This window comes from Liolophura sinensis, chromosome 1 (genome assembly GCF_032854445.1).
Source record: "Liolophura sinensis isolate JHLJ2023 chromosome 1, CUHK_Ljap_v2, whole genome shotgun sequence".
Lineage (NCBI taxonomy): Eukaryota > Metazoa > Mollusca > Polyplacophora > Chitonida > Chitonidae > Liolophura > Liolophura sinensis.
Genome location: NC_088295.1, coordinates 15,275,278 through 15,347,366, shown reverse-complemented (window position 1 = coordinate 15,347,366; position 72,089 = coordinate 15,275,278). Strand labels below are relative to the sequence as shown.

The 72,089-nt window shown below is 39.3% G+C and overlaps 1 protein-coding gene across 1 annotated transcript; it reads left to right on the top strand.

Moving 5' to 3' along the window:
• The first annotated feature begins 14,194 nt into the window (after positions 1-14,194).
• Positions 14,195-67,316, top strand: LOC135482066 (netrin receptor UNC5C-like). Its single transcript, XM_064761898.1, is given in 20 exon segments — positions 14,195-14,989; positions 15,597-15,902; positions 15,905-15,973; positions 25,575-25,678; positions 27,031-27,211; positions 29,298-29,468; positions 35,871-35,894; positions 37,689-37,856; positions 38,857-38,901; positions 45,676-45,831; positions 53,365-53,421; positions 55,076-55,498; positions 57,540-57,647; positions 57,831-57,997; positions 58,436-58,672; positions 59,091-59,237; positions 62,062-62,232; positions 62,684-62,802; positions 63,107-63,208; positions 63,554-67,316. Coding segments are annotated over 20 exon segments (2,997 nt in total). The 5' UTR covers positions 14,195-14,919; the 3' UTR covers positions 63,726-67,316.
• The last annotated feature ends 4,773 nt before the right edge of the window (positions 67,317-72,089 follow it).

Sequence of the window (72,089 nt, the reverse complement as noted above, 5' to 3'; positions counted from 1 at the left end):
CTCTCATTTGTCTGTCGCCACCATTGTAGTGACTATTTTAAAACCTCAGTCTTTCATCACATTTATATTTTCCAAAGTGGAGACAGGATTGAAATACGTTACAAGCTGGGGCAGTCCCAAAGGTATGCGTTTGTGATACATCTGGTAATAAATTTAAAAAAAAATGTTCATAACAGCTGCAATCAGTTGCACTTTTGTTGCATGAAAAGCAGTTTGGCTATATGCAGTTGGGTATTGTTACATTAACGAATAATTGAATGCTGCTGTTTTGCTTGTACAAAAGCATTAGGATTTCTGTCGCCAGTGGTTGGTCAATGTGAGCAAACCAGCCAGGCCAACTGGGGGTGAGGGCATAGAATATTTGACACCAGCCTGGGCAAACTGTCTGCTGCACAGCAGAATACTGGAGCCCTGCGCCTGCCAGGTTTACAATAAAACCTTACCAATAGTGTGAAACTATACACCTGTGGGAACAAACTCCCCTCATATCAAGTAATTAAAGAGCATTCGTGGCAGACAGTTCAATGCTCTTAGGAATTTTAGTTGATCATTTCTTGGAATGTACAGAGCTGAAGTCAGATTTTTTGATTGAAGGATTTTTCTTACTTAACATTATTGGTACTTGATGGTCAGTTTGCATTACATTGGATTCTGTAGTGTATTTGGGGGCATAGTTTAGTCTTTAATCTGTTCGTTGTGTAAAAGTAGTTTTATTTCAGGAACCTTTTTTTGAAATAATTGACCATCCAGATGTGTTTAAATAATGTTCCTGTGAGGGAGTGTACTTTCTTCTTTTCCCCTGGATTTCCTCAAACATGTAAAACTTCAACTAAATTCGGACAGATGAATATGAACCTAGCTATGAAATGTTTTTGTAAATTAATGATATTGCTTACAATCTCTTTGTAATCAGCTTGAAATGACAGGACAGAAGATAAACTATATACCTGGGGGTCTAGCAGTGTCAGCATTGATAGATCCCGGATTAATTGTGATTGACTGGACAAGAAGGTTTCATGAGGTAAAACCAACCTAATGTAGAAGGCTTAATTGGTTTAAGGGATAGGACAATAAAACAGGTTCTTTAAGTGCCTTCAGTAAAATGTAATTTAGGTATATGTCCCCAAGCTATGAAGTTTAATCTGTTCAGATCAAATGTAGATTGTCCATTTGTTTGTCTGAACTGACCGTTTCCAGTGCAAATGCCAGAAGTTGTCATCCATCATTTTGACAGCCTGATTGACAATGGAAATCTCCATCTGAGGTTCAGACTTGCTTTTTATGATCTCTGCATCATTAGTATGAATACAGATGGGTTTTGTTGTAAGAGAAGAAGCTACTCAGGTGTAATCCCCTTGGCTCCCCCCCCCCCCCCCCTACACACACCACACACCAAACCACACCTGAACTTGTCCTCCCGGCCCTTTAGGGTACACCCAGCTAGTTGATCACTATATCCTGTCAAATCTCTGCCCTACCAGTGACCATCCATTGTAAGCCAATGCTTAGGTAACCAACCAACTCAAGATTTTTATCTCTTCAGGGATTGAATTTTACCACAGGGGTAATCTGATAGAAAAGGTTCCCTGTGTAATTCTGTTTCAACATTCTTGCATAATAAGCTTGTGGACAAAGACTGGTAAGGGAGTCCTTAAGAGCCTGGGAATGGGCCATGTAAGAGCTACTGACAGCACTTACCTCCAAACGAGGGGCCACTCACACTTTAGAAATCCCACAACTCAGATAAAAAACAATCTTCAAGATTCTAGCTACTGTTGTTTGCTAAGATAAATTGCACAAAAGATTAACATGGCACAGATATAGGAGGCCTTATATAAAGTCTTACAGGTAAGACTACTGGAGAAATACCAGGCATTTTAAGTGAGCAACTGATAATGGTATGGAAAGTTAGTCAAGTGCTGTACTCTGTGATATGTTTACATACATTCCTGGAACCACTTGGAACTGCTAGACAAGATACATTAGCTGCATGTTACATGGTCCAGCTGTGAACTGAACCAATAGATCAGCACTAGATACCTGTGCTGGAACACTGCCTTCTGCCTTAACATCCCATTTGATATCTTCTAAAATGCTGTGCTATCGAACGGGTTCCAAAAGTGGGTCAGAATTTATCTATTTAAAGACAGCAGAGAAATATCAAAGAATTGTCTTGATTTGTCTTCATTTGTGGCAGTTCTAAACATGTCTAATTTGAGCTTTTACCTATCTGTTGAAGTTTGATCTGAGAAGGTTGTCATTACTTTTTCACTTCCTCAGCCCCTAGCGAGATTGTGTGAATGCTACATAGATGAAGTTGATAATAGTGTCAGAGAAATGTCATTAAATTGAATTAAGTGAAACTGTTTTGGAGAGATTTTAGGAAATTCTTCACAGCCCAGTGAATTTCTTCATCCATGCATGACATCACACTATTAGTTTCACACAATAAAACTGATCATACCCATCCTTAAGACATTCCCTAAATGAAGTCAAACACTGACACATCAACCACATCTTCATAATGAAAACCAGAGTTTATTTGTCTTTTCTTTTCTTTTTTTTTTGCATAATACATGATGAAATACTTCAAGTTTTATCCATTTTTTTAGGTTTGTGAAAGCCATTAACAAAGAAAGAAACACTTGACTGCTTTTATTGCTTTGGGCTATTTTTCTGATGTGGATAAAGTGCACTAAGTTAAAGTTCAAATTTATTTCCGAATTTATTTACTATATAGCTGTTTTTTGAAGCTGTCACCAGACTTAGACTGTCTTACTAGGCTATTTGATGTAGTTATTACAATATACAGCTGGTGATTAGCTGGCTCTTAAGCCTGGCTTGAATGACTGTCAGCCTGACTAAACCAGTTTTCTACTGCTCTAACCAATTGAGAAGGGAGAGTGAATTCATGGGAGATAAATGGGGCTTGTTCCTCTATCAATATTAGAGAGCAGAGAAGAAAGGAGAACAGAACGAGGCCTGGTGGCTGTGAATGGCTTGAGTTTGTAAAGACTTGACATCCGAAAGCCCTTCAGCAGGAAAGCAAACCCTCAAAGGCCTGGCTGGCTGTAAGGTCCAGTGTTCTCTAAGTAAATATTTTCTCAAGGTATTTACAGGCTAGTGTTAGACACTGCAGATGGGTAATTTACCAGGCCTGGCCCATCATAAGGTCCTCATTATGGCAGGATTCAAGTGACTGCTACAGCATTACCTAGAGAAAATGACTAGAGGGGTCGGGTGAGCTAATCACACTGGATAGCCAGCTACTGGTCCACTGATAACACAGATAAAGAGAACTTCAATAAATTTTGATGGGTATCAAACCATTGGCCCAGACAGTTAGCCCACACCGCTACACTGTCCTCTCTACTGCCTGGAACATGGAAAGCATTTTAATTTGTGTGGACCATTATTTATTAGCATCCATATGGCTAAAATAATGTGTCACATTATTTCTGCCAGGCATTTCTGTCCATACCATAACCTAGCTTTTTATTGGCTTTTCCTGAAGGAAGTTGGCAGAGTTTCCAGGTATTCATTTAAATGGAAAATCAGGTGTATTTTCTACTGGTATTTGGTCGTAAAGTGGCTATGTGCAGGAGCAGATATGTGCCCGTTGCGTGTAGATGGGTGATATTATACGCATAGCGTGCAGTTTTGTTCCAGCTGACTGGCTTCACATGGCCAACTCCCCTCTGTAACTCTTTGTCAACAGGTGCACAATTCAGATCACTCTACAGGTGTCGGCCTCCAATAGCAGCTGTGCACCTGAGTCAGTAATAGTTCTGCTCACACATAAGCATCTCAGGCTACCTCATATACCTCCAAACCTAAATACTTCTTCCCTTCAGAATAATGTTCCAGTTCATTCTTCATTGCATTCTGGTTCAGTCTGTATGAAACAATCACCTTGTGGTGTAGTTTGGCAGGTTAATTATAGTGTTTGACTGATGAAAACTGCATACATGTAAATTAGGGCGGGACATAGCCTAGTTGACAATTATTAGAGTTAATGACAGGTGTGCTGTCAGGTAATTAAATTATAGGAATGTTGGCTCAGGTAACTGGCTTCCTGTAATTCTGATTTAAGCTCAGGCGTGAATAGGTTGTGACATTGGTTAGTTTAGTTTAAAGAGAGCTGTGCCTAAAAACATTTGCTTGTAGTGGAATATTCAAGCGCCTGAGAATTGTATTTTTAGTAGTTTCTTTCTTGCCATTATTTCTTGGAACAGTTTACTGGCTTTTTTTTAATGAATATGAAGAAGGTTTTACCTATAGGTTAGTGTATAAGCGTATTCTGGCTTCTCAGTTTTATGTATAATATTGCAGCTGCCAGTTCTAGTTAAAACATTGTCTTTCTGGTCAGTGGCATGAGGGAATCAAGTTGGGAGACTGCCAGATGCAGATTTCTGTCAAAACCATTAGATAAATGTGGCCGAGACAGCCAGTATTAGGTCTGTCGGTTTCCAGTAAACAACTTCTGCCAATCTCTTGCCCCTTGAAGCAGATTTGTCCATTTAGAGAGCAGATGGCATATAAACTAGGAGACGGGCTGTTTGGGGAAATCAAAAATCTCAAAATTTGAGAGAGGATGAGTTATGGGACAGGAGCAAATGACAAAGCTTGTCAGATATCCAGTGTGCCTGTACATGTGTGTAAGTTAACAGACAGTGATACGCAAATGTCACTCTAACAAGTCCTAAAAGTGATGTATTCAGCATGAGCATATATTTGTACCATTGTGACTAAAACTAGCCCTTTTCCTGTTCTTAAGAACACACAATGAAATAAACTGTTTTTTCATCTGTGTGGGGTTTTTTTCTTAAATTATTGAAGAGTTTCTTATTGGTGCCCAAAGGGGGTTCCCTTTTCCCAGGGTGAGTTTTATATTGGGGATGTATGTTAAGAAAATCCATAAATAAAGCTTACAGACCAGTCTCTGATGGCAATAAAGATAAGCACTGATTTCTGAAAGTAATAAAAGATCTATTAAACATTCCCCTTGGTACAGAAGGAATTCAAAACACTTGTCTGAGAGTAGATGACCAGTATGTGGTGCCAGTCAGGTTTGAATTTCCCTCTGACAAGTTAATTCCCTTTAATCTGATGTTTATAAAAATTGATCCCTTTGTAAACAACCAGACAAGTAATGGACAGGGTTGAAATATGCCCGTTTAAAAGATGAAAGATTGTGGTGGTCTGGTCAATAAAGATGACTATTACTGTCATTTAACTGTGTTTACACAATATCTGACCAGCCCATGACCCTTGCCAGAGCCATCAAACAGTGCCTTACCCAGGGAGTGTTTGGTTAAGAGCCCATACAGTGAGGGAGGAGGAAGAGTCTTCCTTTCTCTGGGGTTGTCAAGGAAGGAAGGTTCCCCACCTCAAATAAACAACTACCCCCAAGGTCAATATTACTGCTTTTAAACTGATCATTTTGATGCAGATGACCCCTTTTTTGGAATTAAGTTACATCTTTAATTTTGAAAGATATCGAAACAGTTCTGTTATTCTGAGTTGTCATTTATAAAAATTTGCTGTGTGTAAAAATTAATTGTTGCAAGATGAAATAAAGACCAGTACAAATTAAGGTTTAAGGCCTTGCTCCCTAAAGTTACATTGATGATAGAGTGTTCTGTAGCATCAGAAAGGAAACTCAACTTCAGTGAATAAGTGTAGTTATGTGGGTGGGATTAGTGGTGGAGTGACCTCGGGGTACTTGGTCTAAACCTATGCCATTCTGATCTTTAGCACATGGCTATACTGCATCAACTTACATATCTGTCCTTTCTATCTACATGATACCTTTACTTAACACATTGACATTAGACACAGTGCAGAACATTGTTAATTGCATTTGCATTCTAAGATTAGAGCTTAGCGAAAACCAGTTTCCTTCCAACAATCAGTTACAATAAAGATAGCTATCTGTAACAGTCTTAAGTAGTGAAGACAGGGAACAATCAGAGCTGTGTAGGAAAGCCCCGCTTGGTTGCCATTGCAGATTTGATTGATTGAAGCTATCGATGGGAGTAATCCTCTTGATACTGGACCATATGTAAAGGCTGATATCAGCTCGCTTATATCTGACCACCGGGAATTAAAAAAGGTCAATTCCAATGTAGTTTTCACAGAGATAAAATATCTATTGTGCTTGACTGATTGTTAGACGCAGGGTCATGTTACAACTGGTGATTTGATTTGATGGTTATTGTCTGGTACGAGTCATTTGTTACTATCAGATAGATAAATATCTCAGCATGTTCCAGCTTGTCTGATTTCTTGTTCAACACGATTTTTCTAAAATATTGGAACTACATTAAGTCTTAATTAAGATATATGCATGTGTAAGATTTTGCTTTAAGGACAAGTTTTTTATTGATATCATTTAAGATACTGATACATTTTTGTTAATATTTGAGTGTACAAAATGCTCTCATTGTGCACTCGCACACTCATGAAAGGGAGTTATTTATTTGTAGTTCAAGATTGGTGCGTTGTTACTTCAGTACAAATATAGATTTGGTTTAACAAATGTGTTTTTCAGTAAACAGATTTTTTAACATCAAACAATTTATCTAACTGCGGTGGCCTATGCCATTCATAATCGGCAGGTGAAAAAATTACCTTTTAGAGGTGAGACTATGCCAGTATTGTGAGTGTATTTGTAGAGAAGGGTGGCTTAACTTGACTGATCTATGCTCTGCTATTGTGCCTTATAGTCTCTTGAGGGAAGTCAGTAAATTAGCTTTAATGGCCAGGCTTTTGCTGTGATCAAATGAAGCCCAAAGTAAATGGTAATCAAACAGTGCTGTTGGAGGTTAGGTCGATGAGAAAAAAGTGACCATTACCGGATCCACATTGATTAGTCGTAATGATAGCAGGTTAGCTCAAATTATTGCCAATCTTGACCGCAACAGATCAATGGCTGATCAATGGGAAACCATTGGGCGACTGTTAACAGCCAGTAAGACTTGGCTAAAAAGGCTATTTTGTTAGCTTTGGTGTAAAATGGCAGTGTCTTGCTAAGGATTCTCAGGAGTAGCTCTTCCCCTGCATGCCCTATGGAAATGATGACTATTACAACCTCAATCCCCACCCTATGTAGAGACAAATCAGTTCTTCATTAGCCTTATGCACATACTTCTTGAGTACACATTATAAAAAATAAATTGGTTTCTTGAAATTAAAATCAATACTCATTCATGATCTGGGTTATCTGACTGCTGCATAGTTATATCAACAAAAGTTTCTTCATTCACTACGTTTGGTTTGAAAGAAAAAATGGCTTGGGAAATTTAGGTAGATGTAGCTAGCCTACTGGTTTTATTTAGTCATGGTAGAGCATAAGTCAGGCTTTGTCAAAGGAAATCCATCATACCTTGGAAGTGTCTTGTCAGTTCTTATTTGCCGAGCCGTGATTTTTATTTCCATGATGACTGATATATGTGACTGTGCATGTTGACTCTGGTTTGTTAGTATTTTGTTTAATGTATCATATCAGTGACAACCTCCAGCTGAGAAGGTCTCATGAGAAAGCAAAATGGGTAGATTTTGGACATTTGTATGGTGAAACTGTTTACTATCACAACAGTATGCAATGCCATTGAAGTGTGACAATTCCGCTGAAGGCTTGGCTAAATTCAACAAATGAATGCGCATTCATCCAGTGTGAGGTTTGCTCATCGCAGCTGATGTAATTGAATAAGGATGATGTGTGTTGAGAGGACCCCAAGGCATGTGCATGGGATCTTAATGAGGCAAAATGGCTGAAATGAGATCTGGCTGAAGAAGCATATGGTGTCACTGGCCCTGTGCAAGGGGTGGGGAGGTGGGGTAACTTTGCCCAGTAGGGTGACAGAGCTGCGACTTTAGAGACGCTTGGATAGGTCAACCAATGCTGGTTTGCTCTCTGCTGTTCATGCTGATTCATGCCGACCTCGCTTTTCAAGTATTTCTAATGAAGCAGGGAGACTGTCAAGAAATCATTTTGGTCGCACAAAGATGAGGAGTCTCGTGTTGCACTTCACTGCGACAAGCAATTTTCAACATCAGCCATAGTTTTCTAAGATGACAAAGCTGGTTGGTCTCCAGCATTCTGGCGTGTAGAAACAGGAAACAAAAATCCGGGTCAAAATGAAAGCGGATTATTTCATCTATGATGAAAGCGCTGCAAGCCTGTGCGATAGTGGATGCTGGGACAAAGAGCTTGCAACGTGCATCCTGCGGTGTGCACGAGCGAAGAGCAATGGCAGAGATAGTCGCAGCCTGGGCGACAGCCTGAGGTGACACACGCCGCATCAAGGGCCGGCCCAAGAGGGCGGAAAAGACATCTCAACTTGGTGAAAACACATTACCCATGAGTCTCTTCCTCTGATGGTCCTTAACAAGAGATCTGTGATGGGCAGATATTGGGCGGCAGCAATTTCAGGCCTGTAAAATGATATTGAATTAAACCTCATTATTGCTCTGCGGTGGCAAAGGTTTTACAGCCAGCGTTGGAGCACAGAAGACATAACTAAACAGGAAAGATGTGAACAAATTAGTTTGAGGCTATCTGGAAGATGTTGATACTGTTAGATTTAATTTCACCAGAGCATCGGATAACAGGTACTTGCTTGGTTTCTCACAATGAAACCTGTGCATTTTCCCCCCTAAGATTCCACACTGTTTCCATTGTCTTTTTTTCTAAACAGGCTTCCTTGTACCCTATTGTCATAAAAGTCTTTTTATTAATATAATGCTCAAACCAAATTATCCTGATTAGTAAATCATTTTTCAAAATTTTCCCTTCAGTTTTATCATACAGCATTATTTCACATAAGCATTTTAGTGGCTATTAGATAGGAGTGATCCACTGGTCAAGATGGTATTCATTACTCAAAAGACACCTTCAGTCAAAACGATATTTGGTCAGAAGATAGTGGAGAGAATAACAGGTGTATAGAGAATAATAGGTCCTAGAATTATCCAGCATGATAGGCTGGCCATTTATCGGTGAGGTACAGTGTAAAGGTGTAGTGGAAAGAACAGCTTTAGGTCCTGTGTATAGACATACCTGTAGAGCTGTGCCTATTGAAGTCCAGGTGTTCACATCACGGGTGGCTGTCAGCTAGAGGAATCTGCCACTCAGTAACCCTCACCACTTATAATAGACCAGGGGGACTTTTGTACCATACTCACCTTATCAGGTTACCAAACTTCAATAATTAGATTTTCTATTTTGTGCTTTATCCTTGGGAAATAACATCTAAACTACCCTAATAAATGGTCCTTAGCTGTGGTGCAGAGGACAGCTCAGCTGATTGTTTGACAACTAGGCTGGTGGACTGATAACATGTCTGGAGTACGTGTTAAATCAGAGGTTTGGATGAAGCCTTGGCTGGTGATGTACCGCCTTCAGAAAGTGAGACTGTGTAGCTAGGTTTTCCACCACAGGGGGGGTGTTCTGCAAAGTGTTCTGCTCATTTTGTCCTCAGTTCTCTCCTGCTGATTTCTGTCAGTATGTCACATAACAAAGAACAGTAAATGCCTGGAATCAATTATTCTGTATTCTTTATAAACATGTACTTGTAAGTATCAAATAACATGAATGCTTCAGTTTATGATAAACACCATGCAACAAAGCTTATATGCTTTTATAGTTATTTAGTGCTATTAAAACATGTATTTTTGCCCACTATAAATGTATAGGCAACAGGTTTGTGTTGTAGTTCACCAGGAAGTCAATATCAAGAGAAAAGAATTCATTTTATTACAAATCAAAATCAATTTTTCTTATATGTTGCCATTAAGAGAAGTTAATAAAACTGCAATATGCTGTAACTGTGATTTAACTTCATGGACAGAAGTGTTTGATTTACAGTTTTGTTAATCTACCATTAAAATAATATGCAAAGGTTTGTGTTGTGAGATTCTGAATTTGGAAAAACTTGGAAAACAATGAATGCATACACCACAGGAAATGCAATCTGCAGGGAAAACAACTGAAAACTTAATACACGACTCATTAAGACGTGTGATCTCTTAACAGCCAACATGTCCATGGGTACATATACCTTTTACACCAGAGCCATCAGGGTGTGACATGCTGTGACACTCTGGTCAAGGTTAAGAGCTAATTAACACCTGATTATTACACCTCTGTGCCTGTCCTCCACTGGCAAAATGCAATTAGTTCCACTGGTCGATTGGATTGGTGCAATAGAACAGCCGATGGGGAGGGGCAACTCCTGATGTTATGTTCAACCGACTGACACGTCTGCCCAGAAATAATGGTCCATGGCTGATGCTTCACACCTTCACGAGCCCAAAAGTTTTGAGAGAGATGCAAATGACAGCCTGTGCATAATGGGGGATGTGGCTGTAGCATGTAGACATCAGCACAGCTTGTGCACTACCAAATAGCCAGAGGCATAATGTCCCAGTTGTGTTTGTACAGTGACTGGAAACATGGGCCCTTCCTGAATCTGTCACACACATACACATTGCACCTGGTGAGATGGAATATTTTCATAATGTATACCTGATACCAAATCAATATAGCTTCATCAATGGGGGAGCTGTTAGATAGTATTTTGACCAGAGTTTGTTTTCCATGTACATGTGTGTATATCTCTACTATTTGAGAAACCTAGTACCTCTGGTGACCTCAGTCTGAAATCCAAAGCTTTCTTCAGCTATAATGCTATTGTGTGAATTAGAACTGGCTTGATCAAATTATGCATCCATATGCATATATGTATACATGTTGTGCTCGTGCAAAGCTGTAGACATGTACTAAGACTGTATCCAGCCCAGATTATTTTGTCATGAACATGTATTGACTTAATTTGTCTGTGCCTGCGCAGACAATGGGGACACTGTCTATTTCAATGGAGAAATAACTACATGTATTGTAATGATATATATTAATAGGTAACAACATAAATGTAGATAAGTACATTGCCAGGTTTTGATTTTAGAAAATAAACAATTTTGGGTGAAATGTTTGTAAGGTTTATTCTACTCAGCATAAAAGTTAAAAAAGTACTGAAAAAGGCTTTGTCAAAATTTTGTTTGTGTATATGTAAAAGACGCCTGTATTTTATGGAGATATGTTTTTACCAAAATAGCCGAGATTGGTTCCCGTGTTTACTCCTCAAAGGGAATGCTAACTTGTAGATGATTGTCAGAGAAGTGGAGTTTTGAGAGTCTGCGTAAATTTGCACTGGGGGATCAAATCTGGCTGTCAAGGGTGATAAAAAAAAGTGGAATAGATGATGGAGTGTTGTAGGGATTGAAGTGGGACATCACCCTGATGTTATCTCCCCCTTGTCTTCTCTTAACACTGGCCAGGGTTTACAAGCTCTTGAGAAGGACCCCTTCTCTGACCCCTGCCAGGGTTTGTATATGAGATGGTAGACAGCCATTGACATCTGGCTTTTAATAAAGGGTATCAAGATGGGGTCAGCAGAGTTATGATGGGAGATAGGACAGTGAGTCTTGTCGGGTGCATCTAGTTTATAGGTGTGAAAGAAACCCAACTACAAGGGGAAAATGGTAGATTTCCTGCTTTTTCTCAAGCAGTATTTGACAAAACATTTAGGATGATGCAGGTTATAAAATGTTTTTGGAAAGTGATCTAAGAGGCATTCTTATCATTTCTTCAGTTTGGAGACACCAGTTTTATTTTGTGTTTTGCAGGCAAGACAAGAACTAAAATTACAAAATGGAAAAAAAATAAAATTGAAAATCCACCTTTATTTATTTGATCCCATCTTGTGGCTTTCTCGTTTTTCAAGGTTTTGTGATCTTTAACAGGAACAGTTGCTGGGACAGTCTACATTTCCTACAAATTAATTGATTTTTCACATTTATTATTATACCCCTCTCCATACATAGAGAAAAAAACTCATTCTGCCCATAAAAACAAAAATTTTAGTTGGTGTGGCTTTTAAAAAAATGAGAAACAACAGTGTGACTTCAAACATTACAACAAAACACAATGTCCATTTACACACAGTTCCATAGTGTTAAGAGAATATGGTCTCTGGTGGGATACAAAATTCCACTAAAGGATATTTACATGAATATGTGTAAAATTAAAGTTTCTTAGGGATTATTACTGATTTGAGGTTGTGCTTTGAGGATTTAATATTGACAGTTATGTTGAAGAATGCTTGAAGGTTTTCTCTTTGAGATGGGTATATTGCTTTGTATTATGATCTAGTATGACAATTTTCTGAAGGCAATGTTAACAGCAGTGCTTTGGTTCAGATGATCTTGTCAACATGCTGGCCTTGAAGGCTGCCCAAGTTCCGGTTGGCATGTTGAATGTGGGGCTCTCCATTACTGGCCCTACATGAAATATGCTGGCCATGCTATGTAGATGGCTGAGGAGTACTAATATGCCTGTGGGGATCCATTTTCATGGGTCACCATTCTTCCATCAAACCTTGAATTATTGATGCAGTTCCACGGATGTACTGCCATCAAAGTGTAGCTATCTGGATACCATCAGGACGGTGCTCCTGTCCATACACTTCCTCTGTCTCGACGCCTGTCACAAGGTTCCCTGATGAATGTTGTTGTTGTTCAGTCCCATGGATGTAATACCTATATTTTACAGAGGAATTTTGAAAGCTGCAAGCGGCCTTTCCATTAAGCTAACACGCCTCTTAAAGAAAACTGCAGCGATGTTTGAACTGATCCTAAAAAGACAAATGACTGGCAGTGCAGATATTTCAAGTTGGGCTTGCATCAAGTGGGACATGACAGAAAAAAAAGAATTAGGAAACACTGCAAGGCAGACTGATGCACTTTAAAAACCTGCCTGTTTTTCCTGACCTACCCTCAAGAGGGATGACAGGCTAGTAATTAAAGTGATCATGAGGTTGAGATAAGGCCCAGATAAGGAGCCTGGTGGACTGTTTCAGTTATGTGAGGGTGGAGGGGTTGCTGCTCCAAGCATCGCTTTTCTTGGCCCCTGGCCCCATTGATTGCTTCAGGGTGACTTACATGAGCTGGGATAAGGTGGAGAGGGAGGGGGATTAGCTGTTTATTTAGCATCTTTGGGCTGATTACCTAGCACCAGAGCCCCACCCAACCTTAGTGCACCTAGTCCAGACCTCCACACTTTCATTTAGGCCTCCCATCATGCTGTTCCCTAAATTTGCCCTTAGTAAGTACTAAACTTGCATGGTAAATTTCAATCCAAAATGAGTGTCCATATTTTAGTGAGTCATCTTGTATCAAGTTTTGATGCATTTATTTATTTGATTTATTTGATTGGTATTTTATGCCGTACTCAAGAATATTTCACTTATATGACGGTGGCCAGCATTATGGTGGGAGGAATCCGGGCAGAGCCCGGGGGAAACCCACAACCTTCCGCAGGTTGCTGACAGACCTTCCCACGTACGGCTGGAGAGGAAGCCAGCATGAGTTTTGATACATGTATATATTTTATTGTGCTGGTTGAAGATCTATAATGCAAAGCCTGTCACATCTGGCAAAGAAGGAGACCAAACACATATTTAAATTAACATTTTCCAATTGTTAAAATTTTTTTTAAATATTGATATTTTCAACAAAAAGTTACTGTAGCATTTCACTGCACACAATGACACCAAGTCATTATACTGTAGACATGGATTTGGCTGTTATTTTAGACTGGTTGAGATCTGTTTTGGTTGTGTCATCCGGTCATGGTTGGCTGATTGCTGATCCCTGGGTCTGATAGATCCACACCAGGTGGGGAATGGTGTAATGGGGAGGCAACATAGCCCCTGTACACAGACTGGACTCCCTCATGGTTGCATGGTGACACTCACCAGCAGAGCTGTAGCCACATCCCCTGTGCTGTACATGTGCTGGTGATCAGCTGTGAGAGAAGCCAGTCACTGCCAGCTTTAGTGCCTATGACCAGCAGTTCTAAGCTAGCATGCTCAGTTATTGGTCTGTTTGCTCAGGCTGCTGTACTGTGCCACTCTGCTCCCTGTTATACCCTTCAGTGTACACCTCGCTCATTGCAAGCATGTTTCAAAGGCCAGCTTAACACTGTAGTACAACAGTATTGTTTTGTAGAGCGACTGTGCAGACTACTTGGTGTGGAGAAGTGTTCAAAGCAGTGTGGTTTACCATTAAGGACTTAACTGTTATGAAGTGCAATGCTGTACAAATGGAGCAGTACTTGTTGTGATCCTTGGACAAACACGTGGGGCAGGAACAATACCAGCTGATTTTCATGGAAATAGTCGCATTGGTTAATATGACTGCTGCCATTTGTTTCCAGGGATTCAAGCCTTTTTGTTATCAGCAGTATCTATAATACTCAGTTCAGCAAAAGGTTATGAGTTGTGATAGAAATCGGCTGCTTCAATGTGGACTGATAGTGGTTAATTGTGTGCCTGTAATAGTCAATCCACAGGTCAGGCTGGACAATTGGATGGCAGATTGGCCGGCCTTAGTGATCCAAACTCGTGCCTTGTTGAATCACACAGCCCACTGTTACCACAAAAATAAGCCTTTTTCCTGGTGGAGCAGACATTGTATGCATTGATCTATCTCATTTCTGTGATAGCCATGATCTGAGGAGGACATGGTTACATCGTGTAGACCACTTCAGAATTATTGCTCAACTCGACTGTGAGTCAGGAGGACAAATTGCAGAGAATATTTATTTGGTCTATATATGCAAAGAACTGAACAGTTGAAATTATTCTTGCCCAAGTTTTCATTTGTGATAAATCCTAAGCTGATGCAGGAAAAGTGGTGTTTGTGAAGATATTTTTGCCAAAGTGTTGACTTAGTGAGCCTGGGTATTTCTGTGGGTGGTGTTTCTTAGCGTGTTGTGTCAATCAGGCGAGAGAACAACCACAGGATCTCAGGGGTGCTGTGTTTAAGAATGGTTACCCTATCTGACAAGTGAAGATGTTTTCCCGGTTAATTACCCTCTCTGGAGTCTACGCTTGTCTGTGTGTTCTCACAGGTTTTTCTCAAGGTATAGACACAGACTTTACATTGATTTCTGAATACAGAGATGGAACTGAAACTGTCCAAATATTAGCTCTCTGCTCTCGTAACATACTCACATCTTCCCAGACCCAAGGCTGACTAATCTAATGATATCACTTTCTGACAAGGACTTTTTTAATCAATATTTGTTCAGACTGATTCCTGACCAATAATTTTATTTGTTGATAAGGTTATATTTCACACTTCATTAATAGCCTTATTATTCTGTTGTAATTACATTTTCCGACTGATCGGTTATTTAAGTTAAAGGAACAGTTAAGGTGCATTTACCAATTATTGATCAATTGCTGCCTTTTGGTCAGCACTGTGGACCGACAAACCAATCACTGCCAATGTCTATTTGAATTAGGTCTCGATGCTACTCCGCTTTTTGTAGCAGACCATTGAAAAATCGCCTCTTTGTATCCCTGAAGATTTCCGCCAGCTAATCGTTATAGAGCTCTTGTTGCATGTGGTCTTCCTCAGTATAGAAGTGAGGTTCTCCTGGGAAGAGATAACTGTTTAACACTGACAGGATACTATGAAGATCTTTCAACAGTTGTTTTTCATTTTTATAACTCTTGTGCTTTCAGGAGAGCTGAGTGCTCCTGTGTTGGGCAACGATCCCCTGCTGAACAGCCTGCCAATCTTTGTCCAGCAGCCAGAAGAACATTACTATGTGGTGAAAAACAAACCTGTCACAATAACCTGCAAGGCGACGCAAGCAGCTCAGATAATATTCAAGTGTGCGGGACAGTGGGTGCGTGCCAAACATCATGTGAACTTGGAATTGATAGACCCTGTGACAGGCGTAAAATACTTGCAGACAAGCATCGATGTGATGAGAGAGGAGGTGGAGGAATACTTTGGGGCTGATGGTTACTGGTGCGAGTGTCATGCCTGAATCACATGGGAGGCACCAGCCAACCAGATTCTGAGAAAAGTCGAAGAGGACTTGTCCAAATTGCTTGTAAGTAGCTTACCTGAAATTAATTCATAAAATGACCTATTAATTAGTCTACATTCACATTTTTCAGGATATCTGCATCTGTGTTAATAAAATATTACATGCTGTTGAATGATTAAATTGCATTGAGTGAAAATAACAACGGGCTGTTGTACTTTGCTATGACAATGGTAGCTGTTTATCATGTGTGATCTTGTACCTATTCTGAAGAGCTGTACATTTTACCTCTGGATGAACCTTGTGTTGTGCGAGGTAATTGTGCAGGGTGCGATCAATGAAGTCCATTTACCACCTGTGGAAGCCTTAGCGTCCCTATGGTTTGTGTAATAATAAGTTAGCACACAGTAGTGTTAGTGCTTCCATAGCCCACCTGGTCTCAGGTGAGAGAGACTATTGAGGTATCATAGGGCTGGTCGCATTACCTTTTGAAAGACCGTAATAAGTATAGATCTAGTGACTGAAATTCTATCACAAAATTTGTCAGATATGAACCTGCTATTTTTTAGGGCTTGTTTGTTGCATATTTTGATTATTTAACACGGATATTCAACAGGCAGTAAAACCTGTTTAAGTGTTTTTTGGTTGTTGGTGTGATCCTCGTCTAAGACCACCCCTTGTGCACCTCCTTTGTATACACTGTAATATCTCAGTCAGGTTCCTAGGCTTAGCAGTAACTTTTAAAACTCTTAAGGAGTTTGTATAAGAAGGCACGCCCAGGGTTGACCTGAAGGCTGTATTCTGTAAACCAGCTGATAATCCAGAGGATAACATCAAAAATGATTTTTTGAAGAAGAATTTGAGCTGTTGAGTAAATGGTGTTCTGTCAGTAACATCATGTTTTATGAGGACTGTTTATGTTACATGCCATTACCTCATGGTTTATTCCTCATTTCACACCATAGCTTATAGCTGCCTTTGAATCCTATATCCAAGCGGGGGTTGCCTGAAGTCTTGAGTTATAATGTGTTGTATGCCCTAACCTCTGAGGGCGACATTAGCCTCAATCTCAGACGCATGATTTTCATCGCCTCCAGGATGGTATGGATAAGTCTGGCTAAAAATATTACTGATCTCTGTCGGCTCTTATGGAAACAATTTTTGTTACTGATGCTTAATGACAAGCACCTATTGAGCTGAGCATGTTATCCCCCTTTTTTCCCATCCTCCCATATAATTACCCCCAGAGGGCGCTTTGCTTAGACATGCTATTTCCTGAATTATTGCCTTCTTTTTTGGAGGAGCAAAGGCTGACCTGTTTGTATGGGAATATTTTTGCTTAGGGATGTCAAAAGGAAATGATTATGTAGGGAGTCTTCCTGCTAGCTGTTAATTTGTATCATCTTTGGGAAAACACTCTCAGCAGAAGATATCGGGTTATAGCATGGCTGCCCCACCCAGCCGTATGCCATCCTCACAGCACTGTCTCCCACCTCCCTTCTACCTCAGTACATTCTGTGTTATAGCATGATGACTCCCGCTCTTCTGATCTCTACAACTACACACAAAGAAGAAAAACTGGAGAAAAAAATTGCGGCCTATTCATAGAGCCCTTCGTCTGTGTCCTAAAGCTTTCTCAGCAGTATTCATCTAGATACTAGACCAGTAGAATTGTAGGATTTACTCCAGTATGGGGCAAAGCCTCCGCCAAATGGCCATTTATAAACGCTTTGCGAAGGGAACCCCCTAAAAGATAGAAACCTAGTTTACCTAATAAAGCCTGATGTGACAGGGAAAGTGTCCAGTCTAAACCTGGCTGATACCCTGAGATTGAGCAATGTTAAGGGGATTGATGCCCCCGAAGCCATATTAACACATGTCATTATACAAACATAAAATGTCAGACTAACATGCAGTTGATTGATTACTTCTCATTGGCTGACTTAACTGCTCACGTGACCACACTTTAAAGACCTGATTGATCACACTGATTCTCTGTTGTTGTTGGCATGACACAGGACAACAAACTACTAAACAGGCGAGCATGTTCTGTAATATTTCGTCAGAAGGTGTTGTGGTTTGTTGGAAACTTCAGGCTGTTCTTGTTTAAGAGCATATTTGTTGGCTATAAAGTTTGCAGCAGAAATGCGGCCGTCAGCTCTGGGCTTTGCTTTATTTCCGATCTAGACCTGATAAGATCAGTGTAAGGATTGTGTGGGATTGGTAAGGAAATGCGCGTGTGCAGACACTGCTTGTATAGACGTTCCCTAGGTTCTTTATTTTGATACCAAGACTTATCAGATTCTCGATTAGAACAGTATGTACACAGAGCCTAGGGACAATACAACATAGATGAAAAACATACGGAGAGCATATAGCTGGTCTGTTCTTTGTGTTGTTTGCGATGGAGCTTTGTTACTACACTGGGTTAGAGCCTGAGATATTACTCTGTCTTCACTAAAAGCTGAGTTATCTCTGGACTCATACTCAACCAACTTGCCAGAAAACCAAGGTCATAGGTAGGGCTAGGGATACCACTATTAAGAAAAGATGGGTGTTTATCTTTTAAACAACGTGGCACTTCGAAGAATCCAGACAATCTCTGTGATTGTACTGTGTTGTGTTATTTTTTTTCCCTGGTAGTGTAATGGGAAGGATGCTTGAACTTTAAAATGTTTTCTTCTTCAACATAAGATGGTAGCTACTTCAGAGCAAATTACCTAAGCTGCGTCCTGTCTAGAGAGAGACTTCAGGCACTAGAATCTGAGATACCTGTAATCTGAACATCTACTGAAACAGTCTGATTCTCTGAATCGTTCGTTGTACAGAGCTGTGTGCTCAATCTCTGCAACAGTTACGCTATGAGAATCTGTAGTCGGTGAAAGATAAAGCGTAGGAAAGATTGGAAAATAGAGTGTGAATGACAGTTACTTGATTTTGTCAGGATTTAGGAAAATAATCTGCCCGACAGAAATGGGCTGTGCTGTACTTATTCCTGAGGCTGGCAGACATTTATTGGATAAAAGGTTAGCCTCTAACAGCTAGTAGACAGATACATTTTATCTTTTTTTTTGCACCAGGAAAAACAGGTTATATTTCAGATAATCTTGTAATGGGTGTTTAAGAGTGCAGACAACACACAGCTGAATTCTTACACAAACATTTGGTGTGAAATCTCTCCACAGCTGCGCCCTTTCTTTGGAACTGCCCTGGGTAAAATCTACAGAATCTGTCAGTCTACTCTCACATTATTCCTCTATATTCAGAGGGAGTTGGGGTACATTTGCTTTTCAGTTAAGCTTTCTCGTCGTCATATGACTGAAAAATTGTTGAGTACGACGTTAAACCCCAAGCGATCAGTTAAGCTTTCTAAAGATAGGCATGGCATTGTAACATGGGCAACAGAATTACATGTCTTCAGTAAAGAAAGAAATACATACATAATTAAATGCTCTTATGTTTTCATGTGTGGGAATGAAGTGAAAAATTTGCTACAGAATAAAGAAAACCACACTGTAAATCAGATTAAAATGTATGCTTCATGACAATTAGAAATCAATGAAATAAGGCCAATACTTGTCTGCGTGCTAATATTGCAAGGGCTATAGCAACAATTAATGTATGAATGTGGTGTAAAAACTGAACAAGGGAGCTGTAGAAGAGTTAAGCGCCACAACTGACGGGAAATGTCGGAGAGGATGCGTGTGCATGCAGGAGTTGTATCATTAGTCATATCATGCTCAATCAGAAGGAACTCTCCATTGCTCCCACAGTTCCACACTCATTTGGCTAATTGCTACAGGGCCAATAATGACATTTTTACTGTTGCACTGGGAATTTTTTTTTTCTCCAAAAGAAATGTTAATGTTATTGTGATGTTGCTCTTTGATTCAAACTTTCCCTCTGACGGGCAGCCCAAGGGGTGGAAACAGGGCCTATCAAAGTACAATTGGTATTGTTCAGTTGCAATGTGCATACAACACAAAACAGGGATCAGCCTTAGTCTTTGAAATAAATAACCCAGTTTGCCCCACTGGTTCCCACTTGTCATCATGTAGTATCAGTGGGATACAATTCCTAACAACTCAAGGTAATTAATATTACCCTAATTAGAATGACAATGTAATAATACACCGAGTCTTTTTTTGTTCTGTTCTTCATCTGTGGTCTTTTTAGGAAGGACTGCACAATACTTGCATAGTAATTTATTAGAAATGTTAGTGAATCAGCCAGGCATCAAGGGCATAAGCAGTGCTTGTAAGGTCACAGGAAATGTAAGCTACAGATCTGATTGTCTTGATTAAAAATGGCTAAATTTACTTAATATGGCGCCAGCGTGGCTGTCTTAGATACATCCCCTAATCCACAAATTTGCCACATTATTTACAAAGTGATGAAACGAAAGCAGCCTGTTGTGGTAGTGCCAGAGTGGAGGAATTCGTCCATGAAGGAAAAAAAAGTGCTAAATGATTGTGAAAATCTTTATGATAATGATGATGATGGTGCAGGGAGAGATGTGGCTAGCATGGCTGATGTGTGGGTATTCTCTTAGGGACCCCACCATGTTCCTGCTGGCCAGTGACTCATGGCTCTCTTCACTGACATGTAACATATTGTCCACTCTTGGAAACAATGTGTTCTACTTGAGATCAATGGGCCTGAGCACACGGCCTAGACGATTGTCAGCAATAGTCCCAGACTTAGGCTCTTGACGTCCTGCTTGGAGGGACAAAAAATGTTAACTCACCGTGACATGCTGGTTGAGGGATCTGCGTGCTTAAATGGGGATTGACAGCCAAGTTGGCAAGGAATACCGACAAGTTAGGCTTAAATAACTCCACCTAAACCAGCTGTTCAGCCTCTTGACCTGGTGAAAAAATGTGAATAAACTTCATTGATTAAATTAATGGATGTGTTTAAAGGCTGGGGAAAATCTGCACATTATATGGCTATTTATATATGTATAAATAAAATATATATATATATATATATATATATTGTCTTACCTTTTCTCGATGTTGCTCTAATTACACAGGTAAAAATGCAAATTCTGATTAGATTTAAGATCTAATTCACACATGAATTAATTGAAAAGAAAGTTTTCAGAGATTATAATTTCAAATCAGTTTAACCCAATAAGCTGTCAGGTGAGAAAGGTCATTTCTGTCACTCGGAGTCCATCGAGACGTGCAGCCATAAGCTGTGCAATTAGCTCTACCTGGGATTAAATAATCATCTTACAAGGTCTGGATCCAAATGAACATAGCCCATCAAAGCTAATTCCCCATACAAACTGTGTCAACCGTAAAGCTCCTTAACCGCACTCACCCACTGCTGGGATTGACCATTGTCCACTTCAATACCTACCTCTGTGCTCACTCAGCAGTTTAGTCTTGTCCACAAGTGACGGACAATATGTTTTTCTTTGTTACTCTTTGTGCTTGTCAGCTGAAGTGCATGTTAAGGGTATTTAAGGTGGGCTGAGTAGCGTTAGATCAATAGGCTGTGATAATAGGATGTTTAGAGGGTATTCGGCTATAACCAGCTGGGCAGGCCAGAGTAAACAGACTGATCAGCCCGTGCCCAGACCAAGCTTAGTCCATATTGATTTCTTCACATCCCCAAATCACTGAAATGAATCAAGCAGTCATTTGACATGGGATAATAAAATGCATGAGAACCTGTTAGTGAGGGGCTTGCAGTGAGATCACTTCCATTCCAGGGACATATGTACATTGTGGCTCTCCTGTTCTGGAGGTAGATACAGGAGGTTCCTGTGAGCTCTGGTCATGCAGAGAGTGAGAGGAGATAGCGACGCTGTAGAAAATCCTTACTTCCCCACATCTCTTTAAGAGAAGAACAAACTGGAGCTGTGTACTCTATGATTAAAGCTTTCTACCCATTTCTCCAGCTCTCTTGCTTTTGTCAGTTTAACTGGGAATAATTTTAATCTACATGTTTTGTTTTTTTTTTAATTGGGCTATATTAATACCCATTATTTGTAAAATAAATTTGAAAGTTCTTGAAGATGAGCTTGTGAGAGCTGCCTATAAGCCTACTAAAATGTTTATGTATATAACTTTGCAATAGTTTCTGCATCATTAAAAACCCGTGCCTAGAAGCCGTGCCTGAAAAGAGCTTCTGAAGTATCATTTGGATAAATGACAAATCAGGTTTGCTTTCATGTGCACGGCTAGATACTTAGTTAACAATGTTGTCTAGGGTGTACAATAGGGGTTTTTGTGTCTAATAAAGATGATCGGCTAGACTTGGTGTATGTTTATGTAAATTAGCCCCCACCTGGCAGGAGTCAAATCCACATTAATATTCAGGTTTATTCTCTGTGTTGCTCCTAACAGACTCTATCACAGAAGGGTGGCTCTTAGGTTTGACCCAGTGATGCCCCTCTCTGTTATTTACCGTGTACCAGTGCATATAGAGGCACTGCTGGTGTTTGTGAGTTGTGTTTACCTGGACTTCATACGGTATTTGTGTTAGGGATAAGCCAGTTCTCTCCCATTGATATAGGCCTTTTTTTACCTGCACCTAAGGTTGACTCGGCCCAGTCAATTATTTTCCTTCCCCTACCTGGCACATGTCGAACCCGGCTTTTATAAATATTTTCTTTTTTTTCGCTAAGAGTTATCCAGAGGAGTTGAGAGACACATGTTGCTCTGTGTGCTTGCAGGAGCTCTGCATAATCCACTGTGTTTTGTTTTGAACGTTAGCATTATCTCATGTTGTTGTTGTAATCACATTCTCAGTGATATTTGTCATGAAACTTCTATGCTGTGTCTGAGCACTATATTGTCTTTTTGCTTTCCTTTATGTGTGGCTGGTTATAGGGAGGATTTATGTGAACATGTATTTTTTTATAATCAGAAAAGAAGTCTTGCTATGTATTTTCAATCTTTGAAAGACAAATATATATCTTTTCTGATAGAGTTTTCTGTGTATCAAAGAACAACAAGAAAGAACTAAGACCTTGCTCAACACTTTCAAGAGAAAATTAGCCCATTTTCCTCGCTTAGAAATGTTAAGACTTCTGAAAGTTTGCATGGAAACAGTCTTTCTACTTCTTTCCAATGTACCTGACCTCTGTACAGAACTTCCAATGTCTGTTTGAGAAAAATGTTTGCATTATAGTCTAAACCATACCTTTGCCTTTTACATATGTTTCTCTTTGTAACCCCATGGTTAGCTTAGAAATGTTATTTTTGTCCATTGTGATTTGTACGCTGTAAATCTTTTCATACCCTTTGCAGTTCATCAGGTTGTATCTAGTTTTATTAGCTTATTGTGGGAATACATGATGAGGCCAGGCTTCAGGGAAGATCAACCAATAACATATTAACCGATTATTATTATATGACATACTGATACAGCTGTCTTCCATACTGAATACAAAGAAGACCTGTTCAGACTGACTGGCTGTGAAATGGGTTTGACATGTTCTGATACCAAGGAGAATCAAGTAGAATGTATATTTTTTGGAACTTGCAATTGTATGTAGCCTAGAGATTTGATGTCAATATGGAGAGGCTGAGAACAATACAAAACTTGTTGTGTTTTGACAAGGTTTGGCACATGTTCTTGTTCAGTCTTGTTCATTCTTTCATATATAGATCTGCAGGGAAAACTGGAGAAAACATAGGACATTAATAATTCGTGAATGCTCTGGAGTGAGAATAACTTTATAATGAGAGTCACTGATGGAGAGTGCCATAGCCATTATTGGAGAACTTGTCTGCATTTTGCATGACAAGCCTGCTGGCTTGAATAGTTGATCGTGTTTCTTTGGAGCTTCATTGGCAGACATGATACAGAGCCATTAGCACTTGTCGGGGTTGAGGCCGAGTGAGGCTCGTCCTTACCATTTGGAGGGTGCGTGTCCAAGGGTTTTGCCATGAATTATTGACTAGTTCTTGGAGATGTCCCAGGTAACATTGCAGGGAAGGCACCCTTTGATTGCCCATCTGGCTCCCTGCCCTGGCATCAATCATGGGAAGTAGTGCTGGCTTCTGCAGGCAGCCAGATTTAGGCCATTTTCATAGTTGTGATAAAGCATCCTAGCCATTGTATCCAAAGAGGAATAACATCCCAAGTAACCATAATGGCACTGGGATGGATGATTTGTGCATTGGATATGAACTGAATGCTATAAGTGATAACAGACCACTATGGTCTGATATCTGTTTGTTTCTGGTTTGATGTTTTTATAATGATCTGAAAGCCTGCTACACCTCATTGACCCATCTCATTACAGAACAGCCCATAGGTTTATTGTCCTTGTGTATTCATTCTTTACGACTGACTGTTGAAACTAAGAAAAGGTGATCATAATTAATGTTGTATACGTGTCAAATGGGTTACCATTGGGGGGAAGTGGGTTAGATTGCACCCTGGTACTATGGCATAAGCTGTAAATAAATGCTGAAATGGTATGGTTGATACATCACCTTGACCACCTGTACTAGACTGTCAGAAAACAGCAAACCAAACTTTACAGACACAGAGCAAGTTGCTCTTTTTGAAAATTTTTTCAAACCCTTTACCTAAAGTTTTTAAAGAACACATTTCAACCAAAATTGGAGCAGTATCTAAAAAAATAAAACGAAATCTAAAAATAAAATGAATTGGAATTTTGGTGTTTCATACTGTTGGTTGGCATAAATGACAATGCCCTAGAGCCTGGGAGATGATGCCTGCTTTTGGTGGTGGAAGGTTTCTAAGTGTCCCAGGAGATGGGGAGGGGCAACAGTCTCAAGAAGAAACTAGGGAGCAATGTGTTTACATAAGTCTTCAAAGAAACTGTTCACAAGTTTGTCATCTGCATGGCTCCAGTGTGACAGAAACCAAAGACCCTTGTCCAGGACATTACCCTGACATTGGAGTCCTTTCAGTTCCCATTTTATTTACAGTATTAAGGGATATCCTTTATACAAACAATACAAGTTTGTTGATTTGGCTCTTGGCTGAAACTGGCACCATACGTCTGTATGTTATGCCATTTACCTAGGGTTTTGATGTCTTGACACAATTCAAGATCTTTACCCTGACTCATTTTTTTTCTCTCCAATGTGTTCCTGCCATATGCCATATACAGTGTTAGAATTTTTCTTCCTGTAAAAAATGTCAAAATGGTTAGCTATTAACTAAGTGTTTGTTGTTGTTGGAGTGGATCAGGTGCCACTCAGATGTCAAACAAGCCTAAAACTCCCCTGTTTCTCTTTCCCATTGTCTGGAAACAGGACTTTAAAGAACTGAAGGGTTTTGACCAGCTCTGTTTTGAAGGATGAAAACAACATTGTCACAATAGAATAAAAATGCTCCGTAGCTCATATTTATTATCTGCACTGAATAATAGCACACTGGATATCTAGTCCATTCCCTGACAATTGTAATAATACTTCACTCTAGTGTTTTTTTTTGTTTTTTTTTTTTTCTAAAAATCAATACTTCAAACATACCCTAACTGACCATCAATTTGGTCCATCACTAACTTGCCCATTTTTCCAGATTCAAACAGTTCTATTGACTTTGGAAAGGTGTTTTGAGGTTTGCTTGGAACGTGGGATGATATCGTACTGAAAATTGTAAGTTTCAGCACCAAAAATAAGAATGTATGCATCGTTTTAACCATGATTTGTCCTTGATATCTTTCCAGATTTGAAGAAGAGATTTGAACGAGAACCAATCAGCACCAAGGTGGAGATGGAATCCACAGCTCAGTTACTCTGTTTGCCACCACAGGGCCTTCCATTGCCTCAGGTAATTATGGCAATGATAAATTAGCTGTAATCAAATAGAGTTAAGCACACATTTCTGGCTGGTAGAAGTCATTGAGTGGTCAGTATATCAGACCCAAGGTATAGCTGTAATATTGGGTGTGCCAAGTTGGACAGATTGTGAAGTTGTGATGGTGTGTTGAATCAAAAGGACTAAACTGTCGGACAAAGTGTGAGACTGGTAAATTGTCAGAATTTGGCTTTATGCTACTTTAAGTGCGCTGTATCAGGAAAAGTAGATAGATTTATCAGCTGAGACAAAGTTTTGATGTGCTCATGCAGAATTTCTTTCTTAATATGTGTACTGCGTGCAGCACAAAGTTTGAATATATTGAGTGCCTTTGAATGGTGTGGAGTTCTTGTGAGTGTGTCTGGGTGTGTGGTGTGGTCTGGATGTTTGTGTGAACACAAAAGACTTGTATATTTTTTGATCGCTCCGTGTTGTGATCAGAAGAACAGTTACTGGTGTTGAAGTGCACTTAGAAGTAAAGTTGGGCTTATTAGGGATACTTAACTCTCTGATTCTCACAAAACCCATTTTTTTGTGTAGCGAGGTGTAATTAGAGAGGAGTGAGGTGGTGTTGGATATCAGGGAGGGTTTTGTGCTGGGCCCTGGACTATTCCTTTCTATGCCTGAGGACTTTGGATATATTGTGTAGGGAAGCAGTGAGCCAGAAAGCTGACTTGACACTACCTGCTACTCCATTCACCTGGCCGGTCAGAGAGACTAAGACAGCCAGATCTAGCAGTAGATAAGCCAGTACCTTAAAAGGTTCAGGTTTCAGTCAAGTAGGGTCCCCAACCCTCTGTCGCAGGAAAAAGAACAAAGCTGGTTAAGCCATAGACGACATCTGACCCTGTGTCAATGTTAAGGGTAAAAGGGGCAGAGACCCAACAAGCGTCAAGCTGTGACCACTTATCCAAAAGTTTTATCCAGATAATAGCAGTGAAGAAAAAATAAAACACACATCAAATAATATTGTCTTTAACATCCCTGTAAAGTATTTCGTTTTGTGTAAAATTGAAAATATGAATTCAAGAATTCTAGAGGTTGTAAATGTATTATGTTTAAAAAAAATAAGAATTTAAAGTTGCAGATTTCTAAAAGGCTATGTCTGGATATACTGGAAACCAAGTATTGTAATTGTCCCACATGTGTAGGAAAAATAGATACATATATGTCAGATAAGTACATAATGATACAGTATGTGAAGAGTTGTATATTTATGAATCTTTCTATGTAGAAAATATCATGTGTGGATTTTGCTTTGGCAGAGTGCAGTAATAGGCTGAATTCATCAGTCTGACGTGGTTATGTGTTCTGTTTAATTGCAGGTATTCTGGTTGAAAGATGGAGAGACAATTGATGTGAAAAAGGAGATAAATTACATTATTTCCAATGAAGGGAATTTAATCATCAATCAGGCCCGCCTAGCAGACATGGGGAACTACACTTGTGGAGCTGCCAATGTTGTCAGTAAGAGGCTAAGTGACTCAGCCCTTCTCACAGTTTATGGTAAGTTACTCAATATGGCAAGCACATTTTCACAAAACATTGGCGTAATCCTATTTCAACTACATTTGTGAAACACATGGCAGTTTTTCTTTATGTGTTGACCTTTGGATTTCAGCTTCATATCAAATTGAGTTTCCCCATGATATTTTTTTACATGCTCAGTAAAACAGTAGTAAGAAAGATTACTGTAAAAGTGCAGGATATTCCAGATAACCTATTTCTTTCGCATTTCTGTGGGTTAGGTTCAAATAATGTTGTCATTCTCCTGTTTCCTTTGGCACAAGCCAGCAGAAGTGAGTGTCAGTAGTCATTATGTGTAGATGTGTCAGGGACGACTTACAGTATATGGGGTAGATATGGGAGTGACCAGGGCAATGGCCACGTGCACATGCAGCTCTGGGAGGCTGTGTCAATTCCTGTCTGCTCTCTTGTTAATTAACGCCCCTGTAATTTTAGCATTCAGTGAATATTGATTAACCCTGACCATATGTTCATCTGATGAATGTCTGGGTTCAACTCTAGGTCTAATTAAAGTGTCTCAAAACAGAACTAATATAACTTTCTGTGAAAGCTGGAAAGTTAAGTGTGTTACACAGGTTTATATTATTATTTTGCCTAACTGTCAGAAGTTATTAAATCTCTATCTCTATTTATATCTCAATATTAAGGCTGTATTTGAAGTACATGCATACAACATTTCCTGTACAGTCTTGTTCCAAGCACAAATTGTGATATTTACATCTACCTGGTCAGTTAACCCTCTCTTAGTAACAGGTATTGAAAATGAACAATTCACTCTTCTTTGCATTGAAATAATTAACAGAGATGAGAGATGTAGCTGTGAATGTATTAGCTCGTTTCGTGCTGATAGAACATGATTCAGCATAGTCATTTTGATGAAGTCTAGCTTAATGGAAATGCATTATGTCAGTAATCCTAACATTTAATTAAGATAACTCCTAGAATCAATGATAATCCATGACTTAAGCCAGCGATCAGGGTTTCGCGCAATTACAGACTGCTTCAGAAAATTTGTTTAACATATCGACCTGGTAAAAAGCCATCTAAATGGAATTAGACAAGTGAGTTCAGCCCCAGTGTATTGTTTCAAACTACAAGATTTAATTACTGATGACCATATGATTGTGGCTGCGTAATAAAGTTGATTGACAGACCAGGTGATCCATATTAGCTTGCTTATTACTGTTTACATGGCTCTTTCTGACATAATAGGAAATTAATATTTTGTAATCCCACACTGGGCCAATTCAAATCTGTCAAGTAACTCTGACAGGGTGCATCAGGGAGAAAATCACACTGCATTCACCTGACGCTCACCAAATGAGTTTTTCTGTGTGTAACGTCTGCACTGCTGCTGAGTGTCTCCTCATTTGTCTTGTCAGCAGATGATAGATACATGTGTCAGAAGAATAAACTACATCCTGGTTCTGCAGGTATAATGAGTGACAGAGGCCCATAGATGTTTGAAACTAGCCTAATTGTGACAAGAGTCTGTAGGACAGTGATTGAATCGTAGCGAGAAATCAGTGGCTTGATTTCCCACCAACTGACACAGTAGGCCGATGTTCTCTTTAAACTCAATACCCGATCTGTCACAACAAAGAAGACAAAAAAGTGCCCCTGAATTGAGTGTACGCTTTTGTTCTTGGATACCCCTACTTTTAATGTCAGAATAAAGTTACTATAGGTTTGTCAGTACACATACTTTGCTAAAGAGACAGTATATGACCTAGAATTTTGCCCCTAAAAGTGGAACTTTAGAGGTGTACAAAGTTAATAAAATATCACCATTCCTTCCAAATAACCATAAAATCAGGTTTTTGAGATTTCAATCAATAGAACTCCTAGAATCAGGTAGAATGAGTAACTTATAGTAATGGGTAAAATTTTGGGGTCAAATATGGAAAGCATTCCAGAATAATGTTTAAGTACATAGTGTGCCTTTTAAAGACTGGGTGTTTTTACGTCCGTTGTCTTTGGTTCCTTCGCCTCTGTGTTTTTTTAGCCATCCAACAATTGTCTGTCAGTCTGCTTAATTATTTTCTGATTCTTTTGCTCTCCACAGTAAATGGTGGTTGGTCTACTTGGAGCGTGTGGTCAGACTGTTCCGCCAAGTGTGGGAAGGGGACCCAGAGACGCACACGGACCTGCACAAATCCTGCTCCAGTCAATGGCGGCTCCCACTGTGATAATGGAGAAAGCTCACAGAAAATATCCTGTACTTCAATCTGTCCAGGTTGGTTGTTTTACAATCAAGCCTTACAATCACTGCTCAGCCTTGGCATTTTGTTCTGTACATTACTAATATTTTGTAGTTATTTCCATGTTTCATGCTACTTTTAACATTTTTTACTGATTTTACTGTGTTCACTAATTTTAACATTTTTGTCATCATAATTGTTTAACAAGATTACTGTAATTAACATAGTCCTTCTAGCAGTTTTGCATAATTTTCTTTTTTGGTTGTTATTTTTTTACCTTTATATATTTTTATCATGTACCCAAATCACATTTCTTAATTTTTCTTATGTGGCTTGAGACAATAATAACACATAAAAGATTACTCAACATTAAATCCAACAGTACATAATGACCCAGTGAAGTTTTCCATTACCAATACTAAAGGTTCTGGTGTACAGAACCGTATGAGATGATTTTCACATGCAGTACGTCTCCTACATCTCTCCTACATTTGGATACATGTACATTATAGCAAGCTTTAATACAGGCCTTTTGTAGATGTAAATGCTGTGTTGTGTGAGTGGACATCAAAGTGGTGGACAATTCCCTGTTGTATGACAATAAATCAGAACTGGACAGTTTGCCTAAACCTTGCTGATTGATTCTCAGTGGTAAAGGTCATTGGTTGGCCTCATGTTAGAAGTCTCTGAGTTATGGGATCATTTAATACACTAGTGACAAAATTGGAAGCTCCAGTAAACTATCTATATGTAAGCATCATTATATTCTCTCTGTGCATGGACATAGCTTATTTTGCATGCTTTGTGAACAGCACATTAGAGAGGCGTCATTTAGTAAACAGACTCTGAAAGGCTTGTACTTAAAATCTGTACAATAGCCAGGAGAAAATAAGTATGTACATTAATTACTAATGGCCATCATAGATATATCATTTATAATATCATGCATCCAAATGCAACAATTACTCCAAAAGTGAGTGCTGTTAATAAATTGCAATTATTCTCATAAATATTACCTGACATAAAAATTGCCTCACTGTTGGTTGAACATGTATGTACGATGTAACTGAAGTGTTTACCTCAGGAATTGTGGAAACAATTAACAGGTAACCTCAGGGTTGGGTAGGCTGAGGAATCTTAGTTTTTGCATTTTTCTCCTATTACTAAACTTATAGATGCTAATACAGTACACAATGCACTGTGTGAAGATGTGTAACATCACCATGAAACATGGTTTACATGTACATAGGTGCAAATTAAAGGAAAAGACTAACACAGACAATGAAATTTGATTTATTTTGCGTATTTCTGTTTCAGAAATTTAAATGATACTCGCATTTGAAGTCCACATTTTAAACGCTTGTCCACTTCAAAGCTTTCAGTATAGTATCTTGGATGTCTTCCTGTAATGTTAAAAATGAAAACTTTCAACAGTGAAAACATTCCTCTGGTTTTAATAAACAGTTTTAACAAGGCAATACGAGGGACTTTTGGCACAAAAATCTATTGGATTCGACTGCCCTTTTTTGCCAATATTGTGCTAAATATTTCTGGTATAGCCATGTTTGGTATTTCATCACATCAGTCCCAATAACGCAATCATTTCACATATTTTGTTTGTGTACAGCTTGCTTCTTACCCCTCTTTGAATGACATTATACAACTGTTTTTGTATACACAGGAGGTAAAGCCCCAGTTTTCTACATCTGGGAAGAAAAAGAAAATCACACAATAACAACATGATGCCTTCAACATAAATCTCCTTTTTCATCTGGTCAAAACAAAAGTTAAGACAGAGATTTTGATCTGACCATAAATTCCTCTCACGGAGTGTCTTGCACTTCAGAATGCGCTTTCATTTTCTTCAGGTTTGTAGGTCCGTTTTTACAATTTTAAGACAACATGTTTCATTATACTACATAAGCACATTATACTTTCACATGTTTTCCACCACTGAATTTGTTAACATCATTAGAACTATATCACCACAACATGAAAGGTAAAAACAGCTGACAGCCACTGGCAGATGTATATTGTATCGGGAGTAATGTGTCCTTGTGATCAGGCCAACCAGCAGACCTCCACACATGGGTAGCAGTACGAGCAGAGCAAGTGAGCAACACGTCAACAGACTGCCAAGTGTAGGAACAGAGTATGCCCGGTGTACATGAAATCACAGACTTAATTTACTTTTGGGCGATGATGGTACTGTAACTCTGTCTGGTAAAAGATAATCTGACAAACTGGTGAGACCAGTATCTGTAGTAAATCATGAAGTGCCTGGAGCTTACTCTTCTCAAATAGTATTGTTTATAGAAATTTAAAAAAAAAAAATAGAGGAAGAGGGATTGTTCATGGCCAGGTTTTGCAAGTCCCCCTAGGTGTGAGCTATCTAAGATTAGATCTAACCTCCTGGTCATCTCTGACTGCCAGGTACACGGCTGGATGAATGGAAGACTGCTTGGTCAGTACTGCTAAATTAAACATTAATGATACACCTGAGTTTGTCCAGGTGATTGCAGAAACACAACAGAACCACTGCTGATGAGGGTATTTTTCTTCCCCTTTGTGCAGACATGATCAGCATGGGCTTTGATGTGGTCACTTTGTCATGGGTCGGTGCAGGTTGTGTTACCTGCTTGATCGTCCAATCAGATCTGTTACAGATAGTCATCGCGTCTTTGACAGAGGATAAAGCACATGACTTATTAAAGCCTTGAATGACTGCGCCTGGCCTGCCCATATACCTGTACCATCGTGGCTCTGTGTGACTTATTCAACCAAATCACTGACCTCATTTTTTATGGACTTGTGACCTTTGATGTTACAGGGGAAAAATCTTAACATCCACCTACTTTTTGTTCTAATTCAATAAGGATTAGATCTTATAATAGTCTTCACATACAAATGAAACTCAGCTGCTCATTTTTTTGAGGAAAATGACTAAATTGAACCTTGCTGTGAGCCAAATTTCTTCCTTCTCACTGCACACAGTCATGGTCCGTTGCTTCTCCATTCATACTCCCTCACAACCTATAGGAAACGCTGGATTGATTAAGTTAGAATGCACTTCATCTTTAGCTGTCTTCTGCATGACCAAAGTTGAGGCGACCTTATTTACACATTCCGCTTGAAAACGGAAATGTTTTATGGGGAATTTTTATGTAGCTGATGATAAAGTTTCAGAGTATGGTTTTCTGTCAGAAGTTGATTAGCAGAGCAGGTTGATTAATGAGCTGTCCTTCCTCACCACAGGTGTTCTGGGCTGTGCACGCTTATATCCTCTGTGCGACAAAACACAGCCAACAACCGCAATCTAACATTTATGGCTGGTTCAGTTTTGACAGAGTCAATTGTCCAGAAAATGTTGTCTCATGAAACAAGAGATAGATGCTTGTAGTCATGACAACAGTAGCAGCAATCGTTCAACTCCAGCAAAGCGCCTGCAGCAAAATTGCACGCTGGAATTGTTTAAGTCAGGGTGACTCCTGCATGGTGCTGCATGAAACCTACAGAAGAATTCTTAAACAAGTCATAAGTCACACCCACCAACTATGAATGTATCAAATCTTGATTGATGCTTCATTTATGCCTTGAATTTCAGAAAAATTTCAGACAGGAAAACTTTTTAGCATGTTCATATTTATTCTGCGAGTTTGATGGAATAATCACATAATTGGTTTCAGACATAAGCCATGTAAATGACAGTATTATAAGGATAGCTAAACATTGTACATACTCTGGGTACGTAAAACCTACTAGATTTTTGCATAAATTAATCCTTGATCAAGAAAGAGTTTCATTTCATTGATACTTAATGCTGCACTCAAAAATCTTTCATTTTTTCAACTTTTAACACCAACAGTAGTGCAGGTTCTTAGTTGTAGGTGATCAATAATTAGTGATAGTAACCTTTCTTCATAATGAGAAGGCCTTAGTGGCAGTCAAATAAAAGATGGAGTAGTGCGACTAATAAGATCAGAAAAGAGAAGGTGATAAATGGGAGCAAGGGAGGTGCAAGGATACCCGGGGATGATCCATCAGTACTCTCTCTGGTAATGGTGGAATTAATCATGATTAACACCAATTCTCAACCTTTCTTCTCCAAAATGCATGTAAATTCCTGCAAGTTTGGCAGATAATATGTCATATTGCGTGAAAACTCTGAAGCCAGCATCTGCTTAGCCAGACAAAAGTAGCAGCTTCTGTCAAAACATGAGGTGTAATTTAAATGAGAAGGTAGCATAGTTGGCGTGTTGATTTTGTTCAGTGACTGGCTTCACCCAGCAGTCATCTGCGCTCTCCCATCTGTGTTACCAATATTGCCTTCAGTCTAAAAAACATGTGTCCCAAACATGGAAGAATGTTGTAGAAGCAGCGCGATGACTTTGAAATTTTCATATCCTTTACCATCTTACATTTCTTTAGGAGGTTTCTTCAGCTATGGACTGTATTAACACAAACTTTAAAGACATAGTTTTTGTCCCAAGTGAGAACAGAAAAAAATGGAAAATGTTGTCAGGAATGCTAATGGTAGGACGAAAACACTATCGAAGAACATGTGACTGTGAAGTTTCTAGGTTTGTTACCATTTTGACAAACTCACTCAGGGTTTTATGTGTGTGGATATGAAGCTGTTTGAACATCTACACACATGTTACTAGATACCTGATGGATCAGCCACATGGTCCTGGTTACATCTTTGTGGGAATGTTTTGCCTGTTGCTGGCAGTTGTCTGAGGGGAGACATGATCAAGGGTGGAAATGAGTTCGACGCCAGTCTCTCAATTAAGACAACCAAGTGAGGTGACCTGATGTAAACTCCTGTCTCCTGCTGGGCCAGTTCTCTCCCCCATGAATATGGATGGCACAGGAGGGCAGTTAGCCTGTTGCATGCCTCATAACCTCTTAAACAGACGCCATCATGAGAGAGACGAAGAATTTTGGCAGCAACATCAAATTATATGCCTAATTATGTCTTGTCTGACATTTTTTCAAGATCCGTAATCGATGTATTGCATGCGTGTAATTTGTATCCTTCCGACCAGGATGTAAGAGTAAAACAAGCACTTTTGCCAAATGCAGGTCTGTTGGAGTATTTTAATATGCTGGTGAGGATTTCCCCTTCACAGTTGCCATTCCAAAGCAGGCCAATCAGAATACGGCCGACTAGCTGTCAGAATTATGATGTCTAATAGAGAATTGGAATGACCAAAATGGCACCATCAGAGTTGTCATGGAAAGGTTGAAATGTTATGTGTGTATGGAACACAGTTGAATATCAATAAGTCCTGAATGAGAAGAAGCCTTTTATCTGATCAGTTTATAGGAAAACTGTCAGCGTAAGTTAATTTGTTCACTCACGCATTGAATCAGAATGAGTAATTAAATTCCGCTAAATAACCAGCTTGATCATTTCTTATGACATGGTTATTTAGTGTGACAGCACTGTGGATCAAAAAGTCTCTTAACATTAATAACCAGCTTGATCATTTCTTATGACATGGTTATTTAGTGTGACAGCACTGTGGATCAAAAAGTGTCTTAACATTCATGATAAACTCTTAAGCTTTTTTTACAAAGCAGAATATTGATACAGGTATTTGCCCTCATGATAACTGAAGGTTTTTTATTCTTCTTGTGTTACGAGTAACAATAGCTGACTTCATTCTCATCATATAAACACAGATCTCTTTACTTTTACCAGATTTTGAAAGATTGGGGTCTCAGTGGGGTTTTGATAGCCTCACCATATCCTACGTGTAGGTTGTAGAACTTCTTTGTGTAAATTATGACCATTCAACAAGCTTCGTACGTTGATCGTCTAGACCAAATTTCATGAATTTAAATATTTTAAACTTCAGTGATAGAGTGTTTCGTGTTACAATCCAACATGCCTGTTAGACTTATTATAGTCTTTATGTTGTTAAGGGATACCAAAAGATTGATGTAGCTTTCACAGTTATTCTATTCATCAAAACAACAAAGATCATAAAGAATACAAGCCCTTATAGGTACTCAAGAAATTAGTAAAATTATATGCAACACCCTCTGTGCCTTCAGCAGCATTATCTTGTATAGCTACATGTACTTTACTGTACCTTGGGTCAGGAATTATGGATTGAGTGTTTCTTTTGAAATGCAAGTGTATTACTTTTTCTTTGTTTTACTTCATTCTGTAGTGCTACGGACATTATAAGTCTGTATAAATTTTGAATGTTTGCAACATTAGTTGGAACTGTGCATGTTGTTTTTATTCACGTAGAGTATTCTGAATATGACCTTTTGCATTATAGATCTTTGCTTGAAATTTTATTTCTGAAATTATGCTGTATAATTTAACACATTTGAAACAAAAAGTTACCTTTGTTTATGATTTTAAAAATGACCTAGCACCTTGTTTTCTTTTCTCCAATACTCATTGCATGCCCTCATAGAAGGCAGTAGCACAAAGGATATAGGTAAGAACAAGCTTCTGGAAAGGTACCAGTCATGTTGTTGGGTATCCTCGAACCTTCCCATATGAAGCTGCTTTTTGTCCAATGTTGTGACTTTCCTCTGTAAAGATTGGGTCCAGATATCTCCCTGTTTTCCTGTTGTAAAATGCACCTCCCTTTTGGGATAGAATGAGTGTCATTGCCACCTAACAAGGTTGGTCACAACGCTTACAAATCCCTAGCTTACAACTCTCCATTCACTCTTGTAGTGGGAGAATGTTGGGCCTGTGAGTTACTGCATACTATTCCATGTGGTATATTTAGCAGTTGTTGTTTTTTCTTCAAGATGTAACATCCATATTGTCTCGTCATTATTTGTGTCTTTGTGATATATGGTACATGTATTTTGGTCACAGCTGTTCAATGCTCATTATTCATTTAGTTATTTTGGCGACGGCATTGTCATGATGTCATCACTGTTAAGTCATTATTTCCCTGGGTTTTGTTTACATTGCCACTTTTTGTCATCACATCATCACTATTTTCTTATTTCATCATCACTCTTTTATTACGTCATGACTGTCTAACAGTGATATGTTCACTCATTTAATGATGTCTACCCCTTTGTACCTTGGTGTCATCAGTTCTTTGGTACCATGACCAACTGTGGCCACTGTGACAGAGCTTAGGAAATAGCCCGGGCAAAATGCTCTACAATCTTGATATCAGCTCTTAGCAAATTTTGTTTTGTTGTTTTTCTTTCACCATTGTGCATGTCCGACTGTTTTACTGATCATGCACTAGTGTCAGTTTACACTCCAGCTGTCTTAATTACAATCTCTACCTGCAAGTTCTTAATTTAATTCTGAAATTCATAATAGTCAGCTAATTTCACACAGATTATAAGACTTTTTTTCTAATTCCACCTCAGAATTTTAATGTACCGGTAGTCTTAAATGTCACTTCATGTCGATCACAGAGCCAAGGGATTGCTCTCTGTCCGTTGGCACAAACTGGCAAATTTTCACCTACTACAACTGATCATTGGTGATCGGAGATTCAGTATCTATGTGGTGTTGTTCTTAGCAACTTTATCTTCAACTTCTCTCTGTACAATTGCTATCATCGTCCGTGAATACATTAAATCTTTCTGTTTATATCATACCCAAAAAGGTGTAGGTTTGTCATCTGCATGTTTTATCTGAAGGGAGCCTCTTACAAATCTTTGCTCTGTTGATTTCCTTATAAACCTTATAATAAACTTGTACATGTATATAATATGTTCATGTAACACATTCATAGTTGTGATGGCTATGGTAGAAGACTAATGTATTTGATCTCAGATTTTGCCCATGACTATGAAGTTATTTTAATATTTTGCCTGATTCTAACAGTTTTAGTGCTCTTAGAAAGGTATTTTGAGATTTGTTTGAAAGATAGCATGTCTTAATGGCAAAATGTAGGTTTCAACCATTCAGGTAATATTTTATGACCTTTATTTGACTCTAAAAGTGCACTTTTTGGGCAAATGTTTTGGTCCAATGCAGTATTCCTTCACTAATACTAGACTAATATACTAATATTTATTTATTTATTTCATTGGTGTTTTATGCCGTACTTAAGAATATTTGACTTATACGATGGCGGCCAGCATTATGGTGGGTGGAAACTCTGAATATACTAATAAACATCAACATTTTCATCTTCTCCATTAGAATATATTAAACCATCATCAGAGTTGGGTTTTTTTCTTTTAAATTCTCGCCAGTGTTGGTAAGGCTAAAATAATTGAGCTTCATAATGTTTGTTGTGTTGCAGTTGATGGTATCTGGTCAACCTGGTCATCATGGTCAACGTGTAGCCCAGACTGCATCCACCACAGACGACGATCGTGTGACGAACCACGACCAAACAATGGAGGTCAGTACTGTCCAGGAAATGACCTTGACAGTAAGAACTGCACCAATGGAATGTGTCGAGGAAGAGGTAAGTCATCAGAATGACCAATCAGTTCCAGTTTGATGCATCATTCATCGTCTTTAAAGTACAAGTAGTTAAAAAGATTAAAGGGCAACAACAAAAGATGGGTTTGTTTATGGGCAAATCCTTCAGGCTTAAACAGTAGCTCAAATACATGTCTAAAGTAGCTGACTAAAGCACTGGTCATCTAATAAAGCATAGGGTAGATGAGTTGATTAGGTTTAATGAGCAGGTAGCCAGCCTCAAGTAGGACCAGGCCTGCCACCAGACTGAGCCATTCATTACCTCAAGCACCCAGGCGCCTTCTCAATTGGCCTCAACTCTTCCATTAAATTCTGACAGCCCTGTATTCTCCAGAAGCGGTTGTGGGGTTATGTTGGCTATAGATTTGGTGAGCTCTGGGTGATATTCTGTAAGGTTCTGATCAGACACTGACAACATACCTCCCCACATGCTCTGCTGGTAGATTGTAAGCCTACTGATGGATTAGGGGTCTGATAACCTTTAGATCCATTCTTGTATTGCTGCTACTTCATATATGGGCACACATGTTTAACACACTTTGTCAATGTAATGTCCTGTACACTTATCATTGTTTTATGTTTTATATTAAACCAGTAGTTTTGATGTCTTTTATTAGCTATTTCATTGATTGGATAATCTGTAAAAAAAAACTTTGACCACAGTGTTGATGATAAAATATGCCAGTTTAATACTAAAAACATATTTTGTAGATACATGTATACATGTAGTAATCGACTCACCACTGTTCCTTATACAAAAGAAATTTCTCTTTTGTTCAAGTTTAACAACATAGAAAAAAGTAGGGCTTTTTTGAGGGAGGGAGAGGCAGTACTGAGACAGGCTCAGATTCTGAAGGTGTTAGGTATGAAAGACTCATTTTTATGAAATAAAAAAAATGAACAACTGACAGTTTCTCTGGTTCTGATTTTCGCAAGTGATTGCAGTTATTAAAACGTGGCGAACATTTTGTTTCAAATTTCAGATCTTCGCCACATGAAATCTGCCCACCCTCAGGATCATCCTGGAGGTAAGGCAATAATATTTACATTTATAAACAAGTGTTCCCAACCTCTCATAAAACGCCCATAAATGTGCCAGACGCTAGCTGTAGTTGTCATGGGTCACTTCAGAACTGAGTGTACTTGAGGAATGTGGCAGAATCAGCATCTAGATCATCTATGGAGAGCCCTTAAGGCGTATGGCAATGACACTTTGGGCTACAAACTTCAACCAAAGCCCCTAAACATGGTGTAACTCGCTTCTTTGTAGCACTAATATTTACATGCTCCCCACTCCACATTCTATAACATTACCTCATATCAGCAGGGATTTGAGTGAGCAACCTGCGCTGGTTATCAGCAAGGGGATATGACTTATTTTGAAAGGTATCCCAAGCCAAGAGCATTATCCTCACATGTTTGCATTTCTGAAATTGTTCCTGTTGCCTGTGATGTTGTTGAAGAGTAGAGTGAAGTGTTGTGTAGAGAGTGGAAGATAGCACCTGTAACTGTGGACAACGATTCATGTTAGGGTTAGGGTTGTTTTGAGGGAATATTTCATGCTAGAGCTGACGCGGTGAGCCAAAACCCACCAGATCCTCCCAGAAAGCTATCACAGATCCAGCTTTAGACTTGTAACTCTTGGCCAGTTTGTATCTTTAGGAAAAAGATACCCCTAACATAAACATAGTGAGAGCATACTTCCTTCACTTTGGCCACATCTTTTTTCTTGTATTTTGGATGTAAAACATAGCGGGGTTATAAAAAGAAAAAGAATGTCTATCTGCTGCCTTTAACGAGTATTACTACATGTTTATTTGTAACTCTTTTTTTATATAATGAAAATATTAGAACATGGAGGCCTTTAGGCTGGAGCTTAGATCCACACAGTGCCTTGATTTACACTTGCTAAGGCATGTCCCACTCTTGTCTTGAGTGGGTAAAATAGGGCCCTTAAATAATGCTCCTATATTTGTCCCTTTCAGCAAATCTCGGCAGCTGACTGTTAAGGGTGAGCCCAGCCAAGCAGCTGGACCATTTCTCTTTGCATTTCACACACTAGCTGGGCAGCCATGTAGCAAACTTCTCCAGACATTTTATGTGATAGCTGATGTTGTAGCCTGGCCTTTAGCCTGTCAATGGACAACCTGTGTTTTTCACGGTAGGAATGTAATATTAAGATAGTGGGCTCTGAGCCTGCAGAAGTAAATCAGAAACATTTTAGATACACTCTGATAGAGTCCACGGAGCTGGCCATCCTGGAGTCTGCTGTATTTATGTTAATTGACAGCTTTCCCCTACAGCTGCACCACAAGAATGTTAGCTCACTGGAAACTCTTGTCCTTTTTATCAGAAGAAACAAATTTTAGGGGAGAAAGATTAAAATAGTTGCCAAGGGTCGTACCAGGCTTTCTCTTCAGATATGAAGGATCAAATGTCTTTCTTTCTTCAGAAAATGCCTTTGACAGTTTTCACGAAATTAAATATTAGTGTTTACATTTTGATGTTAGTCTGTGGCTTTTTCGGGGTACATTTGAACCATTGGGTGTGATAATGTGAGAGGTGTATGATAGATGCCAGTGTTTGTGAGCTCCCACAGAACAGCGGGCCATCTGACAGGGCTGGCTTCCACATTAACACACAGGTCTACATTTACGTGGGTGCCAAGACATGGACTCATAAACTTATTCTGTGGGGGACATTTTGGTATCATTCTGTGGGTGAATGGAAACGTGTGGATCAGATACAGTGTCACAGTGATGAAGATTTAAGAGAAGCTTTCTTTGAACTGCCTGTGGTAGTGTAACCTTGGGTGCATATGTGACGAAGGGGCCCTGCTGTTGTGACCAGCCTGACCAGTGTGGGTGACGGCTGCTACAGTCAGCTCAGTGATGAAGACCATGTGCTAAGCCTGCCTGATCAGATCCTATCCATCATATCATATACAAGTACTAATCGCCCTTTCTCTAACCCAGGATTTTTAGCCTACATCATGGATTTAATGTCCATACCCCCCACTGAACACATACAGGATAGTTTTCCTGTTACAGATATTAAAGAGAAATGAAATGGATGGTAACTCAATATGCTTGTAATCCAACTAGGAATTTTATTTGCAGTGGATCTCATTGATGCATATACATGGCAGATTTGCATTACCACGTTTATGATCTATCATGTGGCCTTCATATCATTCTTGCTGAAAGTAACATGAACTGAAAATTATATACTAAATTATTATATGAAAGAATATACTAACCTCAATGCGTGTACTTTGGTATAAGAGCGTGCATAGCTATTTTGTATGTTTAAGATGAGAAACCGTGAGCTGCGGGGAGACACATGGCCATGTTTGTTTTTAGTTCATTGCTCTACATGTATCCATTGTTAATAATTAATCTCTTTTCTGTTACATTCTGACCCCTAACAGTGAAGTCTAAGTGTTGGAAGTATTTTTTGTCTACACATACATGTATTTGGACACCAGGATTAATGGTTTGTGGCTTCATAGCCTGGATGTGTGCTATGTGGGAATTCCAGTTGGCCTTGTTCTATCAGCCTGTATAAACCTACATCATGTTCCACTGAAGAGCACACTACTGAACAAGGATAGGATAAGCTTGAGCTGAAATCCAGAGTAATTTCTTTTCATATTTTGTTGTTTGTATTTATATAATGAATACAGTGTGGGTATTTTACATTGGATTTACTAGATCTTTTGCATTTATATGTGAATAGCTTCATACAATTTTAGATTTATTGTGATATAAATATGCAGGAAAGTAAAAAAATATCTCAAACAAGGAGGAGATGTGTGGAGTGTTTCCAATCTGTACACTGGGGTATGTTGAGATATATGGTCAAAAGAGGGTGGAAGATAAGGGGCTGTATCTCTGTGTCTTCATAGGGTATCCACCCGGCAAAAAGGTGGATGATGTGCCAGAACAGATGTACTCTGTTATATCTAGGGAGGGATTCATATCTCAGATTCAGAAAAGATAGCCTCTGATGTTATCATCAGGCAAAAATAGACACAGGTAGAGAACATAATCCTCAAAAATGTCCACACAGTGTGTGAAAGTAGCCAGTGCACTGCCACTGGACTTGGCTTGTAGCCTTGCACAGGATAGATGTCCAGTTTTCCCATGATCCCAGGATGTATGAAAGAGAGGCTATAAAACTCTCCCTGGTGGCCAACATCTGCATTAGATAAATCTTCACTTGAAAGCAAGTGTTTGTTTTTTGGTTGTGAGCCGATCCTGGAACCCAAATCTCCCAAGGCCAGCCATAAATCACTTTTGGTGTAGAGATTATAGTCAATTTATTGCCAGTTGCTCATGACGGCCTGATACACCAGTTTAATAGAGCTGGCCATATAAAAATAGAAATGATCTCCACAGATTAGAAACATGATGCTCATGTCTGTACTTGGGAGCTGATTGGATCCTTCTTAAATCCTTTCATTATTTTCCTGGATGTGTGGTGTAGAAAGTATTAAGGATATTAAGAATTAGTTGTTTGTTGCACAGTTGTCATTGGTGTGAATGCTCGCTTGACGTCTGTAATTCTCAATCCTAACATTAAAGGTAACCTTTTCATTTAGAGACGTCTCACCAAAATTAGCATCTGCTATTAGATTACTGCCTCTTTCAGATCGCTTGTCAATTTTGAACACCGGCAATAAAATTAATTGTATTGTGGGGATTTTTTTTCTCTCTTGAGTGTGTTTTTTCACTGAGGACTAATCCGTGTTATGGTTGTGTAGGGTAATGGAGTAGATAATCCTATTTGAATGATCATTACACCCAAAGTTTTGTATTAACCAATGATTGCTTTCTGGAGCCTCTTTGCTAAGAATTCTACAGACTTTTTTTATCAGTGTTCCACTTGCTTGACTGGAAAACCGCGTGTCTCCGGCGACAAACGCAAGCTGTGTCAGTAAGATCACAGCAAATCGATGGCTGAATTGGAAACCTATCAAATGGGAAGATGTAATGTTGTTGGCTTTAAAGATCGCCTGCTTTTTGCCGTAAAGTAACAAGTGATCAGTGTCTTCCGTCAAACACATTCCAAGACAGTTACCGCATTATCGGCACAGCAACAGTGTGTGCTGAGCCATGCTAGTGCTAGACCAGCCCGCCTCAATGATGAAGTTCCACGACTGCTCGCCAGTCTTACGCACAGATCTTGTTCTCTCATCCTATTACTAGAAGGGGTCAATAGCTATTGAATCCACTTGGCGAGAGGCACAATTGAATTTCGAGAGCTATTAGCCCGATGAAATTTTGTTTAGCTATAATGCACTTCAATTGCACCCAACAGTGATCGCTTCCTAGTGCCTTAACATCATTACTGGCAGTGTTATGGGAGCAGTAACAGATGGCATGCTGCACTTTCATATCTTAGCGCCGCTCTTCTTCCAGTCTGAGGCTAGTTTAATGTTATTTGTAGGGAGCATTGGAGTCCAGTATTTAACTCTGACCCTCCCGTACAGATGTTCCAGTGATAGGCCAGTCTATTGGACTGTTACACAACCAATCATAACTGCCCTCCTCCTACCCCTACACTTCTTCCCCTTCCCTGATGAGATCATAAAGACAAGACTTCTGATGTTAAACGATTTCATGCAGAAAATATCAAAACAGGATTTTTGATAACATTTGAAGATACAGAACCATTTTTGATGAAGGCATTCTTGTTATATAGCCAGTTCCATCTTGTAAGTTTCCAGCGAGTGTGGATGTGCTAATCCATAGCTGGGTTTATTGCATCATGTTAAGTCCCAGAGAACCCTATCACAGTCTAGGCTTTGGCCCCAACCTGACATAAAACATAATACAAGTGGCTCTATTCCTGTTTGAGGAACACCCATTGGATGGGCCCAAAGTGTTCCTTCAATCCACCACTGATTGCTTTTACCATAAACTGTAACTAGAGAGATTTGATGGGCCATTGAGCAGAGGCTTCCCTCCTATGTGTTTGGTAGAAGTACTGTCTGCTGCCTTTCAATGCTTCAGTCTTTTTAAAGTAAAGATATTTGCATACATCTGGAGTCCAAGCAGTTGTATTGCTAGATTACCTGTGTGTTGGATGTTCATAATAAAAATGGTTTTGAACTGAAATATAATAAAATGTAACTAAGCCTCATGACAGCAGCTCTTTTTCTCAGTCTTCTACACTAAAGTTTTCTAAAAGAGAGTTTTTTTTCTCACTTGAGACAGTCCACTGCACTGTTTTGTGGGGAGACAGGACTTACAGAGTGATGCAACTAAATACTGCTGACATGTTTTCCGTGGGTGGCCACTGGTCTTTGTAGATTATAATTAGGGAAGGAGATATGTAGGACATTATTGGTTGACTATGCAGGGCTGATAACATGGGGCTATATGGGAAGGAGCAGATGCCTTATCACCAGGATTTGATTTCTATGAGATAATCCCCAACCCAGCAGATGTCCTCCTGTGAGATCAGGTGACATCCACAGCTTACAACCAGCCCTAACTCCTTGTGTCCCTAACACCATCTCTCAAAAGAAATAAACAGTGGAATCTGTCTAAAAAGCTGATAAACTGTGCAGAGACCTGACTTCTCTGCCTTCGGACTTTAATTAGCGTCACATCTCCCTCATTAGATAGATTGTCTCCCATTCTTACCCCTTGATGTAGCCATTTGGTTATCTTTATCACTCAACAAAAACCGACACCTATTGAAAGGCTGCTTCACTGTCACCTGCTTTTTTGCTTTAAAGTGATAAACTTTGGGCCAAGCAGAAGGAAGGGATTTAACAAGGATTTGTTCATGTAAAATTCATCCTAGAATAAATATGGTTTCAACTTGCTTCAGTGGTTTTGAGTCCAATTGGTAGTGGACATCAATGGACATGGCACTTCAAAGCTAGATGAGGACTTTCATCTTGTGTATAAAATGTTCCTACATCCCTTGGTTTACATGCAAACTTGTGGTGAAGACATGTAGTTAGTATCCGCTCACAGCCTTGGTCATCATGTAGAGAGCACCTCCTAGTGGTCAGTAATGTTCTCTGACCAGCTGGCTAGGGTGATGTATGATGATGATCTGTACTTACAGCCTCACCAGCTGGTCAGCCACTGACCACTCTCACCACATGATAGTCATCCCTAGTGTCTTACTCAGTTCTCTCATTTCCACCAGGGCCTGGCTGCCTCATTAAACTGACAGTCTCTAATGACCAAACTAACAAGTTAAATCTCCCTCAGAATCTGTACCCTCTTCTCCTTGCACATTTAAGTCTTTACCCCCTCATCAAGGCCCCACCCCTCTTTAACTCTCTTCGTCAAGGCAGATGCCTGTACAGTGCTGGGCACAACAGCTGTGGGGCACTCTGAAACAAAGATTACCTTGTGTGTACATGGCTTGTAGAGAATATTTAGCAAATTGATGTAATAAAAATGATGTTGTATTTATCCTCAAAAAACTAAATTTAATATTTTGACTTTTCTCTATCTGCTTTTGTATTTGATAAAACCCACATATTGGGAACATTTGACCTGTCTAATTAATGTATTTCACCTGAAGTTTGGTATGTACTTTCAGAAACACATGAAGGCCTTAAGTTGGTCCTTTTGACGCCAACACAAAACTTTATCAAATTTTCCAAAAAAAAAAGGTTTCAAATGTCCTATAAGGTGGAATCAATCAAAATCAAGAAGAATTTATCACATGAAAAATGCTAACCTTTGGTGAAATGCAGAATGTTACTGACGTTTTGGTGAACTCTTGAAATCTGTTTTTACAGTGTATGGTATACTTTTGTGTATTTTCAGCCAGTAAGAAGGATGATGTGGAGAACATCGCATTGTATGTGGGTCTTTGTGTGGCCTTTGCTGTCTTGGTTACAGCAGTCGTCATTATCATCTTCTTAGTGAGGAGGAAACACTATCATCAGCCAGGTGTGTACGACATGGACCTCCCTAACTCAGGTGAGACAGCTTACCTGAACAAAATCTCTATATGTTAACTTTCTCACTGTTCTCAATAAGCTTTTCACCAAAGGATTCACTCTCCATGTTCAATTTTTTAAGTTTTTTATGGCCTTATAACAGAGGCATGTTGTTTGCTTTAAAAAGAAAACATCTGATTTCACTATGGAATCCTTACTCTTTGATACACATTTATTGGATATAATCAGTAATGCTATCTTGCCTTGGTTATGTTATCATGGTCAGAGGGACTCTTTTCATTTTGTTTTAATCGTTGTTTTTTTAACTGGGCTCAGATGTTTTGTCTTGTCACTGATTGCAAAGTGAAATGTTTTAATTTGTGTATTGCCTCATTTAAAGGATGTAAAAGGATTCTGTCATCTAGTGATGATAAATGACACAGTTAGGACACCTGATCTCCTGGTTTCATGCTGAGCTCTGAGCTCTTCCTTCTGGGAGGGGATAAAGGAGGAGTCAGGAATTGCTGCCCATGTCTCTGGTGACTTAACAGAGAAGAAATGTACCCTGTCTGCAGGGAATAGTTTTATGAAATTACCAACATTGTTTGGGGGTGGTTTAATTGGGAGAGACAAGTTTTCTGGTCTAATCAAATCCTTAGGGATGTTCAAGGGTGACACCTGGGGATTGGAACCAGCTGTTGTGGTGAAGATGGTAAACAGACAGATGGCACTTGTCCATGGTCAACTTTGGGTAGCAGATCCATGTATATCCTGGTGGATCTGTGGACAGGATGGGTAGGGGTGGGGAAATGAAGTGGCTGGATGAAAGGAGAATTTCATAGAATGGTAGAGGGGTAACTGGTGACTCCTTCATTAGGTGGGGGGAGGGGAAGCCTGGTGACAGTCTACCAGAATGATGAATGAGGCTTCTTTGACCTGTTGAGTAAACATTTAGTTTGTTGTGTGCTCACCACTTAGCCCAGTGGACAGGGCGGGTGCTGTGGTAAGTGTGGGACAATGTGGATGGAATGCCTCACACATGCCTAGCTTCTCCCTGCTTCTCAGCTGACCACTCCAAGTCAGATGCTTAGTCAAGGCAGGTCTGATGGAGAGGGCAGTGTGCTTTTGCATGTACCCATGGACTTTGATGTCTCCAAGACTAGGTGTTAATGTAAAGGAGGAGCAGACCATGAAAAGTTAAACACCCACCCTCAAACTTATTGTGATGCGGGTCACAATTTGTAATCAGGAACACTCAAGGCAGGATTTACTTATGTACTGGACACTTTATGAACGATAGGAAAACATGCACATATAAATTAGACAGATTCACACTAGCTGGTGTAACTTCAGCTATGGCACAGTTGTATTGCAGAGTCGGTGGTTCCGGGGCTCTGGGTACCCTTTTACAAGTGACAGTACATTTTTATACAAAAACATACTGCATAGTAACAAACAAGTTTTAACAAGGTTTACAGACATACAATTCTAACAGTAACGTACATGACTGGTCCTGATATGCAGCATTGCGGTGGATTAAAACAGTATGTGGTCACCAAGCATACAGTTCCACTACAAGACCAGATTAAAACAGATTATGTGTAAGGCCTGCTAACATAACATTCACAATACAACAAACTTACCCCCAGGAAATGGTGTCTACTTTAGACCTGTACAGCGCCCCCCCCCCCCCCCCACACACACACACACACACACACACCAAAAAAACATTAGGTCTGACAGACTGACAGTGAGCTTGTTTAGAGCCATGTCCATTAGCTGTCCAACTGTCCCATAACTTCCATGATGGAGCAGTCTGTAAGATAGAGATCAGAGTAAGGGTTCTCTGACCAATCTTAACATGAACATATGCCCAAATAGACCATTTGAACATGTCTTGCAGTATACAAACACTGGACTATCCTGTCCTCCAGGGGCTGACAAGGCCATGTGTTGTGTGAAGCTGAGTGATGGCAGTCAAGAACAGATGTCTTCATCAGTACATGGTCCATGCGAAACTGGAGACATGTCAGGAAGAAGAAGAACATTATTGAGTCACCAATCCCTGTACTAATTCCCTACAATTTGATATCATTACGAGTCAGTTTTGTAACTTATGGCACAGGGTAACTGAGTTTTCCACTTGGCTTCAGTAATTCCATGGCCATGAAAATGGCCCTGATGTACGTTTTCATCACAGAGCAGTATTGTTGACTAGACTAGACAAGTTAATGGTGAGGCAAGCCAGTTTCTGTGGAGAAATCATCAGTAGCTTCTTGTAGAATTTGGGTACTGAAGAGTGAGATATTGCAATAACAGCAGGTCATGGTATTCTGTGTCTAAGGCAGAAGTTGTGAAGGACTGGGAGTTGAGAACAGATCAGAAGGCAGTACATGGGACATGGGTTTGAATTGGGTACTGCAGAATGTTGGCATGTTTCAGGGATGAGGTCCTGACCGTGGACCAGATGCACTTGACTTGTTAAATTGTGGGCAAGGTGTACATGAGAAAGAGGTTAGTGGTGGGGCTGGGGTGGTGTGGGTCAGTGGGAGTGATAACAAACATACATTAACACTTGTCAGGGCCAGTCATTAAAACTCTCTGGACCAAAACAGCTTCCCATTAGCCAGATAAGTGTGTCCCAATATCCCAGAGTTAGAGGAGAAAGCCTTGGGTATCCCTCCCACCAGGGCAATAACACACAGCTATCTGGGATCCCCTGCTCACAAGCCCACTCACTCTGTCAAGTCAACAAGTACAGCAGAGGGAAAAAAAATAAATATGGTTATAAAGACCTGTTGGTTTTGGGAAGAGGTGACAATTGGCTGAAGAATACCACTCTAGGTTCAAACTTGTTGAGGGGAAAGCTTTAGAAAGCCCCAGTCTGAAAGCTTTACCTGATACATTTCAGAAAAGTTAGAGAATGTCAAAATTAAAACCACACATCACAGAGTCCAGGCTTTGATGTCAAAAACCCGAAGGATTGGAAGATGAAGTAGGTCAAATTATTCGTGAGGACTGATTTGGCAGAGACCGAGAAGCTTACTTTGTGTCATGTTTGATTTTATAAAAAAAAAATTACCTTCTTAAATCTAATCTAGAGGTTCATGAAGATTTCTATAAACGGGATATAACTCGTAACACAAACTGGTTGCTTTGCGAAACTTTGGATATGTTCATGTTGAGTTCATATAAAATTTTGAATATTTTTTTCCCAAAAAAAAACAACCTCAAATTGAATAAATACAACCAGGTATGGAGTTTTTGATTCAATCGATGAACCGAATACCGACTCTGCCAGATGTTTATGAACCCCTGATATTGGTATGGGTTTTAGAATTGGTGTATCACTTTGGTTTGATTTAAGTGAAAGGAATATGTGATATGGTGTTGAGGTGACTGCCTCTACAAACACAAGGGGCCTCAGTCGGTAAGCGCATTAGTGCAACATAATGACCTAGGAGCCTCTCATCAATGTGGTCGCTGTGAGTTCAAGTCCAGCCCATGCTGGCTTCCCCTCTGGCTATACATGCGAAGATCTGTCACCAACCTGCAGATGGTAGCGGGGTCCCCCCCCCCCCCCACACCCCCCCCCCCCCCGACTCTTTGAGTACAGCGTAAAACACCAATCAAATAAATAGAGAAATAAATCTGCACACATGTGTCTCCTCAAAACACATGGGTGAAACTATCACTGCCTTTCTCTCCCCCTTTTCTCTGGCCACCATCACTGAGTGTAACAGAGGTGTAGTTTATAAATGCTAGCTTACTCAGACCATGTGAGAGGCTGTCATTTTTGGATAAAGAGAGAAGGCTGTGATACACACCATGTGTTCACATCTTCTACCCCCTTCTGTCCAATCCCCTTCCCTCATAATGTCTGCTTTGTACATGTACTCGCACTGAAATATCTGCCAAATGCATTCTGCTATTACTGTTTCTCAGTTTCTGTGGACATAATTCAGCAGAAAGTCTTTCTGTATTGAGTTTCCTTCTGTCTCACATTAAAATCTTACCTTTTCCATCACTGTATATGGGTGCTGTAATGGCACTGCTGTTACAACTGCATTTTCTTTCCTTGGTAGATCATATTGAGTAAGCAGCTGAATTAGCCACGCACATGGGCTATTTATTATTGAAAAGCTTTCCTATTGTTCTTGGTGGTGGGTTATTCCTGACTGGATGCAGGCCAGAAGATTCTGATTAAGTGACAGGAAATGTAGGAAACTGCTGTTAGTAAAAATAGGAGCGCATGGAGAAAACCTTGCATGTGGTTGTTGATGGCGTGGAGCGATGTCTCCACCTCTACAATAATCTCACTGTTTACAGGGGCGTCATGTGCAGAGCGGACAGGCCTTCTTGACATTGGCCTATTTAAGCTGTTTAGGAAATGTTAATGGTTCCCCAGCCTACCTTTCCTTGTTTTAGGAACCTTTTCTTTGTTTTCTGCATGGTCAGACACTGAGCCTCTAATAGAAGACTTCTGCTGAAGTCAATGGGTACTTGTGGAGAGAGCAAACAGAACTTAACTCTTCCAGTAGCCACCATATGGTACTGATTAAGGTCCTTAAGACTTTTTTTCATAAAGCCCTCTTCTGTGAGGAAAAGAGAGAAAAAAAAAGCACAAGTCTTAAGCTTATTTGCTCTTGCTTGTATCTATCGTTATGTAACCTAACTTTATAGTATCTACCGAAATGAACTATCGTGCTGAAACCAGACATTGTAGTATTTTGATACTTCCTTTGAATTCTGTTTGATTTTCAGCTAGACATATAAACTCTGCTTTTGCTTCCAAAAAATCAAGAAGAACTTTTTCTTGTTAAATTTTTGAAGGACTTAACAGTGATCAGAGAGTATTTTTGCATAACACCTGTGTTGTCTGAGAAAATACAACTACGGTACCTATAGGAGTAACACAGGTGGTCTGGTCTGTAAATCACTAGTTGGCAACATTGCTTCTGGTATGAATGGCAAAGTTGTGAAACCTACCCATTAGTCTTGTTTGTTTTCATCTGCCAGGTTCTGTATTATTTTGGTCAGACATGAGGTATCTGAGAAACCTGTGTTTGTGGGGTCAGGTAAAACCATACTGACATTCTTATGGTAGACATCACTTAGCCTCGGGCTGTACTGGATTCTACTTTGCTCAGTTCTGGCTGGATTGCGGCTGTAAAGCTAAGGGAAATTCTGTTGATTTGACATTTCTACCCACACAGCCTGTTGTTTGCTACCATGGGTCATTGAAGTTGATAGTTTAGTTTGTAAGAAGATCAGTTGGATGTGACTGTTGAGTTGGTTTCACCTGATGGTATTCTGCTGTGTTTTATCTATATAGGCCATCAGTGGTTTTAGGGGGTCTGTTGTGTAGCTTGTGTCTGCTCTCAGTGACAAACTCTACTTGGTATGTGGACCTCTAAAGCCACACTGAAATGAACTCTTTTATTCCCCACCAGAAACTGTCTGAATGCCAGTATGTATGGTATGAATCAGTCTGTTCCAGGAATATGCATTTCTTCACGGAGATTGTTTCCTTAATTGTTATTTTGCCATGTATCTTCAATTCATTTTCCATTAATTTGAATTATTGCTTTTAGAAACCTAATTTTAGCAAGGTGGAACATTTTCTTTTTCATTGCAGTCAGTAGGAAAACTATTCATGTATCTGAAAATGTTGTGTTTTCTTGATTGATTGTGTTTTGACTGCAAAAATTAGTACCTACGTTGCAGCTGAACATGCGTGTGCATGAGGCCCCTGATGTCTGCTGATATTGTTATGTATGGAAATAGCAGTGCTCAAGATCTGTTTGAGCAGTTGATTGTTGACATCTAGTTCTAAGGCCTAATAGCAAGACGTAGTGTTTGCTTTGGCAAGGATTAATCTTTTGAAGGCCAAGCATTTAAATTATATCCAGTGAAGTGTGATAATGCAATTAAATATGTAAGTGTGTTTGTGATGGTATGAATTAATTGTGTAATGTGTCATAGCCTGTAGAATTGTCTGAGCAAGGAGAGTGTTGATTAGGTAGGAGAGTTAGGCAGAGTGCCTCTAACCCACAGCCTCAACTCATCTACCCACAAGGGTAAGGCAGAAATGAAATAGAGGGCAGCTGGGTTAATTGATGAACAAACGGCTTGTCCTCTACTTGAGAACCATTGTTTATAAAGGAGGTAATTTCAATTTCGAACACAATTACCCAAACAGGCTTTAATTGGGGTCATAGCGATATCGCCTTTTCCAGTCTTGTAGTACCATAACTGTGAAACTTGAGGGAGTAATAAATTGCCTGCAGGGGAAAAAAAACAGTTGATGAGTTGTTTCACTTCGAATTTGGCATGTTCTGTTTAAGCACAGCATCAGCTGATCTAATGGGGCTTCAAATGACACTAGCTCCATGTGGAGATCAAGTGTTTGTGTTTACTGGTTAGCTGGCGCTGATTGTGAGGGAGAGGCTGAAGTGATGGATTGCCAGCAACAATCAATAACTAAACCATGTCCATCACTGGAAGGAAAGTGAACCTTATCCCACTTCTGACACCAAAACCTCCCTCACTTTAATAGTTAATATTCACAGTTCGTCGACTGGATGAAAGTAATGACAAACAGTTACATGTTCTGGTTTCAGGCATTACATTGTAGAGGCCTGTAGCTATTTATGATAGCTGTCCTACCTAAGATAACAAGTTCAGTAGTAACCTACATGAATTGGTATGTAAATGTTACATATATGTGTACATGTCTGTGCAAGTTTGTAAATGATGAATATAATCATAATACCAAAGTCATACCAAGTAAAACCATACCAAGTTTCTTGGTTGAATATAATGTACCTTTTGTACCCCTGGCAGGTCTGTGGTGTCATCTTCTCCATTCTAGTTGGACATTAAGGAAGACAAAGTGAAAGAACATTTAGGAAGCAGTGCTTTGCTTCAATTTCTATAGGTCTTAAGTTATCTTCATGTTTCTGTGCTCTTTAAAGGTGTATGGACACAGAGTTCTATCACTTGCAATCAGCTTTGTCAAGATGCTGGATTACAAAAGCTTTTAGAAAATTGTCTTGGGAAATGATGTCCATGCTTGACCCTTGCACCCGTGTATGATTGTTAACAGAAATGGATAAGAGAGGGTGGGGCAATATGGGGCTGGTCAGCACTTTCATTCAGATTGAAGTGTGGGTTTTCAGAGGATGGTTTATGGGCAGGGGAAAGCAAGGGACTTATCATACAGATATCTGTTGGAGGTTATCTACCACCATATCTAATCCTGGGAAATAGAGTTTCATAAAGTCATTTATCAGAATTATTGTAGGCAGGTTTAAGATAGAGTCCTTAGCTTTGAGTCAATTCCCTGCTGTGATGACCAGGGGATGGCTGGAGGGTCCAACATGGTGGTAGGAGGTAGCCGGGGACCAGTGGGGAGTTTGGACATGACTATCCGGTGTTACTCTGATGTGAGGCGGATTCTGGCTCAGTCACGTCCACTGACCATGATAGACAGCCAGGCTGAGGAAAGATGACAGATCAGTGATAAAACCATGACACTAACATATTACTTTTCAATATTCCATTTTCACAGAGTCCCATCTCCCACCACTGGACAGCGAAATGAAGAAAGTGAATAAACAAACGCAAGGTCAGTGCAGTGTCACAAATACCAGTGTTTCTGGTCAGCCCGCATAGTTTGCCTGGTGTGCACCATGGCCCACATACCAGGCCCATTTGGTGGATATCATATCCCCCTCTATTCCCTGACATTACTACCACATGCCCAGTCCTCGTATTTGTTTGGTTACCCATTGTGCCTGAAAGGTGAGGGTGCTAGGTGGGGCAAAACAGAGAGGAGAAGAAAAAAAGAAACATTGTAGGGAATGAAACAAAAGTGAAACATGATGGGGTGGAAATGAGAACAAGTGGAGTAAAACAAACAGCTCTTGAAGTTAATCCTGTTGAAGTGTTTCATGCTGAGGTGGGTTAATGTAAGCCACAGCATGAGGACAATAAAGCCCACAACAAACATCATAAACTTAACCAGGTATATCAAGGTGACAAGGATAGGTAAAGCTATGGATTAGGTTAACCATTAAATTCCGATGTGTATATAGAACAGATAACAGATGGTAGAGCTTTGCCCAGTGAATGTTATTTATCTTGTTGAAATGAAAGGTTTCTTATTATTTCCTCTTTATCATGGAATAGGCAGTAGTTGAACATACACATTGTAGTGTGTACATCTAAGTGTGAGAATTGGATATAATCTGTTCACTTAGAATTGTGTCTAATAACATGTCGTAGGACTTCAAGAAGCTGAAGTTCCTGGTTAGTCAAATTGCTATTCTGAATCGTGTGTGTTGATTTACACGCAGTAAGATGGGATACAGGATAATGTGTAGCACATGGTCACAATGACAACTATAAACTGTCCTTTGCGCTCTGTGTTGTCCCAGAATTCTGTACATTCCTTGACAGTGACACAAGCAACTGACTGTAACTTCCAAAAGTCAAATCAAAATGCCAGGGTTTGAGGTTTCTGTCAAACAATACCTCCATCTGCATAATTGTCACTCTCAAACTTCCAACTTCATTTATAAAAAGAAATGTACAGAAAGATAAGTAAGATTTCCTTACTTCAGAGATAGTCACAAACACCTTATTAAGGGGCTAGATCCATGACAAATTTGGGGCCAGGGAATGTGTTTATGGTTAACAGGAAGCCTATGAATACAACACACTAGTTAAGTAAATTCGGGGTATGTAACAAGTAGGGAAAGCTAATGAGCGCAAGCTGGGGCGACTGGTGGATTAGAGGTTGTGGTTTGGGAGGGACATTATGCAGCGTCAGGTATCGTGTAGTGAACCACCGCAGCACCTATCACCATCAGCTAATTAACAGTTGGAGAGGAAGTAAACCCACCTTAGAGCCCACATATGGGCAGATTGAATTGCGCTGCCGTCAGGTGTTGAGCTAGGCGGAGGACATAAGCCTCAGTGGTAACACGCACCCCCCCCCCCCCCAAACTCCCCTCATCTCCCTTAGACCCACATGACACACCATACAAATACTCGAGGCAAATAAATGTTACGTAAAAGGCTCAACACCTTGATGTATTTATCTATCATTTGCCAAGAAAACCAGAAATGTACAATTTTGTATAGTATTGATTTCTTCAAGCAGATTAGATTTCTTTCTTTTGAGGGAAAAAAACTTAAGACAAACATGTTTATTTGTTTCTCAAGGAAGAAAGTGTGTGTAGATTATATTTTGTTTTGCTGTGTTTTGTTGTTTGTAGACATGGTTTCTGTGCAGCCTGATCTCACCCAAGTGGTTACAGTACGGAATCACAATTCTCTGGACTCTCCTAATAGCCCCAACAACAACCACCTAAGCTCCAAGGAGAACCTTCCCACCTACGCTGAAATCATGACGCCAGCCAACAGACATTCGGGAACCCTAGGAAAAGGCAGCAAAACTGTGCCTGTTGAGCCCACACTTAGCCACAATCTCAAAAACAGTGTGGAAAAATTGACTATTAAAGACAAGGCTTCTCTGAAAGCATCGCCTTCAGAAAGCCGGCCACTGCTTGGAGGTGAGAGTGAAGTGGCTAATAGACTGTCCCAGGTGACATCACAGTTACCCAGTAATGTGGACATTGATGCAGTGGTCTGGAACACATTTGACAGTCGAGGCGGAAGACTAAGTTTGCCAGAGTCAGGTAGGCCATCCGGTGGGATCTGGTTTTAGTGATAAAATCCATTTTTCATTAAGAAGGTATGAACAAAACAGTAACATCTTCATGTGAGGACGATATTTTTATCTTTTTGATTTGTTATCTGAGTGAAACACTTCCTGTGCAATATAGGGAAAGAGAAATTGTTTATTCCATATTGGCTGGCTACTGTGAATAAGCTGTGAATTGCACCTACCCGATCACAGTACAGTGGATTATATGTTCTGATATTACATGCAGTTAATACACACTGATCACCTTGAAGTGTAAAGCCATGTGGTTCACTTAGATTCTGAGGAGACTGGTACTGATGTCATGAATAATGTAGATGAGGCTTAAGTCAGTGGCCATGTGTCAATCAGGCAAGTGTGGACATGTTGAGAATTTGCTATGGTACATTTAGGCTGACCACACAACTGGTCGGTGTAATTACCTGTCAGGTGTGATCAGTGTGAGATCATATGCCGTAGCAAATGACATGGTTTTAGGGCCCCATATTAGAGAGATTATAATCAGAATCACACAGATAACCCCTCATCACTAACATGTTCGTATACCTATTTCTGTGGACGTGTATATACATGTTCGGAAGGTATTGTTAGGTTTTTTCAGTATTACACCAAACAAGGCTTCATTTTCTTTTAAAAAGTCACTGTGAAGAGTGGGGTTTCTTCTCATAAATACTGGCATTGTAGAAGATCACAAAAGCTGTGTTGGAAGAGTTTTATGTTCTTCTCTGAAAGCTGACACTTGTGACGTGGCTGGTTTACATCCAGACGAAACCATAGTAATTAGCATCAGGGTAACAGATCATACCTGGGTGGTCAGCAACTTGTTCAGTTTACAGTCGTGACTCTTCTTGACATTTATCTCCTGTTTTTTTTGCACCTGGTTCCTCTGTATATAAAGACAGAATGTACATTAAACTTAATTACCTTGGCACAGTGATAGATCTCACTGAGTTTTTTTATTGTTATGTGTCTCGGGCCTGCAGCTAATGTACTTTAGCAAACAGTAGAAAATCTTGTGATGCATTATGATGTCTTGTAAACTCTCCCGTGTTTTTTTTTGTTCTGCTGTAAAGCCATGGCAACTTGTCACTGTGATTAGCTATAAATAATCAAACTAAAGTAGACTGACCAGTTCTCAGGATATGGAAGCAACTACTACAGCATTGTTGTCATTAGCAGTGGGCAGAAAGCTTATTTCCTAGATATATGTATGTGTCGGGCACAATTCAGATCAACACATAATTATACATGTGGGCAGAAAGCTCCTTAGCCACAACCAAAAGCATTGTACATGGGACCACATGATTTTTTAACAGTAATAAGATTGTTAATTCTAAATATACACGTATATGTCCATGTGTCCATTATTGTTGTTATGTTAATTGCAATGGGGAAACAGCTACTGGTACACATGCGGACCTGCACCAAAAACTGCATGTATAAATAGGGAAGAGAAACAGTTTTTACAACTATGATCATACCAAATATTTGTGTGCCCAGATTGGGGATAATGTCTGCACTAAGAAACAGATGCCTATCATAAACATAACAAATGAGATGAAAAAGCCTATTGTTTGAAAGTTTTCAGAACATGTGGTCATTGTGCAAGTGGGCTACTGGACCAGAGCTCTTATAATGTATAGGTTCTGCTCAGCACACACATACAAAACAGGAAACAACCTTCTTCAACCATCTGTTGTGGACGATTCAAAAATGTCACAATCTGATTGACATGAACTAAAACAGCATAGCTATGTGACTGTGGTCGTCATAAGATATGATCTGTTTGAAGTTGTATGAAGTTGATTACGATTATGACTCACTCTATACATGTAACAACGTACCATTTTGACAAGCAATATACAAACTGACATTTCTCATTTGTATGTAAGTGCAATCCTTTTTATATGTTTTTTTCCTTTAATACTGTGTAGAGTAGTGGGACATATGCAGTATGTGGATGGTCCTGTGATATTTCCAGTGGATTACATGTCTTTACCTGTTTGTGTTGACAGCTGCTGGAGTATGCCTGACGATACCTGAGGGTGCCATACGGCGAGGCCACTCAGAGGAAATCTTCATGGCACTGTGTAGAGACGACAAAGACAGGCCCAAGTTAACAGGTAACACTTCATCACTATAACTCTCTGTATATCACATGCTCTTCTGTACATTGACTTTGTATGTTTTTAGGACTTTCTATATTCCTAAAATGCTTGAATATGACATTTAGCAACAGTTTTGGAACAATAATTTTATTTCCTTGGAAAAAATACTACAGTCCATTTTGCATACTTTCCTTGCAGACAAACAGACGATATTAAGTCCTATTGTGTTTTGTGGGCCGACATCTGCTGTGTTTAAGAAGCCAGTAGTGTTGTCTATCCAGCACTGTGCTAGCATGAGGCAGGGGGGCTGGATCCTCTCTGTATACACCAGTGATACACCTGCTGATGAGCCCCCACAGTGGCAGGTACGCGTCTCTCTCTCCAGCTGTACCATCCCTTCTTTGTGTTAGCACACACATAGGGTGTGTTTTTTTATGTAAAAAAAATAAATTCAAAGTGATCAATAACTTATCTTCATACTGCATAATAAGTAGGGACCTACTAAGTGTGAAAGATTAGTGAAGTTCATCAAAGGTGTCCTAGGAAGATAGGATTGACTCAAAAGTAGGATTTGTCCTTGTGTATGTAAGATGTGAAAGATTATGTAATAATTTTTCAAAAGTAACATATTAGTAAATTTATTAAGTTTTTACATATGAGATAAACATATTTAAAATGGCATTATACAGAATTAAGACATTTTGCATGTAGGTTAAATGCATTGTGTGTTAAGATTATGTGGTAATTATTAAATAGTTTAAATACATAAGCAAGTATAAGTAAGGTAAACTTTTTGTTTGTAGAAGACAGTGACATTAGGACAGGAGACAATCAACACGCCCCTTTACGCACAGCTGGACCCCAACCACTGTCACATCATGACAGAGCAACTACAGCGCTATGCTGTCATTGGCCAGTCAGTCCCGGGCAGCAGAGCCATCAAAGTGCTACGATTGGCTGCATTTGCTCCCGCCACACCTCCCTCCATGGATTATAATATCCGTGTGTATGTCATAGAAGATACCCAAGATGCATTGGAGGTAATTATATATAGGGCACCTGGCTGTTAACATTCAACTCCAAAACAAAATTATGGTCTTTCACTTGAAGGAAAAAAACACTAGAAGACATGAGTGAAATGTAACAGGGAATATATTTGTAACACTTGCTGCTCTCTGTTGTGATAATTTTGGAGGTATCTTTTGACATGTCTTATAATTTCCACACAGATTTAGGTGTAGCCTTGTAAATATTAACTAAAACATGTACTGGACATTGTTTCTTTTCTTGCAAGAATTTTTCACAGACATTCAAGGAGACGGTAACAAGAATCAGTATTGATATGATTAATGGCTAAAAAATTATTTTTCTAATGTTGTAGTATTTCCTTCAAATTGTATTTGAAATGTGTTAATGTTTTAAGTCTTCACATTGTCAACAATTCCATTAAATTTTCAGAGTGTCTTTCAAGTGGAGCGTAAGTTAGGTGGCCGGGTGCTAGATAAACCAAAGCAGATTCTCTTTCAAGATGGTGGAAACAACTTATGTCTAACCATAGAAGAATTGTCCTTTGGGTGGAGAAGTAAACTGGCAGCAAATTACCAGGTGAGTAAGGAAATAGTCCTGAGAGGGTAATGCCGCCAAGGTGTTATATATAGAAAAGAAGAAGGTGTGATAGGTTGGACTTCGGGACAAGAACAGTATTTTCATGTCAGTGTTTTTCCTGAGAGAAAATGTCATGCCCAGCTATGGTATGAGACTGGTTTAGATGTATATGTTCACTACACACTGTCAGCTCCTAGCAGGGGGAGGGAACAGGGGTCACAGGTGTGTGAGTTCAGCTGAGAGGTCAGAACACCGGGAGAAAGGTGAGCTAGCTAGGACAGGGATTATGGCTTAGCATAGATTAAAGAATAAGCAAACATCTTTGAAAAAAAATGTTATGTGGAAGGTCAGATTTGGTATGTTGTTTTGGAGTTGTAGGACAAGGGTAGACAATGGTGAGCGACTGAAGCATTGATGTTATAGTAGAACAGTAAAGGAATTAGTTCTCTGAATAATAAACTGAAGTTTTTCTAAGAGTCTGGTCTGGCTCTTAACAGTGGGGGGTGGGGGGGGGGGGGAGAGAATAAGCTATGGCGTTTTCAAAGAGATAGACAATATTGACATTGGCTGTCACTAATGGAGGTGGTAGGCTGATTAACATTGAGGTAAATTCCAGGTCACGTTTGAGTTGGGTAATGGCTTTGAGCGATGAGAACATGTCGGCCGTGTTACAATGAAGATGGCAGATGACAGAGCTATGGGTCAATATTGTCCCCCGCCTCAGAGTAGAGTCCCCTGATGAAATTTTTAAAGTTGCAGTTTAGAAGTGTCAACTGAAACCAAGGCTAGTCAATCTCAACAGACAAATATTTGAAAGAGATATTGAGAGGAAGCAGACATTATTACATTTCCCACATCGTCCTGACTTGACCAAGTACAATGGTGCTGTTATTTGCAACTGCGTTAGGGAGGCTTCGGGATCTTGTTGTTGTGGTTGTGGCAAGGATTTACAGCGTCTATTGCATGCTTTATGGATTCCTTAGAATCGTCAAAAGAAAATTGATTGTTGTTTGGGTCGATGTCAGGAGAGCAGCATGAAAGTATAACTGCTGGATTTGGAGACAAGGAGAGGTCATGTGACCAGTTTCCGTGGCAGTATTATAGCTGTGGTGTTTGTCCAAGCCTTGGCACACACGAGGCGGAAAAATGGCAACACGTCAATAAATATTTGCTTCCGTGGCTGAGATTTGTCCACCAGGTTGACAGCGACATTAACAAAGATTTGTTTGGGTTTTTACTGGACACAAACATGGATGAACTAAAGTTGTATCCAAACATAACAAACACCAACAATTAATAACAGGAAATTAATTGCAGGCGAAATCTTTGCCTGGTTGTGTTGAGCAAATAACTGATTCACCATGTCCTCTACAACGTCATCAATCATAATCTGCTCCACTCCGCACAATAATTATCAGTCAGGAGATTTAATTATTAATTTCCTTTGTTTTGCCACGGTGCAGATGTTTATAAAAATATATGATTTCTGTCATTTATTTTTAACCTAACATTTGTTGTAGTTGTTAAGTTGGATGACGATCTACGTATCGAATATCCATGATGATAATTGCTTAATGACTGAGTTTCTCAGCAGTAAAATGTCAGTATTGGGAAGATGAATAGTGCCATTGTACACTGGCCATCATAACTCCACCTTATGTACAGACCATTTACTGTCATCAAACAGAAATTCAAACATTAGCAGAACCATAAATCTCCAGGACTGCTCATGTACAGGGCATATACCCACATAAAACTCGTTGTGGATGAAATTAGAATACACTCTTTTCTCTGGGGTTTTCTTACAGCATGAAAATACAGTGTAGTCTACAAGATTTATGATGACAACTTTTTATAATTGTCTTCTGCATATTGTTGTAGAATTTCATTTTATGGTTGTAATAAATTTATCCTTCCCCTGTAAATTGCCCATTATATCTAAATTGAATTATCTATGTCACACAATGAATGTGGTATTAGCTTACCGGTATCCACAAGAGGTCACAGATTGCTCAGTGAAAAAGGATTCCCACTGACAAGTCAAATATTGACACAGATGATAATTTACAGAATTTAACAAAAATTCAGGATTGTTTTACTAACTAAACGACTGTTTTCCTAGGAAATTCTAGAAAGTTTACTATATTTTGCTTTTAATTTGGCCATTTGGAAGTTAATTGTCTGTTGTTATCAGGGAGTAGACCATAGTCAGAATTTCAAGAAGCATTGCATGTTGTTTATATATTTCAGTTTTAAGAACCACATTCAGGAAGATATGCACATGTAGGCCCTACATGTATTTAATATGTTTAGGGCTTAAACATAATCTAAATTTAATTAAATGGATATAGGATGTAACTATGACGATTGGTCATTATTACACAGAAATGATTGGTAAATGATTCTTTCTAAATTTAATTAAATGGATATAGGATGTAACTATGACGATTGGTCATTATTACACAGAAATGATTGGTAAATGATTCTTCTAAATTTAATTAAATGGATATAGGATGTAACTATGACGATTGGTCATTATTACACAGAAATGATTGGTAAATGATTCTTTCTAAATTTAATTAAATGGATATAGGATGTAACTGTGACGATTGGTCATTATTACACAGAAATGATTGGTAAATGATTCTTCTAAATTTAATTAAATGGATATAGGATGTAACTATGACGATTGGTCATTATTACACAGAAATGATTGGTAAATGATTCTTTCTAAATTTAATTAAATGGATATAGGATGTAACTGTGACGATTGGTCATTATATACAGAAATGATTGGTAAATGATTCTTTTCTATCTGTTGCAGGAGATCCCGTTCAGGCACATTTGGAGTGGGAACCAGAACAACCTGCACTGTTCCTTCTCGCTGGAGATGGTAGAGCGAGCTCAGCAGGATGTCACCTGTGTAATACAGGTGTACCAGAAGGCTATCCTCAACAACAGACAAGTCCTCCACATTACAAGCTGCCTTAAAGATGTAAATATAGTCATGCTCTCTACATCATGATTATCTCATTATTACAATTTACACAACATGTTTTAATAATTATGTGTGTTCATGAATTAATTGTTAGTTGCTGCAAGTGCATTAATGTATGGTAGGCTAGGCATTGTAAGAGGCATGCAATCTTTCTACACAAAATTAATAGCACATAAGATGTCAGCTGAGTTTCAGTGGAAAAGTGGTTTCTGTTGAAAGTTGATTTCCAGTGTCTCTCAAGACATGACACCCAAAGCTCACTTGGAAGCATTTCTGCCAAAGACTGGCAATTTAATGCACTGAAAGACAGAATACTCCATAATTATGGGAAGGGGTTCTTATAATGTTCTGTTTTTTAAATTCAACTTTACAATATCAGATAAACAAAACCATATGTAAATGTTTGCCATTGCACGATGTCTGATGTAGACTGTTGTTCTTGTTGTAGCCGCCACCCACCCCCAGTGGTCACTCCACTCTCAGAGGGAAATCCTCAGCCATCTCTGCCAACTCCACTAACTGTTTTGGTTCCATGGCAACTGTGGATACTATAAAGCCTTCGTTTAGGTAAGATACAGGAATGTGATTAACAGGTCAGAGTGGTCTAGTTGATGAATTAATCAGCTTAGCATAATAAATAAGCAGTATACTGTAATTCAGTTTGACGATCTCAGTATATTTATCTCATTATATTATGTATGCTTGCCAAATTTCTCAATAGATTTACGGCAGATAAAGCTAAAATTCCTTAAGTTTTCTCAGCCTCATTTATTTGGAGGATATATATGAGTATTAACTTTACATTAATATTTTGATTATTTGAATATTTCCATGAAATTTTTTTGTACATAGGTATTTATTCTATTTTCAGATTACCAAGTCATGTGCGAGCCCAGTTGTGCCTGCTTCTGGATCCACCTAATGCCCGGGGCAACGACTGGAGAATGTTAGCTCAGGCCCTGACTGTCGATAGGTAAACTCACAGATCCTATAAACACATATGTATTGACTGTGCACACAGTCAGATTTAAAATATAAAGATCATATAAATGCATATGCATTGACTGTGAACATAGTCACATTCAAAAGACAGATTATATAAATACATATGTTTTGACTGTAAGCACAGTCACAGTTAAAACACAGAGATCGTAATCCATGTATAGTGGCTTAACACTCAAGTCACTTATAAACACATGCATTTGTCAAGTTTTGCTCTTAGGCTTGTATTAAATGACTCTTAAGTTATTTTCTTACTCCTCGATGTTCCAGTATTGCATATGCCTTATTTATGATTGTTGGTTCCTTAACATTTCAGATATATCAACTACTTCGCTACAAAGACAAGCCCGACAGATCACATTCTGGACTTGTGGGAGGCCAGGCATCGTGAGGAGTCTGCAGTCACAGATCTAATGAACATTCTACGTGTCATGGGACGACTGGACGCTTCCGCCATCCTCGAGAAAGACATGGGGGCGTGGTTATGACCCTCTGACTGGTGAACGGCTATGATTTCATTGGTCATTTAGAGACAATACCAATGACTGGAGAACACGTTGTTGTTGTTCAAACTTTCAAGTCTGACTTTGACCAGGTTCATGAACAATTGCCGTACACCGGTGTGCCGCTACTATCCAGTCATTTCTGGACTTATCTTCCGCATCTGGTCACGCAGTGGATATCACCCTTCTGCTCACTCACCTCCAAGTGTCCAATAAAGGGGACACAGCTCTAGACTGATGCGGATCAAGGGGAACAACTCTTGTGCTTTTGGGAGAAACTCCCACCAGTAGAGAAAAAGAGTGCTATTAGAAGATATTTTATTGAAATACTTCCCCTCTACAACTGACTTGGAGAGACACAATTGACTCTCAGAGTGAAACTATTGAAACTGTCACTTCTGACTCTTGTTTGAACTGAAGATTATCACTGGGGATTAAATATGCTCAATCATCAGTGAGCTTGAGGTGATAGGAAGCAGAAACAGAGCTGAAGACAAAGGAATTTGTTTTCATTTTGCGTGTGTGTTTGAGTATTTCTGGATTCAGTGTTAGGACAAATTTAAGTCAGCCTGGTATGTGCATCTGCAAAGATGCTGAGAGGACAGCTAGTTTGATGGATGCACTGCCAAGATATGTTGTGTGTGGATATAGAGAGAATGGGATGTCTGGCTGACATAAAAATGGCAGTGTGAGAGAAACTATTGATTGTTTATGCTGAGCTTTGTTGCTTCCTGGCATCAGGAGATCTTTGTTTATAGTGCTGGAATTCTGAGCATTCAGAAAGAATATGAATGACTTTGTTTTAGCTTTGTATATTATGAGTACAAGATTTGCTGCAAGTCGGAAGACCAGGTGCATCTGGGAGAGAATTGCAGCATCAGCTGGACGAGAATTGTTGCATCCCACAAGAATTTCAAACAATCATTGATCACTATTGCTAAGGCAGTTGACATTTTATTTACCTCTGTCATGTGGTGCATTTAGGTGTCGCAGTACCAGTCCTGTCATTGTCTCAATACTAAAAGCCTGTCCTGTTTGTTAGTGGACTGTCTCTCTGTGCACAAAACTGCCAATTGTCAGCCTACATTGTATGCTGAATCACCCTATCTTGTTTCCTAAAGCTTTGGATCCATGCAAGTTTCATCTTGATCAGGCCTCATTCTCTACTCTTAATATAATGCTATCAAGAATCATGTCACTAGTGAAAACTCTTGAAAATAAAATACTAATATTTTGGATAATTTCTGCTTGTAAGTTGTAATTTAGCCATAGTTAAATGATGTCTGACCAATGGAAATCAGAGGAGGATTGTTAGCTGACCAATGGAAATCAGAGGAGGATTGTTAGCTGACCAATGGAAATCAGAGGAGGATTGTTAGCTGACCAATGGAAATCAGAGGAGGATTGTTAGCCGACCAATGGAAATCAGAGCAGAATTACACTTATAAATCTGATGTAAAGTTCACTACTGAATTTCAAACAACAATCACAAAAAAGTCAGTCACGATTGTTAAATATGCAAAATAGGTATAAAGCAGAAATGTTAGAAATACTATTACTTTTTTTTTTATTAGATATAATCTTAAAAGATCATTAAAAAAGAGAAAAATTTTGGTATTATAGCATTGTGAATTTGTGTGAATTCCAGCAGGGGTAAATGATAACATCAGAATGATTTAAGCTGTAAACTGATGAAAAGGACCCTCATATTTCAGACATGATTTTGTGTAGAAGTTAAATGTGAAGCAAATGCTGTAGTACAATGTACTCTCTTGGAGATCGGTAGAGTAGTATGACATTTTGCTATATGGATGTGAATTAGATGAAATATTTGATGAAGTGTCACTTTAATATCCCTGTCAAAAATGTTTAGCCATGTGCTGTTATGGTGGAATTCAGTAAGACCTAACAGAGTTATGAATTTATTGTTTGCAACTTTCTGTGATATTCTGTAGAAACTATTAAGAAAAACAGAGTTTGGAGCTGAATTTCATAGTAAATATCTTTGCTCATTTCTTTGGTAAATAAATTCTTTAGTAAATGTTGGCAAAAAAATCTCTGTAAAGGAAATGTACAAACCTATTCTCTAATATACAGTACACAAAACAGCAAGTTTTTTTTTTTCTATTCATGAGTAATTGAATTAATGTTTTATGTCTTGGAACAGAATGTTGGTTTAATTATGTTCAGCTTCAGTGTTTTGTCATGCCCTTTGCCTCAACTGGTTCGCCATAGCTGACGCTAACTAATAGTTTATTGTTGAGTCTGGTTATTTGCTATTTGTAAATTGCTCTGGTGATGTAAAACGTGGTACACTGGGGATCAAAGAGGACAGTGTATGGCTTTGGCCATTATACCCAAAACGTAGTGATTATCAGGTTTTTCATGTGTGAAATGGTGAATGAGGCTGTGCCTGGTTTACAACCATCATTGTGTCACATCAGCTTCCAGGTCTCTAATGGCACTACACCTGTCTGTATTGTGAAATTGTCAAATGATGTAGGGTGATGTATGCAAGGCCACATTCTAGTCAACTTGGTAGAAATGTAGTCAGAGAGAAGTAAGGATGTAAATAACTACTATAGCATCTGGTCCCACCATGCAAGCTCTGATCATCACATGTTGCCTGAGAAGAATGCAGTTGTCTTCCCCTCACCCACTTCTCGTCTACTTTTAACACAGATTTTAATCGTCTTATTTTAATACAGAAATGCAAGATTTTCTAAACTTTCTAAACCATGATTTTTTCTGAGTATTTTGTAAGCGTGGGCAATTTTTTATAAAGGGGAATTCCATTTGTAACATTGTCTGATATACCTCTGACAAAAGCTTATGCAAAGGAAATGTTCATTTTTAAACTGACAATAAACTTCAACCCTCTAGGATTTCTTTTAGAGTTAGGTGGTCGTTAAATGTTCTCCAGCACATACGGAAATGGAATGGGTTTACTCAGCTGATGGCATTATAAGTAGCTAAAATTTCCTGTACATGGACAAGTATATGTTATAGTCACCCAGATGAGTGCAAATAATCATTTCTCCATCAGTCACTTTTGATGTTTTTAACCAACAGAAAAAAGCTATATGGTGACCTGAAGGAAACCAGTTTTTCTTCAGTTACAAGTTTTAAAATCACTTGCCAATGATTATATCTTAAAGTCTATTTTTATTTAATGTCATTTCTACATACCTATGCTATACTACCCCCAGCCCTGAGTTTGTGATTGTGTGTAATGCCTATGAAACACCTGATGCCCCACCCACTGTACTGTAGATCTGTCACTGTCAGGAGTTTGTTGTGGATACTCTCTAGGCTGTTTCATGTCCCCGTGTACATATATTTTGCATCTGTACCTACACGTGTTACATTGGTCAAATGTTTAACGTTATCACTGGTGGCCCTCAGTTATGTTACCTTGTGTAAGAGTCCTCCAAGTGTCTTTAAGTTGATGGGCCTCCTCTGGCTTGACTGTATGTATGACTATAGCTGTTAACACCATGGAGTGTGGCAAATGGTTGAATATGCTTTCACTCTAATATTTGTATTGTACATATATTAAATTGTGAATAAACAAAAAAGGCTTTTACTTAAACACTGTGGTTTTGGTTGAATTTTACAGTTTACATGGGCCTATACTGCAGTCTATACTGCACTCTCACTTACCTTCCAGAATTTGCTTCGTTCAGCTCATGGTGGCATCCTCTCCTGTGATGTGTGGGAAAGACTGCCGTCAACCGGCGGATGCTCTTGAATTTCCTCCGGACTCTGCCCGGTTCCCCCCACCACCATAATGCTGGCCACTGTCGTATAAGTGAAATATTTTGAGTACCGCGTAAAAAAACACCTCAAGTAAATAGATAAACGCTGAGTCGCTAAGACGCTTGTTTAAATCCACCTATTGGACAGACAATTCATGTTTTGCCCAGCTCTCCCCGTTCATGGGGTTATGACATTAAGCCACCAAAGACGCTCGGGAGGCCGTTTGCATTGTCTAACGTTCGTTGAAGATGACTTGTCCTCCGCCAATATGGTGAGCATACCTTTAGCTACGTGGAAAAGTTTAAAAGTAACTTGCCAAAGGTCCATAGATTTACCTCTGGCTCTCCGATTTCCACCACCGGTAAATTTCAGAGGCTCCCCAGCCCATTTTTGGGCCTTTTTTGTCAATAAGCGCACCACATCGCTCATAGGGTTCCTTGGGTGATCTTACGTGAAGGTTTCACTTTGTATCTACCGGTATGGATGCGATTCTCTCCCGTGTGAAAGAAGGCTTTGCATCAACTGTTACAGCTTATCTTTGCATGATTCCGTCCTAATGTTGTACTTTATATAAATTGTCAGCTTTGGCAGTTTGTATTAAACGTCATTTGGGGAATAAGCCTTTCGATTATTGACCTGGGACGTTTAATTGGTTGACCCCTGGTAAACGAATGTCTGTTTTGACGCATAGATTCACAGTGTTAGAGAGTCTGGTTCTTGTCAGATCCCGGTTTTTCAAGGGACATACAGTTTTACCACTCCCATGATACTGACCGTCGTCGTTTGATTCAAATACGGTATTAACTATCAATCAATGGAAGCGAATCAATCATAATTACCTGAATTAACTTTCAAAGCAGTATGTGTATACATAAATATCTAGCTAAAAATGGCCTGACAAATTTGTTATTGTGAGCCATTGGAAAATGATGATCGTTCACGCTGGATGTTTTTGACTCCCATGATTTTAGTTTGGGGTTTTGTTGGAGTCAGGTTCTTTCACCTTGAAGCTTTCCCCTCATATGGTCTCAGTGTAAGACTTGCTGGATCGCCAGTATCTTGAAGTCAGTGCCGTCGCAAGCAGTACGGTCGGTTTGGCCATGACCGTACCACTTTTCATCAAACTACAAACAATGTAAAAAAAGCCAAATAAATCAGAAGTTAAGTCAAACCAATTTAATGAATAAATGCCCATTCACACAGGTGCAATGTAAACCGTTAAGCAAATAAAACGGCTATTGATGTGAAGAATAAAAACCCCGTAAAATTATGCCAGTGCATCTCCAGCCGTCCAGTATCCCTAAGCTTCAAGGGCCCATGCTGCCCGTGTGCCCTCGTCATTTGTGCTGGGAAAAATTGCTTCCGATGCACCCGTTAAGCCAGGGGGTATGCAGTGGTTGTGCACATATATGCACAGTTACTCTACTCCCTTGGTGTCCTCGTGGATGGAGGAGTTGGAAGAGTTGGCCAACATCCTGCAACACGACAGATGACAACTATTGTCACCTTCTATTTACCGCTACTCTAACATCCCTTTGAATGTAAAGCGTATTGTTATGGCTTTGAACGATGCCATAGCATGATTGCGTGTCCTTTTATTTCACTTATAAAATTTAGAAATTAATATTTTGACCTGAAATATTCATTTGATTTATTTATTTGATTGGTGTTTTACGCCGTACTCAAGAATATTTCACTTATACGACGGCGGCCAGCATTATGGTGGGAGGAAACCGGGCAGAGCCCGAGGGAAACCCACGACCACCCGCAGGTTGCTGAAGACCGACCTTAAATAAGCCAAGGTTACAGTAGTGTACCGAACTGGAAAGCCCAGCTTCAGAGCCGGCTCCGTTCAGTTCACACATTTATGGATACTTGCGTTTACAGTAGATGGAACGTTTAATTTACCTGAAGGGGTGCGAACTTGGACTTGTTACATGGGGAATTATATATAATTGCTGTTTTGCATTTACACCGACAAAAAAAGTGGATTAAACCGAGGTGTTCTAATTTAGGCCACCAAGTTTGGTGAATCCTAAATTGGAGCCGGCTTGGATTAGGTAATCGTTTTTCGCTGGTACAAAAACGGTCGAGTCGGTTCCGAGCTGGCCTCGATCCACCATTTTTCCAAGTGTATCCACAACTATATAAACTAAACAAAATCAGTCTCTGGTATATATACACTTGCATTTGGTCTTATATTTACAGTTTTTCATTGATTTATTGTGTTTGTGTTCGTATTTATTTTGCAAATTTACATATTCACGTATTGTTGTATTGTATTTATTTACCATAAGTATATTTACAGTAAACATGTACACCTACGCGCATAAATGATAGACGAGATGTACTATTGTTATTTCATTTATCTTTTCTTTTCATGTAGCATTTAGCTTTTATGCTCTCATCTGCAACGCCTGTATATATTGGACGTCAGTTAATCTAAAATAAAGTCTTCCCCAAACCGTTGATTACAAGAACCAAATTTAGATCTGTGTTTGTAAACTACTTTTTGACCAGTGAAGTTGTCGGCTCAATCCAGCCCTTCGGGGTTCGGCTTTGTCAGAAGGTTTGTCATTTGTAACTGAGAAAGAGCGGTATTTTATTTGAGGGCTGGAGGGGGTGCTCAACACGGTATCCAATTTCTTTAACACTGTTCTCCATCGTATCAAGTGAAATATGTGATATGGCCTTAAACCCCATATCAAATATGAATATTTTTCTGGTGTTAGCTGTTACACACTGAAGACTGGAAAACTGCAAATTTCAGCAGTCTGTTGTTTGAAATTTGACAACAAAATTCTCACGGATATTATCTTTACCACGTAATTATTACATTCATACATATCTTTGATATGTATATAGAGCATTACTGGTTACATAGTTTGAAAAATACATTACAATCCGCTAAAAACTTTTTTTAAGTTTTGCATTTTGATATAAATTTTGATTTATTCCGGTGTAATTCGGACCGCTGATTCCGAACCTGCTTTTGTCTTTCTGTGTTTGTAGCGTTTTGAGATATGTTCGAAAAAAATAATTGTAGAGTTTTGAATTTGCGAAAAATCATTCAACTCTGTGCTCGCAAATTTGTCATTTGTACCAGACTGCCTAGTTAACCGTGCATGATTTCCCAAAGCGGACTGTGTATTTTGACATACTAGCATCAATGTGTTACTGAACGACTGTTCTACGAATGTTAACATGTCGCAAACTGCTCTGTACTAAATCAAAAGTTGAAAACCATTCACGCATTTGTGGTATTACAGACAGTTCTAGTTCCTCATTCTCTGTCCAGGTGGAAGAAGAAAGGCAATAATTGCAAACACCAAAAGTTTTGTCTGTGCGTACTGCACCTTTCGCCCAGTGACGAGTCGAATATGACAAATTTAGCCATGTGTAGTAAGACTAATGATCGAACCGCATGCAACCCCTATAGTAAAACGTTGAAAGTTTTAGAAGGCTCATCTAAATTTGCTAATATAAATGTCCTGGCTTGAGCGATTAATTTCTACTGAATTAAAAATTTTGGAAGGCTAATCTGTATTGACCGTGTGTGGCATCTCCACCTTTTCCCCTGTGGTGAGTCGAATATGACCAAGTTATAGGTGTGGTAGGCCTAATGATCAAATCGCACACAGCCCTGTTGCAAGCCCCAAGGGTCGGTTCCAGGAAGATTTGAGTTGATGGATTATTTCTATAGAATTAAAATCCTGAACAACTAATATATGTCATATATATATATATATATATATCCGAAATCTGTAAAAGATTTGAATTTCTATCACCAAACCTCAGGGTTATAATGAAGACTTAAGGGACTTCGCATGTCCTTTAATGGTATTACATGCCATTGCTTTGTATTACAGGCAGTTGCTTTGTATTACATGCCATTGCTTTGTCTTACATGCCACTGCTTTGTATTACATGCCATTGCTTTATCTTACATGCCACTGCTTTGTATTACAGGCAATTGCTTTGTCTTACATGTCATTGCTTTGTCTTACATGCCATTGATTTGTCTTGAATATCATTGCTTTGTCTCACATGCCATTGCTTTGTCTTGCGTATCATGTCGTTCATTTCGAAATTGTTATGTATTGATGTTGAGGTTAAAAGGCGGCCCTTTCAGTTTACTTTTTGAACAATGACTTCTGGTTATATATATATATCATTAAATATTCTTGAGTATGGCGTAGAACACCAATCAACGAAATAAATATATAAACAAAATACAAAGAGTAGGTCTTTTGTTTCATTTTCGCTTCCTCCCTTCGTAGGCCTACGACTTTACATACACCTATAGCTATATGAAGGCAAGGACTTATGTAGTATAGTCGGAAGAAAAAATGGAGAAATAAGCATGGCAGAACTCCGGATTGATGAGCTAGACCATTCAATCGAGCCGATCTTTAATTGCGATAAGCAGCTATCCGGAGGTCGGTTCTTCTATATTGGTACTGTCAGCCGAATTTTTTGATACCCACTTTTTAACATTGACAACATTTGTCTTTAGTGTAAGACGCTACTGATTGACTTTTTACGGGATACTGTGAATGTAAGCTTGTTTTTTTAGATGCTCGGGTATAA